The sequence below is a fragment of the Achroia grisella genome, unplaced genomic scaffold (genome assembly GCF_030625045.1).
Source record: "Achroia grisella isolate CSIRO2021 unplaced genomic scaffold, CSIRO_AGI_Agris_v1 utg474, whole genome shotgun sequence".
Classification (NCBI taxonomy): domain Eukaryota; kingdom Metazoa; phylum Arthropoda; class Insecta; order Lepidoptera; family Pyralidae; genus Achroia; species Achroia grisella.
The window spans coordinates 4,069,283-4,141,371 of NW_026712878.1; the positions used below are offsets into that span (position 1 = coordinate 4,069,283).

At 32.8% G+C, this 72,089-nt stretch overlaps 1 protein-coding gene across 1 annotated transcript; it reads left to right on the forward strand.

Moving 5' to 3' along the window:
* The first annotated feature begins 8,699 nt into the window (after positions 1–8,699).
* Positions 8,700–42,508, forward strand: LOC131845451 (uncharacterized). The gene is made up of 5 exons (XM_059194516.1): positions 8,700–9,020; positions 9,859–10,003; positions 39,860–39,983; positions 41,002–41,222; positions 41,694–42,508. The coding sequence occupies exons 1-5, from the start codon at positions 8,700–8,702 to the stop codon at positions 42,506–42,508; spliced, it is 1,626 nt and encodes a 541-aa protein (XP_059050499.1).
* Positions 42,509–72,089: the final 29,581 nt, after the last annotated feature.

Genomic DNA, 72,089 nt, shown 5'->3' on the forward strand with positions numbered 1-72,089 from the left:
GGTTTATGTTAACGATGTTGTCAGTCAATTGACTGCCCTAATTTCTGTAATAAATTATGGCAGACAATTGAGTGCCTTATTATTCGATCTAAAATTATTAATTCAAATTAATCATAATGGTTTCTATAAATATTAATTTTACAATTAAATTTCACAGTAATAGCAAATATTATAATTGTAATTAAAACTCTTATTTTCAAAGATTTTGGGACAGTACAATTCCCGAATCATGCCAGCGCCGATATATATGTTAATGAATTGTTAAATTTTGGAAATGAAAACTATAATATTGATAGCCTCGATGGTCTAGCGGTTTAAGGCTTACTTCTGATGGTCGCGGGTTCGATTCCTCGCACTATACAAACATGAGTATGATTGTTTGTACTGGTCTGGGTGTTTCCTATATTATGTATGTCTTTTAGAAAAAACAATGTATTTAAGTATTGATATTAATTGTCTAGTACCTATAACACAAGCTCTACTTAGCGTGGAACTAGATGGCGTTGTGTTAATTGTCCTAAGTTATTATTATGTATACTTCTATACTAATATTATAAAAAGGTAAAGTTTGTATGTTTGTTTGTTCGTGATGACCTCTGGTTCTGTTGATCCGATTTATGGAATTCTTATACAGCTAGAAAGATATATTATCCACAAATAGCAAGGCTATGTAACTACAGGCTATGATCAATAGGAGCAGAGCAGCTATGAGAAATGTGGCAAAAATATTAATTTTACATGATCCCACTGCGTAAACGGTTAAAGTTACGCACAAAATGTGAATGGCGGAATTATTCTTCTAAAAAAAGTCTAAAACTGAGGTAAGTCACATCTTATTCTAATTTATTAAATTTATTATTCTAAGACAAATCACACAGATAGCGCTGTATGTTTTGTCATAGTTGTTAAAAAAATGTAATTGCCCAATGCGTTTGTTCAGAATCTATAAATAACCATGCACACTTTAAACTTAGACCTTGATTTGGAAATCTGATGAAAGCAAATATTCAATCTGTAAATTAAATTCTATTTACCAACTAGCTGTGCCCGGGACTTCGTCAGCGTGGAATTTAACATTATTTTTCTAAAATAAAAGTAGCCTAAGTTACTCCTTATTACATCAGTACCTGCTAAAAAACGTCTCATCAAAATCGGTACAGCCATTTCAGAGATTAGCCGGAACAAACAGACAGACTGACAAAAATAGAAAAAAATATTATTTCGGTATATGTACCTATTTATATTCATATGCATGTAGTAAAAAACGGCTATTTCAATATTACAAACAGACACTCCAATTTTTTTTACATGCATAGATATTTACCAATGCTCATGAAAGGTCTCTCAGTGTATTATGATTTGTTATGATATTGAAACTATTTTAGTTAGATATTTGAACAGCAAATCGTTCAAATACACTGAAATATATTGGACTGGTCAATATTAATAATGTATATATTAATTTCAATAGTTATTTATTGGTCTAGTCTATTCTGACATGTTAGCTTTATTAAATACTAGCTTTTGCTCGCGGCTTCGCACGCGTAGTAGTAAGTATTATTATTAATTAGGTATAGTTTTTGCGGCTTTACTTTTATTTAGCGTATGTAAAAAAATTAGGGCCTACAAAATCTAAGATTTTATCTCCTTTTTTATCCTATTAAAGGTGGAAGTTAACAAAATCCTTTCTTAGGGGATGCCTACGTTATAGTAGCTTTATGCATGCAAAGTCTCAGCCCGATCGGTTTAAAATTGACAAAGTTACATACAAACTTTCATCACCTACTTTATCTCCTTGGGAGTAGAATTAATCAAAATCCTTTCTTAGCGGATGCCTACGTCATAACTTCTACCTGCATGCCAAATTTCAGCCCGATACGTCCAGTGGTTTGGGCTGTGCGTTGATAGATCATTATGTCAGTCACTTTTGAGTTATATATATTTAGACTAGCGGTGTCCGCGACTTCGTCTGCTTTTACAGTTATTTGTAGACGTCAATAATAATAATAATAATCTCAGAACAATTCACGCAGCGCCATCTAGACCCAAGGTAAGCTAGCTAAAGCTTGTGTTATGGGCACTAGAGAACTGGTACAAAATATTTAAATACATAGAAAATACCGAGACCTATACAAACAATGATATTCATGAATACAAATGTTTGTGCCGTACGGAGAATCGAACCCGCGACCATCGGAAGTAAGGTGGCATGCTAAACCGCTAGATCACTGAGGCCGTGATGTAAAATGTACTAAATACGATAATTATTTTGTATTAGTACAATAAAATAGTTTTCTTTTACGGTAGCATTGCGGGTTCGATTCCTCTCAAGATACAAACACTTGTATTGCAGTGTATGAGTATTTTATAGGTCTGGATGTTTTCTATATATATTATGCATATATTTATAAACATTATGTATCTATTTATATTAGTTATCTAGTAACTAAACCACAAGCTTTGCTTAAATTAGGAATAGATGGGACGTGTATATTGTTTCAGAATACATTATTTAAGCGACAATACGTAGCAAATATAATTTTCGTTCAATCAATATGAATAGCCGCGCTTTTTTCGATGAAACTCTTTCCACTTACAAAGTTTATTTTTTACAAAGTTTACATTCTTATTACCACATTTTGACCCACTCAACACATCCTATGCCACGCTGTACTGGGTTGACTGGAAGAGATCTCTTTTAGAGATAAGTCCTTCTTTATTATTTCTAATTATGTGTTAATTAGAAATATTTTTAACAATCTAAAATGTATTTAAATGCAATCTATTTATATAAATAAAATTTGAGTGTCTGTGTGTAATATTGAAATAACCGCTTTTTACTACATGCATATGAATATAAATACGGTACATACACCAAAATAATTTGTCTATCTATCTGTTTATCCGGCTAATCTCTGAAATGGCTTTTGGTAGGTAGTTGATGTAATAAGGATTAACTTAGGTTACTTTTATTTTAGAAAAATAAAGTTAAATTCCACGCGGACGCAGTCGTAAACCTAGTAAAGAATATAATTAAACTGTTGGATATAAATGTCTCTATTTTCCCCCTTTACATTTTCCTGATATCTTTCCTTCAGTAATAAAATATGGATATTTTTAATATGAACTTCCCTGAAATGTTGAATTGCGAAAGTCGAGTTTTTCCACAAATCATATACTGTTACAACTTTAATTGTAATGTATTGACATATTCTTCAAGTTAGATATAACTTATAAAGATACAAACACAGAGTTAAGTATGTATAGATATAGCACGGGGTGAAAGTTACTACTCGGGTGCTGCTTGTGGGGACTGGTCTGTTCAGGTTACGAACACTGATTAGACTTTTTGCTTTTGCCAATAGCATATGCTAGAATTTTTTTTATTGACAATTCACACAGCGCAGCGAGTTAAGCTAGCTAAAGTTTGTGTTATGGGTAGTAGATAACTGATACAAGTACATAGATATTTTTTTGTAAATACATACATAATATACATAGAAAACACCCAGATCGATACAAACAATCATACTCATGAATACAAATGTTTGTGCCGTGCGAGGAATCAAACCCGCGTCCATCGGACGTAAAGCGGTGTGCCAGACCGCTAGACCACCGAGGTCGTCACTCTATTCTCCCAAATTTGATTTTATAATGAGTCTGTATTATTGTAAACATGTATAACATTTATTTGAAAAGAATACGAGGTGAGTTTCTTATCAGTTCTTCTCATCTCGAAATCATTCCGAACCGACGGTAGATTAGACATATCATAAGAGTCTGTAAGACCTACATGAATAAAGATATTTCGAATTTTGAATTATGTTTGGCTTAGAGCAGTGTTTCCCAACCTCTTTAGTGCCCTGTACCACCACCACATCAGTCTTTTTAGATTTGACATATCATAAGAGTCCGTAATATGCCTACATGAATAAAGATATTTTGAATTTTGAATTATGTTTGGCTTAGAGCAGTGTTTCCCAACCTCTTTAATGCCCTGTACCACCACCACATCAGTCTTTTTAGATTTGACATATCATAAGAGTCCGTAATATGCCTACATGAATAAAGATATTTTGAATTTTGAATTATGTTTGGCTTAGAGCAGTGTTTCCCAACCTTTTTAGTGCTATGTACCACCACCACATTAGTCTTTTTAGATTTGACATATCATAAGAGTCTGTAATAGGCCTACATGAATAAAGATATTCTGAATTTTGAATTATGTTTGGCTTAGAGCAGTATTTCCCAACCTTTTTAGTGCCAGGTTACACCACAACATTAGTCTTTTTAAAAATCTCACCAAAGAATTTTAGAATGATTAAGGTGGGGTATGACACTAAAAAGGATCTAGCGGTTTAGCACAGCGCTTTATTCGCTTTACGTTAAAAAGTCGGTGGTTTTTAACATAAAGCGTATAAAGCGCTTTATTTCCGATGGTCGAGGGTTCGATTTCTCCCACGGTATAAACATTTATATTCATGAGTATGATTGTTTGTTTCCGTCTGTTTTTCTATGTACATAATAAGACTAGAAAAATATATGTAAGTTATATTAATTGTCTAGTAATCATAACACAAGTTCTGCTTGCCGTGGAACTAGATGATGCTGTGTTAATTGTCATGGGGTTATAAAAAAAATTACTTAGAACAATAACTAAAAACAAAATAAATTGTTGTAAAAAATAGTCATCATAAAATTAAAAATAAACGTTTGGGGGTAGAGGTTCAATGGTCTTTTTTATCCGGGTCAATCATGATAAGACGAGGTCACAGATACTATACAAAAAAAAATGGTATTTGCGTCATCTATATAAGTCTATGTCAATGTGTTTACAAGTTACAACTTCTGTGTTTATTATTGCAAAAAGTAGGGATGTTCCGTTACATCTTTGTAATTATCTCATTTGCGATAGTTTTTTTAGATACCAAGTATTTTTGGTATCGATCCGATACAAGTAATTTTATCTGCGATACTAGTTCTTGTTACTTTTTTTTAGTTCTAAGTATTTTTGGTATCGATCCGATACAAGTAATGTTATCTGCGATACTAGTTCTCGTTACTTTTGTTTAGATACCAAGTATTTATGGTATCGATCCGTTACAAGTAATTCTATCTGCGATACTAGTACTCGTTACTTTTGTTAAGATACCAAGTATTTTTCGTATCTATATCTTGCAATACGTAATAAGTATTTTACCGGTTTCAAAAATAAAAGGAGTTGTTAGAACTTGTATTTAAAGTCCTAAAAATAGTCATTCGAAATACTAAATTATATGAAACTAGCTAGAAATTGATGCTCGATGATCTTCAGAAATGTAATACGACATCAGATACCTTTGTAGGTCCCATGAAGTAATTTTATGTGTGAGTATCGATACTTTGAGTATAATCATATGAGTAGTATCGAAAAGTAATTATGAGTACTACTCAAATGTGTAGGTGGTCTCGATAACTGATATAAATGAAAAATGACGAAAATTTGATGATCCTAAAAAAAGGGCTATGGAAACGCAAAATGATGTAAAATCTATACCTACATTTAAAATTATTTTATAATTAAGTATCGATAGTTATTTTTAAACTTTTGTATTTAATATATATCAGTTACCTCAAGACCACGGCCAGTGCAACCTAGTCGAAACGTCGAGAGAGGTACCTAGAAATAACTTTATTTGCCATAAAATTATTCGAGTTAATAATATTAATAATAAATATCGATCCTTATTAAAAAGTACTTACTAAGCATCGATGGCCGCGAAATATGCAGTCGGTGATCTACTTGTTACAGGATACAGATGCCTAGAGTCTCCTGGTTGAAAGAAGCATTTCTGGTATTCAAAACCCTCAGTCTTGAGGAACCAATAAAGAACAAGATACGAGTGGTATCGACAAATAATTTTGAGTACCACTTAAATGTGTAAGTATCGATATCTGATATATATCGGAACATCCCTAAATAAAACTAGCAACTCTGGAGAGATTCCTCTCTTGTCTGTAGGAGGCCATTTTTTTTACTTGCCTCAGAGTTCATTTGAAAGTCAGAACTGTTTTATTATTTATGATAGTTCTTTGTAGGCATTTCTCTTGCTTTTCGCTTTCATTGACTTTTTTATTGTTTTTATGTTTATAGTTGCGCTTAAGTCGGCTTAAGTGCTTGCTCTGATTTGGTAGTAAACAAGACTTGAAATTATTATTTTATGAATACATATAATAGAAATTATATAAGGCACTAGCTACTCGCCCCGGCTTCGCACGGTGGCATGTATCATATATATACTCGTAAACCTTCCTCTAGAATCACTCTATCTATTATAAAAAAACCGCTTCAAAATCCGTTGCGTAGTTTTAAAGATTTAAGCATACATAGGGATGGACAGACAGCGACAGCGACTTTGTTTTATACTATGTAATGATATTATAATACTACCACAAAGTCTTGGTTGACTAAACTAATTTAAATAGATTTTTATATTAAATTAATTCCCAATGTTCTTATTAATGTAAATCTGTTAAATAAGTTACATTTTTTATCATATCATATCAGAATAATCTCAGGACAATTCACACAGCGCCATCTAGACCCAAGTTAAGCTAGCTAAAGCTTGTGTTATGGATACTAGTACACATATATATTTTTTTGTAAATACATACATATTATACATAGAAAACACCCAGACCGATACAAACAATCATACTCATGAATACAAATGTTTGTGCCGTGCGAGGAATCGAACCCGCGACCATCGGTCGTAAAGCGGTATGCTATATCGCTGGACCACCGAGATCGTAATATAATGTATGTATATACAAAAAAAATGGATCTATGTATTTATATCAGCTGTCTTGTACTTATAACACAAGCTCTGCTTAGCTTGGGACTAGATGACGCTCTGTGAATTGTTCTGAGACATAATTATTACAGTTTGTTTGTTTACTATAAATAGATTTAAATTAACGTTTCTACAGGGAACTAAGCCAGTTTCCCGCGTAAATATCTTAATTTAACAGATCGTATTTATTTAATTAAGTCTCCAAAAATTAAGGCTAATTTGTACTAAGTATTTTTCTTTCCTTATTAAAGTTGTCTTTTTTTATTTATTTAAAAATTCTATTTATGTATAGCTAAGTAGTTTCTACTCGCGACCTTGTCCTGTGACTAACCAGGATGAAAATCATTTTCATACCATATGTTATGTAATAATGATAATAATGTTTACCGTGACTTTGTCTATTCAGAACACGTTTGTTGCAGTTCATTTGGTACATATTTTCTTATTAAATGCCTTCAGAATAAAATATTGTTTATTCAAAATCCACTGTGTATTGATTTCTTGTCTACACATCTATACATATAAATAAAATTGGAGTGTCTGTTTGTAATATTGAAATAACCATTTTTTACTACATGCATACAAGACAGACGAAAATTGTAAAAAATGTTATTTTGGTGTATGTACCGTATTTATATGTATGTAGTAAAAAACGATTATTTAAATATTACAAACATACACTCCAATTTTATTTATATGTATAGATGTTTATTTATTTCCAGATTTTTTAATTTTTTATTTGTGAAACTGAGTTTTAGTGTCCTGAGTATTCTACCTCTTCTTTAGGTTGTTATACCCATTATAATTGACCTTTCATACAAGTTTATGAGAAGTCTAAACATAAATTATAACACATATATTTTATTATCAATAATATAAAATTAGCATAGCCGAAAGACGTGTAGATCTGCGCTTAAGCTTTGTTTTAAGTTAATAAATAGTACAATGGATAAAAAAACCATAGAACAAGTGACGAAAGTGCTCCAAGGATTTATTCTCCCTTTGGAGTTAAAATTAAACTCCTTGGGCGAAATTTTAAGGAGTTTAGAGGCTAAAATAGATGGATTACAAGAACGCCAACTTTCTCAGGAAGAGGGTAAGCATTCATTTCGATTTGTATCAGCTGATGCGTCACAGCAACGTATACCATCACCTAACAACGCAGTGACAACCGCCCCCGCCCCGCAGCATCCACCGCAACCACCTGTACAGGTACAAACTCGCAGACAACGAGCAACCAATACCCCCGCTCCAAACCATCCGACAATACTCGTGTCAATTACTCTGACGTCATGCATGCCCCTACTTCAACGCATACATCCCCGCCAATGCAAGCGCCCCACTCGGCGGGTATCAGCGCATCTACTATTAGACCAAAAGATGTGGCTCCACTGACAAACGATGGTCCACAAGCGGAAGCGGAATGGACAACGGTACGATCTAGAAAATATAGGAGGCCGGCGAACCATGGTACTGGAGAGGTGGATGATGACTTACGTGCAGTGGAAAAACGTAGGAAAATTCATATATGGTCATTGAAAAATGATATTTCTGCTGAACAGGTTCAGGCATATATGGCGAAGAAAAATCCGGAACAGGCACCATATACAGTCGAAAAACTTGCACTAAAGCATGATCATTATGCATCATTTGTAGTAACAGTTCCCGAAAGTCTGTTCAACTTCTTCATGACTGCTACTAATTGGCCGCCGAACACAAACTTTAATGAGTGGTTTCAAAGACGAAACCAAAAAAGAGGAGATAAAGGCTAGTACAACTAAGAATATCGAGCGTAACAGATTATTAAAAATCTACTACCAAAACGTTCGGGGGTTGCGGACCAAGCTTCATGAATTTTCGTCGGCTATGGCAGCATCTACATTCCAACTGTTTTTCATAACTGAAACGTGGTTACTTCCCGGAATCTTGGACAAGGAGGTCGTGGCACCTGGATATAATTTACTTCGATGTGACAGAAGTGGAAAGAGTCGCGGAGGCGGAGTAGCTATTGTGACCCCAGCTTTATATGATCTTCGCGGAATAGACACCGAACTAGACAATAAAACCGGTTGCGATTGTGAGTTAGTGTGTGGCGGCCTATATCGTAATAACAATTTATTATTTGTGGTTGTGTGCGTATACATACCACCGACTGCGTCTGAAGCTCAGTATTTTGCAGTCTTTAAGGTGATTGAATGTATTGGTTTTAAGTACTCCAATATTTTAATATGTGGAGATTTTAATTTTAATTCGGCATCCCTTGCGGTGCATCATAGATATGAATATTTGTTATCGCTCTGTGATCTCGATCAAGTAAATTGTATACAAAATAGCTACGGAAGTACATTAGACCTCGTTTTAGTTAGCAAATCATTGGGGCAGGTGATAGTGATTCATGAAATTGACAGCTTAGTGCCAATGGACAAATATCACCCGCCACTTAGTTTCTTCATAAAAACTAAATATTATGGTGAAAATCAATGTTGTGATAAGTTGAGTACTGTAAATGACTGGGATTTTAACAAAGCTGATTTTATAACTTTATATTCAAAATTAGGTAATATAGACTGGTGGTCTTTGTTACAAACAGGTGATCCACAACTTGCATTGAATATTTTTTACAATATTATTAATGCTTGTGTCGATGATTGTGTCCCAAGAAAAAGCGCCAGACTGTACCATCTCGATATTCTTATCCTGTGTGGTACACGACTGAAACTAAGCGCAACATAAAAACTAAGTCGTTTTATCACACTAAATACAAAATTACAAAATTACAAAATTATCGTGCCTTATTTTCACACTTTAGGGCAATAGTTAAGCTTAATATAAAAAGGGATTTTGATAATTATAGGTATAAAATTGAAAACGACATAAAACAAGACCCATCGGCGTTTTGGCGATATATAAAGGCGAAACGTAGATATAGGGATAATGTGAGCAGTATTCTACATAATGAACGATCGGTACCGATACATGAATGTGCTCAATTATTTGCAAACTATTTTTTTCAATATATGCTCAGAGTCCACCAAAATTGAATGTAGATGAAGCGATGGCGGCAGCTAGTGAAAATAGTAATAATCGGATTCACATACAGTGCATATTGTCGCAGGACATTAACATAGCCCTCAAAAAGCTTAAGCCAAAAAGATCTGCTGGGCCGGATGGTATTCCTCCTTATATATTGAAGGATTGCGGTTCGGTTTTGGCAACTCCTTTACTGCATATATTTAATTTATGTTTAAAAAATAATTACTATCCTGATGAATGGAAAATATCACGTGTAGTTCCCATTCCTAAAAAACAACCGGCTTCTAATGTTAATGACCATAGGCCAGTAGCTATCTTGTCAGTGTTTGGCAAGTTGTTTGAATCTATTTTACACCGTTATATCGCTCAACAAACAAAGAGTGTAATCACCGACGTTCAACACGGATTCAGGGAGGGACGTTCCACTACCAGTAATTTGATGTCATTCTGGACCTATACAACTGCAGCTGTTGATTTTGGCTCACAAGTTGATGCAATTTATTTAGATTACAAAAAAGCATTTGATATGGTAAATAACGATATACTTCTGAGAAAGTTAGCATCTGTCGGTTTTACCCCATCACTACTTAAATTTTTTGCGTCCTATTTAAAAAATCGAAAACAATATGTTCAGTATGGTGGCCATATTTCTCATTCTTATTACACACATTCTGGGGTCAGCCAAGGCTCCAACCTTGGACCGTTAGAGTTTCTTATCATGATAAATGATTTGCCTGAGACCGTTACTTCAGCAAGATGCCTATTATTTGCTGATGATCTCAAATTATTTTTTAAAATTAATAGTTACTCTGACTGCATTCGTCTCCAACGAGATATTGATTGCGTCAAACAATGGAGTGAGAAGAATAACTTAATGTTTAATACTAACAAATGTTCAGTATTAACATTTAGTAGACTAAAAAAGCCTATTAATTTCAATTATTGTCTAGGCTCCACGTGCTTACCAAGAGTTAACTCTGTTAGCGATTTAGGGGTATTAATGAGTGAGGATTTATCCTTTAGTAAACATATCGTAGGGATGTGTCGCAGAGCATACAGATCTCTAGGATTTGTGCTGAGGCAGGCCCAAAACCTGAATAGTATTGAAGCTATCAAAATTTTGTATAATGCTTACGTTAGGAGTATTTTAGAAAGTAATGCTATCATATGGAATCCACACGAGGCAAAATATTCAATGATGATTGAACAATTACAAAAAAAGTTTATGAGATGGTTATATCATAAACAATATGGTTATCGCGTAGGTTATCCTCATATATATCCGAGCACCTTCTTGTTAGGTATGTTGAGATATAATGCCCTTGAGGTAAGACGAAACATATCACTTCTGGAGTTCATATATAAAATAATCAAGGGAATTAGATATGATCCAAATATCTTGGGTCTGATCAGCTTTCAGGTCCCAGAAATTAATAAACGCGATCGTAAACATATAATATTTGCTCTGCCCCGGTGCAGAACCTCAGGTGCTGATCATGCACCAATCCCAAGAGCACTTCGTCTGCTTAATGAGGTATCTGTAATTTGTCAACTTGACATATTTAACTGTACTGCCCCAGAGTTTCACAGAGCGGTAACAAGTTTTGTGGAGTCACAATATTAGAATAGGTATTATTCTTGTCTAAATTATTATTGTTATTGTAATTTCTGTAGTTGTTGTTTTCTATATATATATGTATGTATGTATGTGTATATGTTATATATATATATATATATATATATATATATGTGTATATGTATGTATATATGTATGCATGTATATATAGAAAACAGTTATTGTTACTATAATTATTATTACTATTAATCTATGTATTGCGTAAGTTTAATCCTTGATGAGTGCATTGGTATTATACTGTAATACTCACCGAGAGCATGTAAATAAATAAATAAATAAATAAATAAATAAATAAATAAATAAATAAAATTAATATAAAATATAATGATATCGTTTAAGAAATTTAGTATAAATTTGAACCCTAATGACATACATGTCGAAACGTTTTTAGTTGAGAAATTAAATTAACCAATATAATATTACGCAGATTTAATATTAATAAAATCCCTTTTAGGGATCTCGTCATTATAGGGTTGCTTTTAGTAGAGTAAATTAATTTCTATTACATTGTTAAATAGGGATGTTCGATATTACAGAAACATCGATATTAACCTTAATTAGTATCGATGTACGATAAACATCGAATGAAAAATATCGATATTACACAGATCGACGTTTCCCGTTGACTTATGTGATTGGTTATCATTTTGCGTTTTTATATCCTAAGTTTCAATTACTGTTTGATAGCTGCGATTTTGTTTTTTTTAATAAATAGGTGTGAATCACTGGTGAAATCTCACTTTACGTTACATTTAGATTAACCGTTTTCATAATCTATACTCTATACATATAAATACATATAAATAAAATTGGAGTATTTGTTTGTAATATTGAAATAACCGTTTTTACATGCATATGAATATAAATACATTACATGCACCAAAATAATATTTTTTACAATTTCTGTCTATCTGTCTGTTCGTTCCGGCTAATCTCTGAAATGCTGGACCGATTTTGACGAGACTTTTATTGGCAGGTAGCTGATGTAATAACGAGTAACTTAGGCTACTTTTATTTTAGAAAAATTTAAATTCCACGCGGACGAAGTCGCGGGTACCGCTAGTTTTAAATGAACAGGTAAACAAATCTTACTTTACTTAATTTTGATTCACTATTTTCATTTTTTATATTATTAACCGGGTCTTAACACGAACTATTTTATGGCAAAAAGATATTTACTTCACTCGACGTTGACTAGGTAAATACCGTTATTTATATTAAATACGAAAGTTTAAAAATGACAATTATCAGTAGATAATATCGAAAACTTAACATCGATATGTCGATATCATTAAAGACTTGACATCGTTGTCAAAATATCGATAACTAATTGGTAATCCCTATCCTATCCCTATAAAGGTGTTTTATATTTATTATTGTTAACTTTATTATATCTGATTTTAGCACCCCCATAGAACAAAGTCGTAACCATTGTTATGACTCTTTTTAATGTTTTATGCGTTTTGTAATAATAATAATAGTCTGAGGATAATTCACACAGCGCCATCTAGTCCCAAGTTAAGCCAGCACAAGCTTGTGTTATAGGTAATAGATAACTGATACAAATACATAGATTTTTTTTTTCATAAATACATACATAATATACATAGAAAACACCCACACTGATACAAACAATCATACTCATGAATACAAATGTTTGCACCGTGCGGGGAATCGAACCTCCACCATCGGAATTAAAGCGGTGTGATAAACCGCTAGATCACCGAGGTCGTCAATAATTATTATTATATACCCACATATAATATTAAATGTAGCATACCAGAAGTGTATTCGTAGTTAATTTCTATTTTGGCGTATTTCTAGAGGCGCAAATTTCGCCACCCTCAAACTTGCTCCGACCAATTTATTTATATGGAAATGTCGACGTTTTCCCATGTCAGCTTTTTCATTGTTTTAACAGGGAACTGCGTGTTTTACGTTCGTTTTGGAGGTAAAAGAGTTTTGTGATACGTTATTAGGTTTATATTTCTCTAGCTGTGCCCGCGGTTTCACTCGTATGTTTATTAAACGGATTTTCACGCGGTGTTCATCTATCAACAGATTGATTTCTGAGGACAGGTTAGATGAATATTATTGAACCATACACATTCGCACACAAAAACACACATGCACACAGACACAGTGTCTTTTCAACTCGTGCATATTCATGTCATACTTACGTCACACTTATATATATGACATACTCCTAAAATATATAGAATAGAATAGAATGGAAAATAATTTATACAAATAAACATAATTGAAGTACTTTTGAATAGTCATAGTTATCATTCTTTTATAAATAAGCATTTGGAAGAGTGGAGCCTCCTTTTTTTTAACTTGGGAAAAATCCTCTTGAAGACCCGCTCGCCCCGGGAAGAAATTAAGTAATCGTATTTCTGAAATTTTAGATATTAAAAAAAAATGAAATTTGTAATTTGGTTGAAATATCCGAGCGATGCCTGGGCAGCTAGCTAGTTAAATTATAAATGGAAATGACACTTTATCTAGAAAGCAGTGCTATCGCAGCGGTAGCATTACTTTGCATGATTGATCATTCAAATCATTTAATCGGAGAATGATTGATAGTAATCCGTGTTTCTGCATCCACTACCTTTATTAAACGTTTATTATACATTTATAGGATTACTAGCTTTTCCCGCGACTTCGTTTCGTTTTTTTATACTTTTTATAGCATCAAATACATAAGTACTAAATATACATTTATAGGGTTCTCGGGCCAAGTGAAAAAAAAATCATATTTCGGTACTTTAATATATTTGAAATTGAACAGTACTATACAAATTACTATTTAAAAAAAAAGTTGCCGGCTCATTATAGCTTCACTTCAGCACAGACTAACTATTAATGCAGAAGTAATTACTCATCGCACAGAGTACAAACGTCAACTATAATTATAGATAATTCGCGCAGGCGTAGAGTCAGTTTGCGCGTACGTGGAAAACGTAAGGTCGTGGGGTTGATAGGTGATATACCTTAACTAATACAAAAGGCGGTCTTATCGCTCCACCGGTGGTGCCCACCACCAATGGGGCTCCCTAAAATATGGTCGAGTGCAGTGATGGCTGGCTCATCCGTCATACTCGTGAACGAGTGCTGCTCGTAGGGACTGGTCTGCTCTATCACTGCGACTGATTTAATCTTATTGTGTTTTATATTTGATCCTAAATAAATTAGTTCTGGTTGATAGTTTGTATTCACACGTTTCCACTTGTAAAATATGAACTTACAAGGATTGTTTAAAAGAGCAACACACAAGTCTCTTGTTTATTCTTCTTGTGATGAGACTTTCCGAATAAGCGGTAGATATAAAAAAAATTGTTGACTATTCAAAAGTGCTTAATTTAAGTTTGTTTGTTTAAATTACTTTCTATTCTATTCTGTTCTATACCAGTCTACTTGTTTGTTTGTTGTTGTCTACAAGTTTACTGTTAGAGAAAGTAAACATACGAGAACTTAATTTCTCAAAATCATAATCATTTATTCACATAGGACCTCTCGGCGTCTTGTGCACTTCATATTTTTTACCCCTACCGTCCAGTTCGGGATCTACTTTAGTCGAGCAAAACTGGCAATTACTCTTAGTATTTTAATACTAAAAAGACCTAAAATTGATTTTGTTGTAGGTAGTACTTTCGGAGTAATCTCGGAATCTACTAGACAGATTTTGAAAATTGATTTAGTGTTGGATAGCTCATTTATCTTGGAAGACTATAGGTACATATACAACATCACATTGCGATCAATAGAAGCGCAGCTACGATGAAAAATGTAGCAGAAACTTGAGAATAGAGAGAGAAGAGTTTGTATCTACTAAAGCAAACGAAATCATGGGTAGGTAACATGCTATTTAAATAATAATGTCCCTGGACAATTAATTTATTCATTTATTTATTTACGTTGCTTTACACAATTATTGTATACAATGATTTAATTCAAAGACATAACATGCATCTTTTAGATACTGCAACGTGGAAGAGAGGCGGACATTTTAAATATTATACTAATCAATATCTTGTAAATATTCTTCAATTTTGTAATAAGCTTTATTCACACAGCGCCATCTAGTCCTAAGTTAAACAGAGCTTGTTTTATGGGTACTTGCTAGACAACTGATATAAATATATTTTTTTGTAAAACAAATATTGTTAATAGAAATCATCCAGGCCGATACAAATAAGCATACTCATGAATACAAATGTTAGTATTGTGCGAGGAAACAAATCTGCGATCATCGGACGTAAAGCGATGTGCTAAACCCTATATTTCAGGCGTCTACAGGCTACTGTGACCGTTTACCATCATATAAGCCGTATGCTTCATTACCACTAGTACCTGTATAGCTGTTATAGTGTCTTTAATACATAAAGAAACTATAACAGCTAATGCTATACAGGTTACTTTTTAGTTCTTACAAGATGTGTATAGGTATTTGTTTTTTGTAACGTAAGCACAGCGACCCGTTGCGTGTTTGATCCCAAACAAACTGCCCCAACGGCCCAACAACTTCCAGTTAAACTTTATACTAAGACACAAAACACATTTCTTCCTAAATTGATTTGTTGATCTTGATGTTTTCTTTTTACAGAGTTTTATACTCGTACCTACGCAGCTACGGAATGTATCGTAGAAAACAAAGTATAGAATAAGAAATAATTGAACGAAATCTAATAAAAAAATATATTTATTCAGGTAGGTCTATTTGAGATTTTTATGATAAGTTATGTCAAATCTACCATCAGTTCGTAGTCTTCAAAGCTAAGAACTGACAAGGAACTCAGCTCTTATTCTTTTCAAATGAGCGCAGATTTTTTTTTAATTAAATAAAAAAAAATATAGGGAGTAGGGAGAATATTGTGACTACCATACATGACGCCTTACTTCCGATGGTTGCGGGTTCTTTTCCTCGCACGGCACAAACATTTATGAGTATGATTGTTTGTATCGGTCTGGCTGTTTTCTATGTATAATATGTATGTATTTACGAAAATAAAAAATCTATGTATTTATATCAGTTATCTTCCTATACAAGATTTAGCTTGCTTAACTTGGGTCTAGATGGCGCTGCGTGAATTGTCCTGAAATTATTCAAAAAAAGACTATTATTAGATATATATACATTCTTATTATATAGTTATCAGTTATATGAATATGCGTCTAAAAATTCAATGGTTGTCAAAAAATATTTTCATAATTTTTCTTTCATTCTATTATAATTCAGCATAGCATATGATGACCAGACGCTCTGTATTTTATTATCAACTGTACTTAATTAAAAAAATTGATCGCTTTAATAAATGTAAGTGTGAAGCCAATACGATTTACTACTGAGTCTGAGAGAATAAACAAATATACTAAAGTACTTCAGCTCTACTAATACAATAGTGTTGTACTGTAAACCGAATTTGAATTGCCTCGCATGTAGCAGATTAAATCCAAAACTCAAATTAAACTTCTCAACTTATGATATAACTGTAATAACCGACTTAACTGTCTTGCAAGCACTAATTATCAATATCGTCGTAAGTGCTGGATATGTGTTAACGGATTTTGATTTTTATAACAATGCTTTTAACTCTGAATCTACAACATAGAGTGTAATAGACATAGGTGTAATTATTTCCGTACATGATCATTAATGACAGCAGTCGCATACCCGTATATTGCTATAATAATAAATATTGATTGCCTCTGTTGTACAGTACACACATTGCATCACCTGATCGCGGGTTCGAACTCTGTTCAATGAAATATCTGGCTTTTGTCTCTGTATACAATATGCAAATGTAATGCTAAATCAGACGAATTGATTGCAGTTAACCAGAATTAATTTAGATTGAGGATTGATTTATATATACTGGTGGTCGTCCAGTGATCGAAATTTAACCATAAATAATTTAACAGTCGTTCGACTATAGACAAATAATATTAAAAACAAACAATATTAATCTATTCTCAATTTGACTACAGACTTTAACAATAAACAAAAGAGTATATATGCGTGTGTGTATCAAATACATGGTAGGATATGTAATGATTTTTTTTATTGATTTAATCTTCCTAAAAGTTACTGTTATAAACGTAATCATGCATGACTTTGCTTTGCTTTTTATTATATAAATTTATTGTATTTGCTACGCTAACGCCTCTGTCTTAAGGAGGTGGGCGTTGACAGCCACGATACAGTATTACTTACTAATGTTTCTGTTATCGTTACACTACCCTACTTTGTAAAATATTATATATTTTTTTTGTTTCTAGTTCCAATAAAAGAATTATTATTAAAAAAAATTTTGATGTTGAATTTTAAATGTTTATTTTCAAATTTTGAACATTTCAACATTATATTGTTAGTTGCACTAGTGTTACCCACTCACTAATAGGTATGCCTCACTGTTGGGTTGACTGGTAGAGATCTCTTTAATAGATAATATCACCTTTGCTCACTTTGTATATACAGTGGACCCCCGGTAGTCCGACAATCATTTTGCAGGGCAGTGTCGGACTATCGAATTTGTCGGATTATAGAGTACTGCCTAAGACCCCTTATAGTCCGATTTTTTTTACAAAAGAGAACCTTGTAATCCAATAAATTATAGATCCAATGATGATTCTTTATATTATATACATATACAGTGGACCCCGGGTTATCCGACAAACGTTTTGCAGGGCAGTGTCGGACCATCGTATTTGTCGGATTATACAGTGCTGCTTAAGGGTCCTCTGCTTATAGTCCGGAATTTTTTACAGAAGAATATCTTGTAATCCGACAAATTACAGATCCAGTGATAAGATTCTATGTTATATATGTATGTATGTATATGCACTCTGAAGTATATTGTCAAAGTAATATTCAATAACAAATAATAGACAATGTCGGATTACAAGGGGGGCCGGATTACCGCGGGTCCACTGTATTTAAGTTTACTACTGTATTTAAAGTTACAATAAAGAATATATATAATTTTATAAAAGTATTAGCACTGTACTGTCTGTCTGTACTTCTTCTATATATAAACTGTTATCGTGCAAAATTTAATACTCTTCTGTCTGTACAATTAAAAAAAAATGGGTGTTAGGTGTTTGCTTTACGAGTCGTCATCAGCTCATTGCAGTCCACAGCTGGACATAGGTCTCTCCCAAGGTACGTTACTCCGCATATTCGTCGGCCTTTCGCTTTCAGTTATTATTAGTAGACTATTCAAAAGTGCTTAAATTAAATTTATTTGAATAAATGATTTTCTATTCTATTCTATTCTATTACCGGTGGTAACCTTACGTATATCGTCGCTCCACCTTCTTTGGTTCACATAATCTTATTAATATTATATATGCGATATAAAAATATTAATGTTCATAAGCGGCAAAGACGTCATAATAAATAAACGATTTTTGAATTTTGATTTTGAAAGTTTGTGAGTATGGATGGATGTTTATTATAGTCTTTCACACAAAAACTACTGAATGGATTTTGATGAAACTTTACAGTAATATAGCTTATATATCAAAATAACACATAGGCTATAATTTAAAAAGGTATTATGTAAATTAGACAATATATAATGATAAGTGTGATGCAGACTAAGAAGCGCCGTTAGTAATATATAATGCAATAAAAAAATGTATTTGATCTATCCGATATATTATTATTATTAAATAGAACGTTAGGGAGTATTGAATAATGAATGCATAGGTGGTCAAAAGTGTCCTTCATGATTTAAATAATTTGACTTTGAGTTAGAAATATCTCTTTGACCGAGTCAATTTGCGATAGGTTATGTAAGTCAACTCCCCTATGACCTATATGAGAATCTAACCAAACTTGACCCAATTTTGATTGCCATGTAGTATTCATGAAACGGCATCTGCATGCAACCTTCATCTTCGTTATATTTGGCACGGATAACTCGAAGGTACGAGTAAATAGGACTTACTAGGACCAATTTATGTTACCCCAATTTACTTCACCAATGTTACCTTCCGTCAGTTTTTTTTTATTCAAATTTGACGGTACGACGCCGTCAACTTTAAATAAAAAAAACTGACGGTCTAATGGTTTAGCGCACCGCTTTACTTTCGATGGTCGCGGGTTCGATTCCTTGCACAGTAAAAACATTTTTATTCATGAGTTTGTAATGGTGTACGTTTTGTCTATGTATATCTAAATATATATAACTCAAAAGTGACTGACATAGTGACCTATCAACGCACAGCCCAAACCATTGGACTGATCGGGCTGAAATTTGGCATGCAGGTAGATGTTATGACGTAGACATCCGAACAAAGGATTTTGATTAATTCTACCCCCAAAGGGATAAAATAGGGGATGAAATTTTGTATGAAACTTTGTCAATTTCAAACCGATCGGGCTGAGACTTTGCATGCATAAAGCTACTATGACGTAGGCATCCCCTAACAAAGGAATTTAATGAATTCCACCGCTAAGAGAATAAATTAACGCGAGTGAAACTGCGGACAAAAGCTAGTTATGTATATATTTGCAAAGAAAAAACATAACTAGCTCTGCTTACATTGGAACTAGATGACGTTGTGTGAAGTGCCCCAGTATAAAAGAAAACTAAAATATTTTGGCAAATGGCATATATGCTAACAGTCTACCTGATAGTACGGTTGCGTATAGATATGAATAATATCACAGACATTTCATCAGCAAGTTATCATTGAGTCAATTCTATGAATACATTTATTCCGTAATAAAATTTTTCCTTTCATAAAAATTCAATAGCATATCCTTATGGCCGCTATATTCTCCCTAATTTAGTCATTTGAAAAGGATAAGAGCTGAGTTTCTTGTCAATTAATCTTAGCTCGAAAGCACTCCGAACTGATGGTACGTTTAACATATATATAAGTCTCTAATAGACCTACCTGAGTAATGTCGGCGACATAGCACATGAGTCTGTAAAACATGAAATAAGTGTCGAGATATATTCGGAGTTTCTCTCCCAATCACACGTGCTTCCATCGAGTGCTAAGAAGAACGAAGATTTATAAAATTGTATATGCATATTGGTAAATCTAATCCTCCTAATAAAGATGGGTGACACTGCATGTTGTCAACTCACCCGGCCGGCCAGCGGTGGTTCTGGGCCAGACGGATAAGGTCTGCCTCGGTGTCACTGTTAGGCAAATTGTAACATCTCGGCTGGAGTTGTACAAAAGTGGAAATTAAATAAATATAATAATATTAAAGTAAATTAAAAAAGGCACGGACGAATATGTCTGTGGAAAATTGTATTTAAAAATAAAAAAAAAGAAGAACGCTATCCTAATAGAAATAGAAATAATATTTATACAAATAAACTTAATGTAAGCACTTTCGAATAGTCATATTTTTAATTATCTTCCATCAATTGTATTTTCGATATAATATTAAATCGTACAAGAAAAGAGACACTTAGAATTCCCCTAGTTTTGCGGGTATTCATAGGCTGCGGCAATTACTTACCATCAGGTGAACTGCAAGTTGGAACAGCAAGTTGTCCCCTATGCTATAAAAAAGTAACAATATTAAGCGAATTGGCAAACGTAGTGTATGACGCCTAGGTAGAGCGACAACATACGTAGGGTTGCGGATAGAAATTGGAAGAGAAGGTCTGAAGATCGTGCCCAGTGGCGTGCATTGGGAGAGGCCTATGTCCAGCAGTGGACTGAGGTGGGTTGATGATTATGATGATTATGGTAAATCAATCATAGTTATCAGAGACCAGTGCAAAATGAGGTTATGTAATCTTTCTACACTTGTCTATTTTCGAATGGGTATCGACCAAGTAAAATATATATGTATACACGTATATGTAGCAACAAGTCTAGTATTCTGCCAACAGTAGACTGCCAAGTTCCATGAAAGTCAAGGTTTCCATGTAGACTCCATGACGCCGTTGTTACAATATGAGCTTCAGATTTAGGTCAAGTTTAGCTGAAGACTAATACGTCTTTGAATAAAAACTTGGCAGCGACTTTTAAAGCGTGTTATTGAAATTTTCTTCAGTTTTTATGTTATACTAGCTACTTCGCGCAACTTCGTCCGCATTACTTAACATTTAACATTATATTTCACCCAATTTACATAATATCTTTTTAACTTATAGCTTATATGTTATTCTGATGTATAAGATATATTATTGTAAAGTTTTATCAAAATCTGTTTAGTAATTTTCGCGTGAAAGAGTAACAAACATCCATCCATACTTTTGGATTATAATTTTTCAAGAAGAATGTATTAAAGTTTCTTAAGGGTCGGCAATGTGTACGTAACACGTAGGCGTCTATAGGGTACGGTAACCATTTACCATCAGATGAGCCGTATGCTTGTTTGTCATTATCGTAGTATAAAAAAATATAGCCTGATGGATACATCTATCCATACATATATACGTTCGCATGTGTAATTAGTAAGATAAAGCGTTTTGAGTTTCTGTAAATTACTTATAATGGATTTTCCCGTAAACCCAAGGGAAGGCTAGAATCTCGTGCGATAAGTCATGCGGGTGAAGTAAAAAAAGTGGTAGCTGTTGTTAATTAACTGGATGCCAATCAACGTCCAGCCAGTGTAGACGGATGCAGCAATAAACTTTACTCCAACGCCAATTAAAACGCCATGCACATCGATGTAGGCATTTATGGAGTGTTTTGTGACGTACATACAAAAAGAGAATTTATATTTGAAGAGGATTATTTAACGGATTCTGTTAGAGTTAAAATAGATAGTAATTCATAGAATGGTATTGTTTGCATGCAACGTAAATAGATGGCGCTGCAACAAAATTAAAACGCGCTAATGTTTCGTTTTATTGTTTTGTCATATGTTATTTGTATTATTAAGTTACCAGACTTTAATTTTTTTTATAACTAAGTCTGTCTATCAGACTGTAGATATGACCTCGACCTCTCTTTTTTACATTTATCTAAAAAATTAGATAAGCTATGTTAATTTCCTTAATATGCTCTATATTAAAGTCAAATGATATTAGAATGTCATCTCTATAGTCCAGAACACAATTAGAGATTCAGACGCTTTAGCAATTCTAATATTGATGTAGCTATGTTTGATAGTCTGCTTTAACCACAACGAACTATTAATTCTTATTCAGTTATTTATCTAGTTAGTTGTGTATTTAATGTCTCATGTAATTGATAGATCACTCATGTTTCAACTCAAAAATGTAAAAACAATAATTATTTAAAAGAGTATCAGAGCATCTTGCACGTTCTTCTTGTGATGAGACAGCTTTCCGAATCAGCTGGGGATTAAAAAAATAAGTTCTTAATTTCTAGTTCGAAAATTCTTTATTCAAATAAACTTGAATTTAAACTTAATTCAAGTTTAGTTGAATAAAGAATTTTATATTCAATTCTGAAAAAGAAAATTAAAAAAGAAATTAAAAATGTTTATTTCATTAAAAAACTATTCGGTTACAATAACATAGTGTTGGGATGACCTGGTAAGTATAGAAATGCTTGTGTCAGGTACATCCCGCTCCTCCATATACATTGTCATTTTTTTTAGATTATTTAAAACATTAGATAACTAATATTATAAACTAAAGCAAAAGTTACTTATTAGTATAAAAAATAATAATAAGTTTACAAGCGGTATGTTTGTATTAGTATCCATGTGTTAGTTTGAATATATATATAGTAGTATAATGTGTGTGTGTGTGTGTATGTGAGAGTATGTGAGCGTGATTAGGTGTGTTTGTGTGTTTGTGTGAAGATATTTGTTGATTTTGTTATAAGAATTCTATTCTTATAAGGTTTCAATACACTTAACATCTCGGTGAAAATAAACTCAACTGAAATATCTCGTCGTATCATTGGATGTCGGGTCACATAGCTATTCTAAACAATTGGGACTGTTTTAGTCTACTAGTATGTCAAGGGCCATCACGCGAACTGTATTATTAGCCAAGATTCACCTGATCTATGACAATACTGGCCTTGGCATTATTTTTACCCCTGGCGGAGCCGGGTCGTTCACCGAGTATTGATTCTAGCTGAGGCTTGCCTTGCTAAAAGCATAGACTAAACCACGAACAGATATGTCGGTCGTTTCGTATTCAGACTCGGTAATGTGTCTATGGAAAATAGGTCATGTGTAATTATAAACTGCCTCGGTGGTATAACGGTTAAGCACACAGTTTTAGTTCTGAGGTTCGATTCCTTGTATGGTACAAACACTTGTATTCATAAGTATGATTATTTTTTCTATATATATTATGTATGTATTTAGAAAAAATAAATCTTAATATTTATGTCAGTTGTCCAGCACCTAGCTCTTGTTACCTTAGGAACAAATGATGCTATGAGAACTGTTCAGGGATATTGTTATTATTATTATTATGTTTCTTATCTTTTCTCCTTCTATCTTATGTTTCTTTCCTTTTCTAACCTTATATTCTATTATTTGATTCTTTTTCAAAATCCTTTCTTAGGGGACGCCTACGTCATAGTAGCTTTATGCATGCAAATTCTCAGCCCAATGGGTTTAATACTGACAAAGTTTCATACAAACTTTCATCCCCTATTTTATCCCCTTGGGGGTAGAATTAATCAAAATCCTTTCTTAGCGGATGCCTACGGCATAAGATCTACCTGCAAGCCAAATTTCAGCCCTATCGTGAGACTGGACGTGGTTTGGGCCGTTCATTGATAGATGACCACTATGTCAGTCATCTTTGAGTTATATATATTTAGATATATAAACAATTAATTTGTAGAATAAATGTTTTAATAGTAACAGTACAACATAATCGTAGACCATAGGTTTCACCTTATATGTATATAACGTATTTTGTTTTATATTTTTAATAAAAGAATAGAAACTAATTACGGATTATATTAATATTAAAAGAGTTTCTCAACATATTTTCTCTCAATACAATGTACATAAAAAATACTATACAACGTAAAAAATTATATTGAAGATTAGAAAATATAATTTTGAATACATTAGTTATATAATTTTGAAGTAGTAATATTCATTTATTTTCATTTGTTTTTATTTAAATTGTATACAATGCTCTGGAGATGGATGCAAATAACTGCAGCACAGTTTTCATATACTAATGTAGTTGTTTACGTTTAACATGTTATTGTTATAACATTGTTTTGTTTTAAATAAATTCTTTAAATCTTTAAATTATTTAATTAATATTGTAATTTGAGGCATTTAAAAGTTTAAAACTTTAGAAATTTGCATGCCGTATTTAGTGATATATTAAAATATTACTATTAAAACCAACAAGTGACAATCTACAGTTATACTGAATACCACTCAATTATTGACTGCCACTTCGAGTGTATTTCTATTTTTATCAGGATTCACTATCCGGATATTTTATTTTAAAAAATATAGTATTACTGTGTCATATACGTTTTTTAATAGTAATAATAAATATACCCAAGTATTGTTGGTTATGTTTTTATTCTATGTGCAATGACCTAGTTAAGGTAGGCTCTCACAAACACGGGTAGGGGGATAGTCGATCTGTCGTAGCTACATCGCAAAATTAAACCCATTATTATCATTAAGTGAACCATAATTTAGTAAAAAGGTATCGGTTTTTTAAATTTTATACTGCTTTTAGATTTATATACGTAAATTAAAAAAAATAAACATATTCTTGACTTAACGATTAGTTTCAGCTGCAATGATTGCAGGTTTGATTCTAGCAGAATATAAGTTATATTAGATGGATTAGTTATATTTGAATAACGTATTTGCTTTTGTTTTTGTATATTACCTTAGAATATTATCTTAGTGAACAAAAAATGTAAAATTATAATATGAATTGTTTCTAGTGTAATTCTTTGATTTAATTTTATATTTGAATTCTATAACATTTTGTCATTACACAGTTATCTATACATATAAATAAAATTGGAGTGTCTGTTTGTAATATTAAAATAACCGTTTTTCACTACATGCATATGAATATAAGTACGGTATATACACCAAAACAATTTTTTTTACAATTTTTTAGAGAGAGATTTTTTATTTTTTAGAGATTTTTTAGAGAGAAACAGACGTCTGTCTGTCTGTTTGCTCCGGCTCTCTAAAATGGAGGATTTTTTGCAGGTATCTAATACAATAATGAGTTGGCTACTTTTATTTAAAAAAAATATTTTATTTTAGAAAAATAAAGTTTCATTCCAAACAGACGAAGTCTCGGGAACAGCTGGTAGAGAAAAAATGCGTATCTTATATTATTCTTTTATTCAATGTAATCAGAACAGGAGCTCGTTAACTCAGGTCTGAATAGCAAACAAATTTTCATACAAAATTGAAACATTCCTTTAAATTATCTAGTAAAGTAAAATAGAAAGCCGTGTATCTATTCACTTTGAAGATATTCGTGAAAATGAAATGCGAACAAAGAGACACGATTTTTAGATGTTGCTTCATTTTATTTCTCATCCGTTATATGTACTTGATTATATATTTATACATATAAATATAATATAATATTATACATTCATACATTTTAATACTCGAATGCTATTTTAATATTCTCAAATTGTCAAGAAATACATATGAAAATATGTATTTCTGCATTATGTAATTTAAAACAGCTTGTACTATATATAGATATATATAATAATCTTAATCAAAATATATGTATATAACTCAAAGGTGACTGACGTAGTGATCTATCAACGCACAGCCCAAACCACTGGACGGATCGGGCTGAAATTTGGCATGTAGGTAGATGTTATGACGTAGGCATCCGCTAAGAAAGGATTTGGATTAATTCTACTCCCAAAGGGATAAAATAGGAGATGAAAGTTTATATGAAACTTGGTAAATTTTAAACCGATCGGGCTGAAACTTTGCATGCATAAATCTACTATGCTAATAAGAAATCTAAATATATATAACTCAAAGGTAACTGACGTAGTAATCTATCAACGCACAGCCCAAAGCACTGGACGGATCGGGCTGAAATTTGGCATGCAGGTAATTGTTCTGACGTAGGCATCCCTTAAGAAAGGATTTTAATAAATTCCACCCCTAAGGGGAGAAATTGACGTGAGCGAAGCCGCGGGCAAAAGCTAGTAATATTATAAATGCGAAATTTTGTGAGTATTGATGGATGTTTGTTACTCTTTCACGCAGAAACTACTGAAAGTATTTTGTTGAAACTTTGCAGTGATGTAGCATATACATCAGAAGAATACATAGGCTATAAATTTCATGCGGGTGAAACAGCGAGCACAGCTAGTATAATAATATCCCCTGGATAATTCTAACAACGCAACCCAGTCTCATGCTAAGCAGCTTGTGTTATAATAATAATCCCCTGGATAATTGTAACAATGCAACCCAGTCTCATGCTAAGCAGCTTGTGTTATAATAATATCCCCTGGATAATTCTAACAACGCAACCCAGTCTCATGCTAAGCAGCTTGTGTTATAATAATATCCCCTGGATAATTCTAACAACGCAACCCAGTCTCATGCTAAGCAGCTTGTGTTATAATAATATCCCCTGGATAATTCTAACAACGCAACCCAGTCTCATGCTAAGCAGCTTGTGTTATAATAATATCCCCTGGATAATTCCAACAACGCAACCCAGTCTCATGCTAAGCAGCTTGTGTTATAATAATATCCCCTGGATAATTCTAACAACGCAACCCAGTCTCATGCTAAGCAGCTTGTGTTATAATAATATCCCCTGTATAATATAAACAACGCAGTCTCATAAGCAGCTTGTGTTATAATAATACTGGATAATATCTAACAACGCAACCGATCTCATACAAAACAGCTTGTGTTATAATAATATTGTATAATTCTAACAACGCAACCCAGTCTCATGCTAAGCAGCTTGTGTTATAATAATATCCCCTGGATAATTCTAACAACGCAACCTAGTCTCATGCTAAGCAGCTTGTGTTACGAGATACTAACGCAAATATAAATACTTGCATACAGTTTTTTAAATACGTACATAATATACATAGAAAACACCCAGACCGATACAATACAAAACAATCATACTCATGAATACAAATTTTGTACTCCGCTAGAAAAAGAAGTAAAGTTAAAAGTAAATATATACTAATCAACTGATATTTATATACTTACGTTTTTGAATACGTAATATTATAAGAAATATCAACTCTATGTACTAGTAAAAGTATGTATTATAATAAAATAACAACTATATAGCATTAACTTAAATATGTCTCTAACACAATTCACTTTAGCATTAAAAATACAACCGGCACATCCTGTGCTCAAAGACCGAATGTCGTAGCTTTTTTTTTTCGGACTACTCTAATGCTGTTGGCCGTAGCTGGCCTTTACAGCTTCACCGGACGTTAGGGGGCGAGTGCAGATGGCACTCCAAACCCGCGGAAGGACTTATGGAGCGGCTGAAGGCCAACTCCAGCCTGACGGATACGACTTTAGTCTGAGGGCACCACTAGGGGTTCGAACCTCGGCTCAGGCTCGTCGTATCCTCGTTTGAATTGGACGGGGGATCGATCGGAGGGGCGCCGCGGCTTACAAAAACCCTCCTTTTATACAGAGAAGATATGAGTGGGGGTTATATGCAACTAGTTTAACGATACCGAGTAATAATGAAACTACCTTCTTTTAATATTTTTAAAATATAAATTTTTTTGACAATATCGATGTGAACCCTAACAATATATATGCAACATCAATACAATCTGTAAAGCAAATCTAACAAATCCGATCCTTTTTGAAACCAAGAAGCTAATGCGAGATATATTATGCTAGAAATATTACTGACAAGTTATAAGAAAACCGTCAAACCTAACAAGGGTGCAATCATATTGGATCTGTCATTTATAAATCATAGAAATGTATAAATCAATATAATAATAGAAACAAATTATATATACATAACTTAATTATACAACAAAAAACATACAATTAAAAACCTCAATAAAAGAAACAACAATAATGACCATTTATTCAGCTTTCATAGCATATTTATAATATAACTAGCTTTTGCCCGCGGCTTCGCTTACGTTAATTTATCCTCTTAGGGGTGGAATTTATCAAAATCCTTTCTTAGGGGATGCCTACATCATGGTAGCTTTATGCATGCAAAGTCTCAGCCCGATCGGTTTAAAATTGACAAAGTTTCATACAAACTTTCATCCCCTATTTTATCCCCTTGGGGATAGAATTAATCAAAATCCTTTCTTAGCGGATGCCTACGTCATGACATCTACCTGCATGCTAAATTTCAGCCCGATCCTTCCAGTGGTTTGGGCTGTGCGTTGATAGATCACTATGTCACTAACCTTTGAGTTATAGATATTTAGATAGATGACGGAAACTAAAAAAAACTGTAATTTTTTTAATATAATTTGGTACAACGTGAAACATATTTATTTATATATTTTTTTTACACATTTTCATAGCTATTTCTCTATCTCTTATTACATGCAATATAATATTATTAGTATTTATACAATTCTGGTATTCGTATCTGTAACAGCGAGTAAGTTTATTTATTTATTTCCTTTTAAAATTAGTGTTTTGCTCCTTGAGTTATGAAGCACTGAGCTATAAGCCATTTTGTATTGCTGTAGAACACATGCAGGTTTACTAATATTGCATTGTATTGGCCCAAATATTCTGTATTATTTACTACTTGCAATTAATCTTTTGAACAGTCATACTTACTTTTTATTTATCTACCGCTCATTTAGCAAGTTGATTCATTACAAGGATGTGTATATTTTAAGTTTCTCATTAAACTCCGGAATATTTCTCTTCATTGAAGTTGCCAACATAAGCAAAGTATAATAAAGAAAGCAATTTATGAATTTAATTTCAAATTTACAAATTTTATTTCATGTCTAAAAATTTCAAATTTAATAATAATGTACATACATTAATTAATATGATTTTGCTATGGCTGTTAAATAACTCAATAATTAATTATGTACAACGTCATTCAAAGTCCTTACGGATGAAATAATAACAATATATTAATTATATATATAGCATATTCCCTTTTGATTTTGATTGATTACACTTCAAATTACCTTAATACTTATTTTATATAATAGCTATAACGAACATGAACAACCCACCAAAGTGGAGAGTCGAAAAGTGAAAACCGACGCTCTCTTTTCATAATAATACTAGCTGATGCTCGCGAATTTGTCTGTAGAACCATTACCTTGTAGTTTATTTCAACAATTTATAAATTTATAGCTACTCGCCCCGGCTGCGCCCGGGTATTAATGCCATATACGTATAAACTGTTGAAATCGTACTGATAACGTTGTTTTTCTGATGCTATTTCATAATCCTTTCTTTAGATAGTTTGGACTTTTTTTGGTGATGTTATTTATAATAATATTTTCGTGTTATATATAATATAATAATAATATTTTACTTTATAAACAAGATGTGTAATAAAATTTTATTTTTGGAAAATTTCAAAAGCAGTGACATGCCTGCTTATGTTTTATCAAACACATAGTAGGTATAGGGTTGGCATTTGCCAAAAAAAAGGAATTACCTAAAAAATATATTTATATTTTTTAGGTAATTCCTTTTTTTTTTGCTTTTTGACCATTTCTAATTAAGGGGGAGTGTTGTAACTGGCTAATCAGATATGTATTTTATATTCTAAATTTGTATTTGAATTTATAGTTCTTTTATATTACATTCTTGTTTTTGATACTTAAATTCCTTCTTTCTATTCCTAATTGTCAGTAGTCTATCTTAATATATTTTCTCCGTTTACCTAGTCTTTTTTCTTATTACTACAACATAAACCTTCCTCTAGAATCACTCTATCTATTTAAAAAAAACCGCTTTAAAATCCGTTGCGTAGTTTTAAAGATTTAAGCACAAAGACAGCGAAGGTGATTTTGTTTTATTCTATGTAATGACTATAATACAGTAGGTATATACATTAGCAGAGTGGATGTTTATTACAAGATAAAAATATAGATCTGTGAGCTGGAGTAAAGATACATTAAACTAGTTAAATTATGAATTAAATGACTAGTTATTAATTTAGTTTGTAGATATTTATTTATTTTATGTATACTATTTTTTCTATGTATTGTATTTATTTCATAAAGAAGATATTTCACATCAAGATTAGACTATCCAGTGCTGGTCTTAGACCTCACTCAAGGCTCGCCACTGGATACGATTTTTCCTCGTCCAGTTTTAACTTGTAACCATATATTCGTTTTATGATTGATGATTTCTGATGTGTTGTTGACGTTTAGACTGGCTGTAGGAATATTTAGTTTCGGTTATAAAACCGAAAATAAATTTAATAATATTTTTAAATAAATAAAATTCTCGTACCACAGTGTTTATAACAAATCTCCTCCGAAATGACTCGACCGATTCTTCTGATTTTTTTTGTCCATATTCTGTAGGTCTGTTAATATGATGTAAACTGTTTGTCGTGCCCTTAAGTAATAAGAGTGGACCCCAGAAATTTGTTTTTCAAAATTCTCTTTTTACTATTTTATGAGTAGGCATTAAAATATATCGTTAGAGTCATTAGTTTTTATCCCTCTACCAGCAACCCCTATTTATTAATAGCGATATTAATTTTTATAGAAAAAAAAACATTTGCTTATAAATTTAATAGAAATAGTTTTAATTTACATGAACTTAATATAGAAGCGATATTTATTTATATAGCAAAACAACGTTAGCCTACAGTTCACGAAACTAACAATTTATTTATACTTACCTAATATAAATAAATTTTTAGTTACATGAACATAATATAAACACCTTTGAATGGTCATACATTTTTTATTCCATCACTTATTCATCACAAGAAGAATGAGCAAGACACTTGCGTGTTGCTGTTTGAAATATACAATAGGTTCTTTAATACAGCGTGTATAATGATGTTCCCTCAAGAAGTTACAACAGCGAGTTTTAACGCCTGACTTACGTACACTTAAATATATATACATACAGGCTTTGTTAAGAAAATACATTAATAATGCATGAAAAGATCTCAATGACAAGAACGGGGGCTGGGATATAATCTCTGAGTCTGTGTGTGTTTTGATAACCTCAGTGGTGTAGCGGTTATAGTATACTATCTTACATTCTGATGGTATCGGGTTCGATTCCCGGATAATTAATATATATATGTCAATGTCAGTCGACTCACTATCAAGACGTTTATAATAGCGTCTAATATATATACATATACAATACGTATTTATCCATAAATTCTTTTATTACAATGATAACTTCAGTGGTTTAGCACACCATCTTACTTCCAATGCTTACAGGTTCGATTCCTCGCATGGTGCAAACATTTGTATACATTACATACATATGATTGTTTGTATGGGCTTAATTTTCCACGGGTTTTTAGTTTGTCCAGGGTTATTTATTTAATTTATATATATAAAAAAAATTTTAAGTATAATTATTACATTCGTTTTCCCATAACACAAGCTCTGTTTACTTTGGGACTAGATGGCGCTGTGTGGATTGTCCATAACGCTGGACAATCCACACAGTATTAGTATTATAGTAGATTTGGACACCAAAAAGACTGAATTTAAAGTTTATCTGTCTATATATGTTCCGTATTCCGAACCTCCTTGGTTTAAGCAGGTTGTATCACCGGCTTGCTTACTGGAGCAAAGGGTGCTCGGTAATACTGGCCACATATAAAAACATGTGGCCACTTAAATTTCGAAAAAAGAATAATAAAACAATTGAAAATAAGAACTGGAATTAAAAGGACGCTCCGTATTTTTATCTATATAAAACAAGACAATTAATTATTTATTTAACACAATATAATTGTTTTTGATGAAAATATACACTGTAGAGTGCGTGGCCACTAAACAGTACTACACATCGGGACGTTCCTGAGCACAGGTGAGTAAGTTTGGTGTTACATTGCCTACTTTAGGGTGTTCGGAGTGTGGGAGACGTTCTTCCAAGTCGAAATCGTATTTTTACTTCCTTTTCCATTAATTATTTTCTTTTCAATAAATACAGTCCACTCTCTCTTTTATATATTAATTTATAAGGATTCGTAATCCAACAATATATATGGTACCTTTTTTAACGAAATTTTACAAGCAGTAAATTTATAGTTTATTTGTCAGCTTGTCTATCTATCTAAATTCATGACTGAGCGCCCTAAATGAAATTTAACATAAAATTAATCAAGACATTACATCCGCGCCAAAATAACTTTGTTTTTCTTATTGATATAATATTTCACGTATTATTAAGGCACGCCATTAATCTCAACCATCAATTAAGAGTGATAATTAAAAGTGACATAGCCGGCGAGAGTGTACGTTCATCATTAAAATGATTGTTAATGAATACCGGATTCAAATTATATGAGTATTGCATTTTAATTAAACGCTCAACCGCATTGGTTTCCTTTTGTGGTTATCATATATTTCAGAGATTTCAACGTAATTGCTGAACAAAAGTGTATATACGAATTGTAATTATAATCTGATGACCACGATGGTCGCGGGTTCGATGCCTCGAACACAAACATTTCCTCCAATGGTCGCGGATCGATCCTTACATGGTATAAACATTTGTATTCATGAGTATGATTGTTTGTATCCGTCTGGGTGTTATCTATGTGTATTATGTATGTATTTACGAAAAAAAAAATATGTGACTTAATGTGATCGGAGACTGGACATCTATGTGAAATCATCATCAGTCATCATCGACAAGAAATTCAACCCCGCACACTGAACCTAATTGGTCTCAGACCTTGCGGTTTCAGAGGAACATCCTTTCGCATAAACTTAGATTATGGAATGAATTACCTACCCAGGTCTTTCTAAAGACTACGACATGGGGTTCTTCAAGAAACTATTAAGGGTTATTAAGAGTCGTCAACGCGCACGTAACGGTCCTGGTGTTTCAGACGTTCATAGGGTTCATCTCCATACACTGGAATTTAAGTGGTCTCGGATTGTGCAATTTCAGAGGAACTTCATCTATGCATTTATATTTATCTAGTAACCATAACACTTTAGCTGGCTTAACTTGGGTCTAGCTGGCGCTGTGTGAATTGTCCTGAGTTTATTATTATTATTTAGTACAGAAAAACAGCCTCGTAATATGCAACACGCAAGTTCTTTGCTCGTTCTTCTTAGGATGCGACAGCTTTCCGAATAAGCGGTAGATTAAAATAATAACTATGACCTACTGATTAATTCTAGTTCTAATATAGTTTTTGGACTATTTCAAAATTGTAGATCCTTTCCGTAATATGTAGCTCTGGGGCTTGATTATGTAATAGAAACTACATAAGTTGCAAATATATCTTTCTTTGAATAGATTAAGATCGAATGATGCCTGTGTGTATGTGTTTATTTATGTGTGACTGTGTGTGTATGTATGCGTGCGTGTATGTGTGTGTGTGCGTGTGTGTGTATGTGTGTGGTAAATGAAGAATATCACAGTTTTAGCAACATATAGTCTTGTACTGTTCATAATATTGAAATTTTTGATCCGTTTAAAATAAGAAACAATTATATGCATACGTGAGTGTGTGTGATAAATGAAGAATATTACAGTTTTAGCAACATTTGGTCTTGTACTGTTCATAATATTGTAAATTTCGATCCGTTTAAAATAAGAAACAATTGCGTTGTATATGCATACGTGAGTGTGTGTGTATGTGTGTGATAAATGAAGAATATTACAGTTTTAGCAACATTTGGTACAGTTTTAGCAACATTTGGTCTTGTACTGTTCATAATATTGCAAGTTTTGATCCGTTTAAAATAAGAAACAATTGCGTTGTGTATGCATACGTGAGTGTGTGTGTATGTGTGTGATAAATGAAAAATATCACAGTTTAGCAAAAAATGGTCTTGTACTGTTCATAATATTGCAAGTTTTGATCCGTTTAAAATAAGAAACAATTGCGTCATATGTGCATACTCCAGTATGCGCTGTTAAACTACGGTACATGAGAAAAGAAACGGTTTATTACAATTTAAAGGAAATTTTATAGCTTTCCAATTCCGTAATATCTAGACCGAAACATCGGATAGTGGGAACAACACTGATTTCGTATTCTATCGTCATACAGCCGTAAAAAGTGACGTGTAGAGAATAGATATTAAGGTAAGTTTTTTAACACACTAGCAGACGTGTTCCTTGTGTTGGAAACACCATATATATAAAAATATACGTTTAATGTAAGGTTAAGTACACCACCATAGTATTACGTAAAATTTTATTACATACCTTTGAGGAAAGGATTCCATTTTAGATGTTAAGGAGAGTTTTGGCGATCGACCGCCTCAAACTTCTTTGATATTTTTTTTAATATCTTTGAAGCTGTGCTTTTTATATATCACTAGCAACTCCCCCCGGCTTCGCACGTGAGTACATGTATTATATGCCTTCGTCTTAAATCATTCTATCGATTAAAAAAAAACCGCTTCAAAATCCGTTGCGTAGTTTCAAAGATATAAGTATATGTACATTATAAAAAGTAAAATATAAAAATTATGCCCAAAATATAAAACAAATGTTAAGGGTGGACAAACCTTATCACTTAGGGATATGAAAAATAGATAGTATCTGCTTCTCAGACCTACTGAATATGGTCGGAATAAAATCGGTCAAGTTTCGGAGGAGTATGGTAACCAATTGTGACATGAGAATTTTATATATAAGATTCGTCTAAGAAGTCCCAGTTAAGTAATCCCAAAAATACCTATTTAGACCTAGATCATTCGTACTAACAATTATAGACAGTATTCAAAGACATAGCAATATTCATTATATTGCTATGTCTTTGATTACTATATAATAGTATACTATACTATATAATAGTCTTCATAATATAAGGATAAAATACCTTTTTATTAACTGTAATAATAGAGTAAGTCAAGTAGAGCAGTACGTATAACTAACTACCTGTACCCGCGCCTTGGTCTGCGTAGAATTTTTAATTTAAATAAAATATTTTTTCTAAAAAAAAGTTACTTCTTACATAAGCTATGGTTATGCTACCTGACACTAAAAGTCACATCACAATCGGTCCAGCCATTTCAGAAATTAACCGATATAAACAGACAGATAGACAAAAATTATAAAAAATGTTATGTTGGTGTATGTACCATATTTATATTCATATGCATGTAGTAAAAAATTGTTATTTCAATATTACAAACAGACACTCCAATTTTATTTATATGTATAGATTTATATAGCAAAACAACGTTTCCAGAACAGCCAGTATATTATTATTTGTATAAATTTCAGTTTCAAATTATTTATATTTATAAACAATGAATGGATCATAATTACTGATTACTTAATTACAGTATATAATTGATTAGCATTATAACAACAGCTTTGAAAAGTCTGTATAGTATATGTATATCATTACATAGTATAAAACAAAGTCGCTGTCGCTGTCTGTCCGTCCCTATGTATGCTTATATCTTTAAAATTACGCAACGGATTTTGTAGCGGTTTTTTAAATAGATACAGTGATTCAAGAGGAAAGTTCATATATATAATACATGTACACCCGTGCGAAGCCGGGGCGAATAGCTAGTATTGTATAACTACCTTCACCCGCGACTTCGTCTGCGTGAATTTTAACTTTTTTTTTTTAATAAAATATTCTTTCTAAATAAAAGTAGCCTAAGTTATTCCTTATTATAGCAGCTACCTGCCAAAAAAGTCACGTCAAAATCGGTCCAGCCATTTCAGAGATTAGCCTGAACAAACAGACAGACAGATAAAATTGTAAAAAATGTTATTTTGGTGTATGTACCGTATTTATATTCATATACATGTAGTACAAAAGAGTTATTTCAATATTATAAGTAGACACTCCAAGTTTATTTATATGTATAGATGTAGAGATTACACAATAAAACAGCTAAGTCAGTTTATACAACGTGATTAAAAATATATATCCGCAACTCACTTGATTCTATTCGGTTTTTGCAATCATATATATAATTATGCCACAGCTCGGTAGGCTGTATGGAGAGACGATAATGAATTTCCAATAATGACGTTAATTATACCAAATACTGATATGAATATTAATTAACTACCTGTGCCCGCGGTTATACTCGCGTTAAATTTCAACAAAAAATATAGCCTATGTGTTATTCAGATACATAAGCTATATTACTGTAAAGTTTCATCAAAATCCGTTTTGTAGTTTCTGCGTGACATTCATACTTACAAACTTTCGCGTTTATAACATTACCAGCTACTCGCCCTGGCTTCGCACAGGTGTACATGTATTATATATATAAACCTTCCTCTTGAATCACTCTATCTATTAACAAAAACCGCTTCAAAGTCCGTTGCGTAGTTTTAAAGACTTAAGCAGACATAGGGACGGACAGCGACAGCGACTTTGTTTTATACTATGTAATGGTTAGGATTAAGGTGTGCTGATAGAGCGAAATCTCTCTACAACCTTAGGAAAGATCTTGGCTTGACTGATTGTAAACAATCAAAAGTGATAATGTTTTAATTGTACAACCATATGATTACAAAATTAAAAAGGAAAAAGGTGGCAATTCCTGAAGTAAAGCAACGTTTAATAAAACATCTACTAAACCTATATATATATATGTATATATATATACACCAAAATAACATTTTTATAACTCAACAGTTACAATAAAGACAGACAGACAGACAACTCTCTGTCTGTCTTTATTCCGGCTAATGTATGAAATGTCTGGACCTATTTTGACGTGACTTTTTTGTCAGGTAGCTGATGTAATAAAGAGTAACTTACGCTACTTTTACTTTACCAAAATATTTTTAAATTAGAAAAATAAAGTTAAATACCACGCAGATGAAGTCGCGGGTACAGCTAGTTACAAAATAAGATGATGTTTACGTTTATCTGTATATCCGTCTGTGGTATTATATCTAAGCTATTAGATATATTTGAAGTTTTTATTTATATTGTATGATTGTATTGTATTTTTTACATTGCACTAAAAAATAAATTTTTCTTTCCTTCTTTCTGTTTTTTCATTTGACAGTTAATGTTTAACTTCAGTATATCTCGAATCACAAAAACCTACATAAATACACATATATGTTTATATTTTATTATATATATTAATAGATATATTTATGCACAAATATATATGTATATATTTATGTTCATTACGTGCATCACCTACTCCTTTCTTATCTTAAAGTTACTTTCTCTACTGGTAGTGTGGAAGAGATTGATTAGCGATAAGACCGCCTTTTTGTATCAGCTTATGTAATATATTATTTTGTGTGTTTTCTTTGTCTGGTCCAATAAAGAGTTTAAATAAAATAAAGTAAATCAATCAATCATTTTTATCACCTAGAATATTTCTCGATTCCACATTTACAATTCACTAGTTCTATGAATCAAAGAACGCGTTCAGAATAATTGAAACACCACATACTAAGATCCACTCTATCGTACGTTCAGATACTGAATAATTGAGTCACGAATTCAATTACAGCAGGTAGAATCTGTGCCTGAAATAAATAGAAGTGAAATGAAACCGAATAGACATAAATGGCGAGTTCCATTTTAAATCAGGTGTGGCATAAATTTACCACATTACGTATATGTAAATGTTCGCTCCCAACGGTAGAGGAAGTATGTTAGAATATAGTTTACATTATATAACAACACTAGCTTTTGCCCGCTCTTAGGGGTGGAATTCATCAAAATCCTTTCTTAGGGGATGCCTACGTCATAGTAGCTTTATGCATGCAAAGTCTCAGCCCGATCGGTTTGAAATTGACTATATACTATACTATACTATAACTATATATATAAACTTTCATCCCCTATTTTATCCCCTTGGGGGTAGAATTAATCAAAATCCTGTTTTAGCGGATGCCTACGTCATAACATCTACCTGCATGCCAAATTTCAGCCCGAGAATGCACAGGTCTGTTTGGGCTGTGCGTTGATAGATCACTACGTCAGTCACCTTTGAGTTATATATATTTAGATTTCTTATTTACAAAGATTTTTTGACGGGACAAATCCTGAATCATACCAGCGCCGATATATATATAAGAGATGGTTGTTGTCGATCAAATTGGCCGCCGGTTCACTTCCAGTTACGTAAAGACTTCAAAATGACGTAACAAATAAATAATTTAAACAAAACCTGATATCTTCAGAAACGTAGTGTGTATTTATAAAAGTATATTCCAAACAAATTTGTTTTGACTTTGTGCTAGGGATGGTCGATATTAGGAAAACAACGATGTTTATATCGATATCGATAAATAATAATTATGAAATCTTGATGTCAGCAAACATTGATTGCCTTACTTTCGATGGGCGCGGGTTCGATTCCTGACACGGCTCAAACATTTGTATTCATGAGTATTATTTCTGTCGGTCTGGATGTTTGCTATATATAATATGTATGTATTTACGAAAAAAATAAAAATATAAATAATGTATTTATATCAGTTGTCTAGTAGCTATAACGCATGTTTTAGCTAGCTTACTTTGGGTTTAGATGGCGCTGTGTGTCCTGAAATGTTATTATTATTGATGTTTCGAAATAACTCCTTTTGAACAATGTTTTTTTGCGTTTTGAATTACCTTCTTTGTTTTAGGTATTTTCGAATTACTTTTTTGTGACTTAATTTAATCGGAGACTTGACATCTATGTGAAATCATTACAATCATCATCAACAAAGAATTTATCCTCACACACAGAACCTAATTGGTCTCGGACAGTGCGGTTTCAGAGGAGCATCCTTTCGCGTAAACTTAGATTATAGAATGAATTACCTACCCAGGTTTTTCTAAAGACTACGACATAGGGTTCTTCAAGAAACTATTAAGGGTTCTTAAGAGTCGTCAACGCGCACGTAACGGTCCTGGTGTTTCAGACGTTCATAGGGTTCATCTCCATACACTGGAATTTAAGTGGTCTCGGATTGTGCAATTTCAGAGGAACTTCATCCTACGTACACTTAGTGTGCAATTAACTACCTACCGAGGTTTTTCTAGAAACTACGGCATGGGTTTCTTCAAGGAACTATTAACGTTTCTTAATGTTTGATAACGCTCGCATAATACCCCTGGTATTTCAGACGTCCATAAGCTATGGTAACCGTATACCATCAGATTTGCCGTATGCTTGTTTGCCACCTTTATAATGTGATATAGTGATGCAAATCAGCACGTTCGATAGTACATTGTGCCAGTGTACGTTTTATATAACGACATGTAGGTCACGTAGTTGTTAATATATATTCTTAGTAATTAGTGTAAGGTCTACCTTATAAGGTATACCTTATTTCCTCTAGGAAATCAAGATGTGTTAATATACAAGTTCCACCCTACTGTGTGTGTCTACGCGCCCAACGCACCGCTCCACGGGCTGCGAGGGCGGTGCTGCGCATCGGGAACTGCGGCCGGTGGCGGACACCGGTACTTCTTGTCCGACCGGCATCGACACTTACCGGCTTACCAAATCATCCCACCATTCTAAGTTTAATATGCATCTATTTGTATTCCATAACAGTTTTTGTATTATATCTATTAACACAGTCCACTAGTTTTATTGGCTATCCAGGATTTAACAGTGTGTGTCAGTGTGTAGACGCTGTCATCGCAATAATATATAAAAAACATCGATATATATCAGTCGTCCCATCTCTACTTTGTACAAATATAAATAAAATTGAAGTTATAAATAACAAATTGGTAGCAACCTCATTTCATTAGTGAATTCATTTCCGAAGCGACAGTTTATTGTTTAATACAATCTTAAAAGTGAATTAAACAATGTCCATATTAATGGATTTATGAATTGGCTTTCAGTATTATGGATGAAGATGTTTCTGAATATTAATATAATATGAACTGACAGTTTAAAATTGACACAAACATAATGATATTAATAATGAAAACTGCAAGGTAATAAACAATAGTTACCCTGGGTCGTGAGTTCGATTTCGATGATATGCAAATTTGAATTTAAAAATAAATCTGTACAACATTTGTTTGAAAAAAAATACGAACTGAATTTCTTATCAGTTCTTCTCATCTCGAAATCATTCCGAACTGACGGTAGATTTGGCGTGTCATAAGAGTCTGTAATAGACCTACATGAATAAAGATATTTAGAATTTGTTGAATAATATGTTTTTTTCTTTTTAGAACCCCATGACGCATGTTCATCCTGGGGTTCATATTTAAAAAAAAAAGGATTTTTTTTTCTTTCATAATTTAAAACTAGTTCCTAATCCCAGTTTATGAGTTTATTATGTAACTTGGAATTTAATTTATTGCTATTTTATTTAATTTTTCAGATTTTTGTAAACATTTATCTGTACCCAGTTCCGAGTGAAACCGCGGGCACTGCTAGTTTTTAATATTTATTCAGCATTTGCAATAATAGAATAGAAATGCAATGTTAATATTTGTTACCGTATTTTAGTTTCAGATGTTTCAATGTTCTGCTCACATTATCATCAGTGGCATTCGCTTTCTGGGATTCTGGGACGACAACTCCTAAAAGAATCTCTAAAGATCTAACTCCCAGACAGAGTTTCTTTAGATGGGAAAGAGTGGAGTCCCTATACGTAAAGTTTTGGTACAGCCATTTCGATTGGGATGAAATTAATGATAGAAGAAAGTTGTACGTCTTTGCTGGATTATCTATAGGTTAGTAGATTTTACAATACAATACAATACAATATAGTATACAATATATATACAATATATACAATATAATAATTCAGGACAATTCACACAAACACGCCATCTAGTTCCAAGGAAAGCAGAGCTTTTATTATGGGTACTAGACAACTGATATAAATATTTTTTTTATTAATACATTCATAAGATACATAGCAAATACACAGACTCATATAAATAATCGTATTCAATCAATCAATATATGAATAATCATACTCATGAATACAAAAGTTTGTATTGGATGAAGAATCGAACCCGCGACCATCGGAAGTAAAGCGGTGTACTAAACCGCTAGATCACCGAGACTGTTTTATATATATACATGAACAGCACTATGGAGATCATATCGCCATATAACGCTCGTGATACATCTCATGGGATACCACTTTTGAGGAATACCAATTTTCTCGCATAAAATGTCGTATTCTTTTGTTACAGATTTTATTCCCTTAGGTACAGCTATATTGTTAGGCAAGAGAGTTCTCATCACATCTGCAAACTTCTTAGAGCCCTATCTCACCAGACAGAGGGACGTCAGGATCTGGGCCCTCGGCAGGGCCGGCAAACACGTGACTCCCTACAGATACAGGGTATGGAGATTCAGAAGACTAATCCCTCGGAGCAACAACCCTGAACACTGGCATGGTCCTCGTGGCATTCATGTACCACGGCACGATATATCCGTAGTACATAGCTTCGATCAAATATATATTCATGATAGATATTCTCCCAGCCACGAATATGCGTTCAAAGGTACACTATGTCAAAAGGATTATATCATCGAACACTTCTTGTGGTACGGGGGTTCTGGTTTCATAGATTTGGAGCACATCCGTGAAAACTATAAGATAAAATACGCGAGACAGTTTCGAGACGAGATCGTCGATTGCTCTAATTATTTACCCAAATGGTGGGGTAAATTTATATGTATCAAAAATAAATACAGTTTTGCGGGCACTGCCAGCGGCGGTGGTCTATTCTCGGGTCCGGAACGCGGTGGTCCAGATCTGCTGATCGGTTTGGGATGCTTCGAAATTCGGTACAATGAGGATAGGATTCTTGTGTTCACAGATTTGAGATATTATATCGATAGAATTAATATATATGCAAATATTACACCAGGTGAATATTACGAGTATGCGTACCCTGAATATAGTATTACATACGGCTGGCTATATGATGACAATACGAACCATCCATATATACCTACATGGCATATAAAAGACGACATGTTTCCTCTTGGACGGAGATAATCATCAACATTCATGATATACTAGCTTTTGCACGGCTTCGGTCGCGTTAATTTATCCCCTTAGAGGTGGAATTTATCAAAATTTCTTAGGAGATGCCTACGTCATAGTAGCTTTATATATGCAAAGACTCAGCCCCATTGGTTTAAAATTGACAAAGTTTCATACAAATTTTTATCCCCTATTTTATCTCCTTGGGGGTAGAATTAATCAAAATCCTTTCTTAACGGAGGCCTACGTCATAACATCTACCTGCATGCCAAATTTTAGCCCGATCCGTCCAGTGGTTTGGGTTGTGCGTTGATAGATCGCTACGTCAGTCACCTTTGAGTTATATATATTTAGACTAGCTGTGCCCGCACTTTCACCCGCGTGAAATTTATATACTATATGTTATTCTGATGTATAAGCTATATTACTGTAAAGTTTAATGAAAATCCGTTTAGTAGTTTTTGCGTGAAAGAGTAACAAACATCCATACTCATAAACTTTCGCATTTATATTATTTATAAGAATCAGATGGCACTGCTACCACAGTAAACAGTAATCCCTATATTTTTGTTTAAATAAAATATTAGTATAAAATGAATCAGTATAAAATTTTAATTAATTTTAGTATAAAATGAAATCTCGTCCGCTGTACTCACTCCCTTTCCTGCTCATATCTTTTCAATTACAGATTTTAATACAGTTTTCAGCAATAGATAGAGCGATTTAAGAAGTAGATTTATATGTAACACATGCGTATGAACAAGCCGAGAAATTATAAGATTTGTAATACTTCCGTGCTGGGTTGGTAGTTAAAAATAAAATACACCTACAATGCCCATCAAAATTAGTCAAAATTGTAGAAAGTAGAGTTCCTCGGTTGGCTAGCGGTTTAGACACTGCCTTATTTCCAATAACCCTGGATTCGATTCTTCATATAGTACAAACATGTATAATATTCGTGAGAATGATTACTCTAGGTGTTTTCTGTGTATATTATATATAGAAATAGAAATAGAAATAATCTTTATTCAAATAAACTCATTACAAGCACTTTTGAATAGTCATATTTTGATTCTACCACTCATTCGGAATGCAGATTCATCACAAGAAGAATGAGCAAGAAACTTGTGTGTTGCTCTTTTTAATAGATGTTTTTTTTTATATAAATAATTACAGTATCACAAGTAAGAGGCATGCGATAATCAACATAGAAGTCGCTACGCACTCATTATTAATGTAATCAGATAATATTGTCAGTGCTATAGATTTAAAGTTTTTCTATAAAAACATTATTATCGTTAACGAATTCTTCAATTTTATAGTAAGCTTTTTTTGCAAAGGATCTGTTTTATTTGACATTTAAATCTTTTTTCTGGCAGATTTATAACAGACTCTGGTATTTTATTGTAAAACCTTACGCAATTGCCATAAAACGAATTACTAACTTTAGCCAAACGACATTTAGGTAAAATCAGTTTGTTATTGTTACGTAAGCTTTTATTAGTGCAATCACTAACTCTTTTGAAACTGTCTATATTCCTTCTGGCATAGATGATATTTTCATAAATGTATTGAGAAGCAACGGTGAGGATATTTGATTCCTTAAAACACTCTCGCAATGACTCCCTGGAACCCATACCATAAATGGAGCGAATGGCCCTCTTTTGTAAAGTAAATATTGTATTTATATCAGCTGCTTTGCCCCATAACAAAATACCATACGACATAATGCTATGGAAATAGCTAAAATAGACAAGTTTAGCCGTTGCCACGTCTGTTAATTGTCTAATTCTTCTTACCGCGTAAGCGGCAGAACTAAGTCGACTCGCCAATTTAGTAATATGAGCACCCCATTGCAACTTGGAATCTAATGTGATACCTAGAAATACAGTATCGTCAACAAAATTAATAGATTTATTGTCCAATACGATTTTTGAATCTACCGGCCTTACATTGGGGAGAGTAAATTTGATACATTTAGTTTTATTTGCATTTAGTAGCATATTATTTGCCGTAAACCATTTTAAAACATAAGAGAGAGAACCGTTTACTTCGTCCATATCATCAATATGTCGATTGACTTTGAATACTAATGAAGTATCATCAGCAAACAGAACTATGTCAGCTATCTTTTCTACCATATAAGGAAGATCGTTTATGTAAACTAAAAATAAGAAAGGACCTAGAATAGAGCCCTGAGGAACACCCATTTTAATACTAGTTCCCTCAGACTTTACACCATTTATTTCAACAACTTGCATTCTATTATTTAGATAGGATTTCATCATGCATAGTGCTTCATATCTAATACCGTAATATTCTAATTTGAGTAAGAGTGTTTCATGATCAACGCAATCAAATGCTTTTGAGAGGTCACAGAATACACCGATAGCATCCTGTGACCTCTCCCAACAGTCAAAAATGTGTTTCATTAAAGCTACACCAGCGTCAGTAGTTGATTTACCGGCCGTGAAACCAAATTGCCGACTGTGAAGCAGTCTATTTATTTTAAAGTGGTGAAGCATCTGATTGAGCATAATTTTTTCAAACACTTTACTTAGTACTGGTAAGATAGAAATGGGCCTATAATTACCTACTTCAGTTTTATCCCCTAACTTAAAAAGTGGAGTTATTTTACTATGTTTCATTAAATTGGGAAAAACACCGTCAAAAATACATTTATTGAAGATAGTTACTAAATATAGAGCAATAACATCTATAGCGGTGTTAATAACTTTAACAGACATGCCCCAATGGTCTTCAGTATTTTTTAAATTTAATTGTTTAAATGTTTTCGTAATTGTAGCAATGTCAATAAATGTAAATTTAAATGTAACCGGACACGAAGCAACATTGTCAATAAGGTGATTTAGCTGTACTTGGAGAAGAGTTCAAAGAGGACGTAATATCAGTTGGAATACTAGCGAAAAATTTTTCAAAAATATTGACTATTTCTTTTGTGGACGTTACTAGTTTATCATTATAATTTAACGTAAAATCATTATATGGACTTTTAACTTTGCCAGTTTCTTTATTAATAATATTCCACACTGTCCTAATCTTATCCTTGGATTCTTTAATTTTTTTATTTAGATAATTAGACTTTGCTACATTACATACCTTTTTAAAAGTTTTTGAGTATCTTTTTACATAATTTACGAATATATCGAAACGGTATTTTTTTTGATCATATAAATCAAATAATATATTTCTACTTTTAAGAATTCCCTTTGTAGCCCATTCTGAAAATTTTGTTTTGTTACTAATACTGATAGTTTTTTTGTTAAAAGCCTTATTATATTCGTAAGAAACAATATTGAAGAAATCTGTATAAAGTTTGTTAGGTTCATCAGATTGAGGACAAAAATCTAATTTACTACGAACTGATATTTTAAATTTATTTATCTTATAACTAGTCAAGTCTCTTTTTAATAAATTATTATTATTTTGTTTACGTGATTTGGAAAAATTTAATTATATAAAGGTTGTTTAATATTATTTTATCTAAATATTCACTGTTGCTAAATATGTTATCCAAACAAGTAGCAGACGTGGCTGTGATACGAGTGGGTTGGTGGAAGACATTTGTCAAAAGATTGAAATAAACTCATTAATTTAGTTTTTGTGGTGTTATGTGATAAAATGTCAACATTGAAATCACCACACAATATTTTTTTGTTAATATTAAATACTCTTTTTAAAATACAACCTCTTCAAATAAATTATAATCACTATTTGGAGGTCTATATACACACATAACTATATAATTTTCTAGTTCCACACAGGAAATTTCAATACAACACTCAACGGAAAGATTGCCAATATCACTACGTTCTTTTACTTTTATATTATTTTTCACCAATATCATGGAACCTCCTCTAACTATTTTTCTATTGCGCTGACAATATTATATTGTTTCTCAAACCATTTCGTTAAACATAGAAAAATATTTTTTTCTATTGTTAAGAAAACTTTGGCTAATTTTCAATTCTGATATTTATTGACAGTTTAAATCTGCAGTCAATCATTGTTTTATAGAATCAATATTTATTCAATATTTTATATATTAACATTAGTACAAATACTACTAATTGGATTCGGCATTATATTGCTTATAATGGGGTCATTTATATTGTACATACTTATATATATAAATCTATCTCCAGTCATACAAAAGTTTGTAACAAATTTGAATCAAAAAATAAAAACATTATGACTATCTATTATAAATTAAATTATTAATATAATATATCGTAGTTTTGAAGAATAAGGAAATGCACATAAACATAGGGACAAGTTTAATGACAGCGACAGCGACTTTGTTTTTTACTATGTAATGATGTATTTTATATTTGAATGTCCTGTTTCATTATAATAATTGTTTTTCTAATATCATATTCTTTGTATTACGTTTTCTCTATAAACTGAATACATATATTTCCTTATTTACAAGGAACGTGTCTCAGTTTAAACCGAGCTTATACAGTCCTCCGTCAAACAATTTCTACTTTATTTGTTTGTCACACCTCATTCACAATTTAATTATTATGTATTACGAAAGAAAAAAAGTATATAAACGAAAACGAAAATAATATAAGCACGTCTGCTTTTAAGTAATACGTGTAAATTATAATTTACGCCAACATACTCGCAGTTCAAATCCGAAACAAAACACAATATTTCACTTTTGCGTAAAATGAACGACAGAAATGAATTCTGTACCCAAAATAATGGGAAAACTTTTACTTCAGAGATCGCGACTTGCGCCATGACTGATGACTGGGGTCCCAACTTTGCGTTTGTTCGCCATTTACGATAATTTTATTGTTTGTTATGAAAATATATTAAAATGCTTTTTTGGTGCTTATTTTTAGAAATTTATTTTTCTGCTTTTTTTTGTCACTTATAAAATAATAATTTAAATGAATTAACATATACACGATTCATGTAATATAAGTTTATTACAACTTTTAGTTACGGGTAGGAAAATTTGTGTCGATTTTTGTACAAAAACTTAATAATAATGAATTCTATTATATTAAAAACTCTGAATAGACTTATTAATGTTTTTTTTCGGACTGACAAAGACAGTTATCTAATGTTGCTGTTGGAAAAAAAACCGCAGCAATGTATATACGTATTTGTATCAGTTGTCCGGTACCTATAACACAAGCTCAGCTTAGCTTGGGACTAGATGGCGCTCTGTGAATAGTCCTGAGATATTATTATTACTGTGCAGATGGCACTCCAAACCATACAATTTGTAGGGATGTAGGGAGGGCAGATGCCATCTTCTAGTCTCCCCTGGGGACATCCAAGGTTACTCCTGAACATCAGTTGCGTACTCATATTGTTTCTCAAACCATTTCGTAAAAATATTTCTCTGACGGATACGACATTGTTTTTAGTCTTTTATATATTATTGTTTTTCTAATATTATTCTTTGTATTACGCCACTATGGGGTACATATTATATATACCTCTTGGCTCATCCGTCGTAATATTATTATTACAAACACCGAAATATGTGGGTGTGGATGGATGGATGAATATTTGTTAGTCTTTTACGGAAAAACTCCTCAATGTATTTTAATGAAACAATAATATAGGTTATACATTAAAATAATATATAGGCTGTGCTCTGATAGAAAATATGAGAATAATCATAATGGGACTACTCAGAGACATAAATACATGTATACGATAATTTTATGTTGAAAATATATTAAAATCTTATTTTTAGAAATTAATTTTTCTGCTTTTTTGTCACTTATAAAATTAACTTCATAATTGTTACTTCATAAAGTGTGTGAATGTTACAAACAAAAAAAACTTAATATAATATTCTTTATATAAAAACTCATAGACTTATAATATATATTATATTGACCACGATAGGGGACGAGTGCAGATGGCACTCCAAACCCGCGGAAGGACTTATGGAGCGACTGAAGGCCAACTCCCACCTGACGGATACGACTTTAGTCTGAGAGCACCACTAGGGGTACCAACCTCGGCTCAGGCCGTCGTAATATTATTATTACAAACACCGAAATATGTGAGTGTGGATGGATGGATGAATGTTTGTTAGTCTTTTACAGAAAAACTCTTCAATGTATTTTAATGAAACAATAATATAGGTTATATATTAAAATAATATATCTGGGATATATATCTATGTATAAATACATGTATTTATGTAAAAAAAATCTATAGTTACATGTATCTATATGTTTATATCAGATGTCTAGTAACACAGCACGGCTTAAAGGTGTGTGAATGATTAATATTATTTTTATATACATACATATATATTTATATAGCTATATACTTAACTAGGGACTAGATATGTGATTGTCAAAAAAAAAATAGAAATAGAAATATATCTCCCTCTTTATAGAGGTAATATTTTTAAACATGCAGGCCTTAGCCAAGGCTTTATTATTATTATATGACGCACTCTATTATTTAATTAATTAATTAATTAAATACTAGGTAGTATATTTATATATATTCACGAAATATATTATTTCTCCACTTTGCAGGGGAGATATTTTTCACACCATTTATATTCATATTTAGTGATTATCATCATCACTAAATATGAGTTCATCATCTAATTGTTTAAGATGTTTCTGTTAGGTGGTACGTCACTACTTTGGCACATCTCTAGTGACGCATCACTGTTCCGCTCTCTGCCGTCCTAGCCGTCAAGCCGTACAGTACTGTTCTCATTGTAATTGAATAAAAGTAATTTATCGTTCGACACTGAATTTTTATTATTATAAATACAACCAGAAAAGAAAACACATTCTACCTATACTAGAATTGCCAAGCCCAAGTTTAAAAACTAGGATTGATAGTTCAAAAAACTGGGACTATTCAGTTTAAAAACAGGACGCAGTAATAGTGTTTTAATAGTATAATAATACGAAATAATCATATTTTTTATAGGTAATTTAAAAATACCTGGGTTTTTAAATTCAGGACCTCCCAGGACACTACAGAAACTAGGACATGTCCTGGGAATACAGGCCGGGTGCAACTCTAACATATACAATATAACAGTTTCTACAAAACTTTACGTGAAATCTTAATACATAAACAGATAATCAGACAATAATTTTCCCCCGTCACGATTTCACATTTCATGATAACAATATGAGAAATAAACACGTTTCATTATTTCGGACGAAATCAGCAAATTCTTTTTATAGTAAGAATATACAGAGCTGGTAAAACTATCTGGGTGTAAGTAATAGAATCCCAATATTTTCGTTGATACGCCCAACCTTCTGTCCTAAAGTTCGGTGGATAGCTACTTTATTAGGGTTCAATTCCAAGATCTACGAATACAAAGCAAAGGGTCTGACCGGTTAATATGAAATCTGCGCTAGCTTCTTTTGCTGTAATCTAAACTTACATTTGTAGGTCTTCCCTATATTCTAATATCTTAAATAAAAAAAAACATAGGAAGCTGCGATGATGATGATGAAGCTCCGTAAGAGCTTCATCATCATCATCGTAGCCCGGGAGACTTACGGAGCTTAAGCTTCTCTCTATCAATGTATTAAGCAATCTCTTATAAAGTTCAAAATGCACTTTTTTGTTCTTTATTTATCTATACACAACACTAATGAAGGCCTCGTTGGACTAGCCGTTTAGCATTACGTCCGATGGTCGCGGGTTCGATCCTCGCACGGTGCAAATATTTGTATTCATGAGTTTGATTGTTTGTACCTGGGTGTATTCTATGTATATTATGTATGTATTTTTAAAAAAATCTTTGTATTTATATGGGTTGTTTAGTACCCATAACACAAGCTTTGCTTACTGTGAGACTAGATGGTACTGTGTTACTTGTCCAGGGTTATTTATCTAAATATTATAACTCAAAGGTGACCGACATAGTGATCTATCAACGCACAGCCCAAACCACTGGACGGATCAGCTGAAATTTGGCATGCAGGTAGATGTTATGACGTAGGCATCCACTAAGAAAGGATTTTGATTAATTCTACCCCCAAAGGGATAAAATAGGGGATGAAAGTTTATATGAAACTTTATCAATTTTAAACCGATCGGGCTGAGATTTTGCATACATAACGCTACTATGACGTAGGCATCCCCTAAGAAAGGATTTTGATAAATTCCACCTCTAAGGACGGCGAGCGAGCGAAGCCGCGGGCAAAAGCTAGTTTATTAATAAAGAATTATTGTTACTTTTAATGTATAATAGATTAATACCTATGTAGGTATTTGTCTATTATACCTACAATTGTTATTGTTTAACCTAGATCTAGGGTAAATGAATAAACAAGTGGCCATCAGCGTATCTCATTACAACAATGTACATAATTAAACAAAACAATTAAATTACCAACTAACAGAAGTAGGAAACGTCAAAACTAAATTAAAATCTTTTGAAAAAGATTTATACTATTAACTTTGAAGCTGTAGTCGAGTTGTACGCTTACAAGCAACTGTTTGAAGTATCAAGTTCCAGCGTACTGTAATGCCGCATTCAGAAACTTTCTCAGATCTACGAATTCTGTACGAAAGTATCTGTGAGTATAGACTCGAGTCTGTACAGTATATCAGTTGCAATAGTCAGTGATTTCACTCTGTCAAATGTATATAAAATTTTATAGTTTCACTGTATGGCGGTATTTGTAACAAATATAGTAACTGTATGTATATACATTAACTCAACATATATGAATGTAATATTTATATATGTTTATTTTTTTGCGTGTATGTATATTTATATCAATAATAGTTGTCAATAAATGTTTTTCCTTCTTCTTTCTTCTTCTTGTGTATAATAAATTTGTTTACTTTATATTTATGTTATACTAGCTGTCCCTATATCTGTTATCATATCATAATCATCCATTAATAAAACGCGCAAACAACAATTATAAAATGAACAATAATTGTTGCAATGTTTTAAGTTTTTTTGTTTAATGTGTGTTTTATTATATTAGCTAGTTATACTAGCTACTCGTCCCGGCTTCGTCCGGGTGTACATGTATTATACATATAAACCTTCCTCTTGAATCACTCTATCTATTAAAAAAACCGCTTCAAATTCCGTTGGGTAGTTTTAAAGATTTAAGCATACATAGGGAGAGACAGCGACCGAAACAAATGTTTAAACATCTACTGAAAACCATTTCATTTATAAACCGTCTCATAATGGTAGGAAATGTTGCTATGTCTAAACATGTTAGGATACCATAAAACTCTATATATTGAGATTTACACCATCAATGTGTCAAGATAACACCTAAGAGTTGAGAATGCCCCATAACGACTCCCCTAGTGTGTTTTTATAGGGTACTGCTTACTTGGGTTTCTTAGTGACCATTACAACTAAATTATGGATAAGGTATAATTAGAATATAGAATGAGCTTAGTCGCTCAATTTGAGTCTTACAATTGGAAGAAGTAATAACAATTATAGGCTTCAGACTTACTATTATAAGAATATCCTGTAATTTTTATAACATGTAAGATAGCTATGTTTTACCTGTTTACACTTTGTTTTAAAGAGTTTGAGAAGGGTTAAGTCCGACAACGCACTTGCAATTCCTCTGGTGTTGCGGGTGCTCATGGGCGGCGGTAATCACTTACCAGCAGGTGATCCGCATGCTCGTTTGTCCCCTGTGCTATAAAAAAATGGTATAAAAATGTGATGTAAATCTTTTTCATTTGTACTATCTTTTAATATTACCTGAATATATCCTATATTAAAGGTTTTTAAAAAATGGGCGCATTCGAAAATCGAATTATTTTTCTTTCAAATTTTAAATTTAGAATTTAAAATTTGAAAGAAAAATAATTCGATTTCAGACGTCTAAATCAATTTATGCAATTATGCAAATTCGAATTATATTTTTTCAAATTTCAAATTTAGAATATTATTCTTCCTTTGTTTATAAAAATAGGTAACGTGATTTATTTTTAAACTCCATCCGTACCATTCATTTGTAACTCCTTTCTTTATACGTATAAATCAAACGTCTAAATCAATTTATGCAATTCTGTTTGAAATTCGAATTATATTTTTTCAAATTTCAAATTTAGAATATTATTTTTCCTTTATAAAAATAGGTAACGTGATTTATTTTTAAACTCAATCTGTACCATTCATTTGTAACTCCATGGTTCCATTGACCCAGCGGTAAAAATAATAAGGCACTTAACCCTCGTGTCATGACCGTTGGTACCAAGTCACGCACGCCAATCAAGGTCACCAGCGAGGGCATATCTTGACCTTTGTGTGCTTTAATGGAGGGACCACTGAAGGGTTGTGATTACATTGTTATCAGTACTATTAGTAGCTCAATGCTAATTGGAAATCTTTGTTTATATACAGCTATTTAGATAGTGTTTACTTTATACAGAAATAGACTGAGGCAATTGAGATTTGTAAGCGAATAGAGAACAATAGTACTATATAACTAAAGTACTATATCTGCTACTTGTTTTTTTACTGGTCAGGGTGCATAAATATGGACATGTAATGCGTAGGAATGAGGATAATATTTTACGAAAGGTGTTACATATGAATGTGGATGGTTATAAAGGCAGAGGAAGACCGAAAAAGAGTTGGATGGACTGTGTGAAAGATGATATGGTAAGAAAGGAAGTAAATAACGAGATGACTGCGAACAGGGATAAATGGAAGAGAAAAATATATTACGCCGACCACAAATAAATGGGATAAGGAAGAAGCAGATGATGATGATCAGGGTGCATAAATAGTAATAATGTTAATTATAATAACCCTTGAGAATTCACATAGCGCCATCTTGTCGCAAGCTAAGCAGAGCTTGTGTTATGGATACTAAACTATTAATATACTTTTCTTTTATAAATACATACATAATATACATAGAAAAAATCCAGACTGATACAAACAATCATACTCATGAATACAAATGTATGTGCCGTGCCAGCGAATCGAACCCGCGAACATCAGATTTAAAGCGGTGGGCTGAACCGCTATTTGCATTTATATTTTTGATTATGATTATTTGTATCAGTCTGGGTGTTTTCTATGTATTTTATATATCTTATATATAAAATTCTCGTGTCACAGTTTTCGTTCTCATACTCCTTCGAAACGGCTTGCGAGGTCTGAGAATCGGCCAACATCTATTTTTCATCCCCCTAAATGTTAGGGGTAGTCCACCCCTAATTTTATATTTTTTATTTTAAGGCAAAACAACGTTTTCCGGGACAGCTAGTATTTATATAAAAAGATGTATGTATATGAGTTAGTTATTTATAAGTTAGTTGTATCTATATTGACACTTAAAAGTATTTATATCACTTGTCTAGGGTGCACGATAGGAGCCTCCCCGCGGCGCACCTGGAATCAGCTAGACACGGTAACGCAGTGTCTAGGCTGGCCAATCCTCTCACCACAATGGCAACCCAAACGGTAAACCCCGCTCTACATGTGATCTCAGTTAACATCGAAGGCTTCTCACAATGTAAATCTATCCTTTTGGCGGATCTCTGCCAAAAATCGCAGTGTGATGTCCTTTGCCTACAAGAAACCCATAGAGACAAATACGCTAGCAGATGGCACACCTGCTGGCTTGTCCTTTGTGCCCAGCAGTCTGCACAAGGGGGGACCTAAGGGATGCGATGGGATGGAGTGCGCAAGGGTTGTCGCGGCGTTCTGAGGAAAATATATTTAAATATATGTATTTGGTTGCCGTTGAAACGAAGAAGAAGACTTGTCTAGTACTCATAAAACAAGCTCTGCTTAGCTTGCGACTAGATGGCGCTGTGTGAATTGTCCAGTTACTGTTATGTTGTTACATTTTAACATTATATTGTTAGTTGCACTAGTGTTACCCACTCACTAATAGCTATGCCTCACTGTTGAGTTGACTGGTAGAGATCTCTTTTAGAGATAAGATCACCTTTGCTCACTCTGTATATATTTAAGTTTACTACTGTATTTATAAGTGCAATATATACATATAAATAAAATTGGAGTGTCTGTTTGTAATATTGAAATAACCATTTTTTACATGCATATGAATATAAATACGGTATATACACCTAAATACTATTTTTTACAATTTTTGTCTGCCTGTCTGTCTGTTAGTTCCGGCTAATCTCAGAAATGGTTGGACCGATTTTGACGGGACGTTTTTTAGCAGGTACCTTATGTAATAAGGAATAACTTAGGGTACTTTACAAAAATTGTATAGAATGTTATTTTGGTTTACAAACAGACACTCCAATTTTATTTATATGTATAGATTATAAATTGGTATATGATATTAATTTGTATTGGTGCGTAACAGTATTCGTAACAGAACGTAATCAAGAAAATAATTGTGATTTTCTACTAATTAATCTAGAAATACATGACATAAAGTAGTCTAATATAAATTTGGGCAAATATATTCCAGACACGTAAAATATTGTAATCACGTAGGTACATGCCCTTGTAGAATAAAACATCTATATATTATATAAAGCTACGCTCAGTTCGTAGAAATATCGTATATGTCGTTGAGAATTGTGATTTACTGCAATGAAGAGTGAGTTTGAATTTGACCGACACCAAAAATTGTACGTCGATATAAAATATTAGAAAATAGTGTGTAAATTATATATTTCGCATATATATTTATTTATATATTTACATTTCTGTGTATATATATATATATATAAATATTGTAGTACCTGTTATAGCAAGTATTTAAGTACGTATATATATCAATGTTATGTAAGCATATTACTTTTGACATATATACCTAAGTTAGGTAAATATAAATAGTATGCCTTTACCCATTACTGCCCTTCAACCCTTTCTGTTTTTACCCAATAGTTAGCTGGTAGAGAATGTTATATGGCATTAAGCTCGCCATTTGTATATGATTTTTAATTGCAATAAAGGGTAAATAAATAAATAAATATATATATATGTATATTTATTTATTTACCCTTTTTAGTTTAGGGTCTATTTTTTTTCTACATTAATTGTTACCGACCCTACAATGATCGCGATCCAGGGGAATCACGTGAAGCTCAACCTGACATGGTACAATGCTAGCATCATATCAGTCACGTTACTAACAATTCCCGGTCCCCTAACCATATAGGAATCATACACAGAACAGTCTGTTCTGTGTATGATATCATCATCATCATTTCAGCTCGTGTCCATCCACTGTTGGATATAGACCTTTCCCAATGTCCACCATGTGCGATCTTCCGCCTTCCGCATCCATCCACTCACGACCACCTTCGTGACGTCGTCGATCCATCTTGCAGGAGGGATCCGACACTCCGTCGACCTATACGCGGCCTGCACTCTATAACTTTTCTTCGTCATCTACCATCGCTGACTCGGCTGATATGGCCGGCCCATTGCCACTTCATACTTTGAGAGAAATGTCGTCAACTTTGGTCCTTAATTAAAAATACATACAACCATAAACTTGTATCCCTCTACCACAAACACCTACTTTTTAAAAGCGATATTAGTACCAAAATTTATATATAGCGAAACAACGTTTGCCGGGACAACTAGTATGTATATTCTGTGCTTAATAGAGCAAATCGGCACTTCACTGCGGATCCGAGACTCCTCTTATATAAGTCTCAAGTTCGGCCGCACATGGAGTACTGCTCTCATCTTTGGGCAGGAGTACCTGGATACCAGCTCGGTTCAGAGACGTGCTATGAGACTTGTCGATAATCCCATTCTCTCTGGCGGTATCGAACCACTTAGTTTGAGGCGAGACTTCGCTTCGCTTTGTGTGTTCTACTGATTATACAACGGACTGTGTTCTGTAGAATTGTTCGACATGATGCCTACGGCTGCCTTATACTATCGCACAGCTCGCCATCGACAGGGAATTCATTCCCAGACGCTGGAATCTAAGTGGTCTCGGACAGTGCGGTTTCAGAGGAGCTTCCTCCCGCGTACACTTAGGTTGTAGAGTGAACTTCCTGCCGAGTTTTCTCACGAGACTACAGCATGGAGTTTTTCAAGAAGGGTATATTAAGGTTTCTTAATGGTCGGCAACGCGCACGTGACACCCCTGGTGTTTCAGGCGGCCATAGGTATAGGTATAGGTCCATAGGCGTCCAAAAAAAAATTAATATATATATATAATATTATAGTATTAAAATTAAATTAAAATGCAACTAAATTTAGCATACAATATAGATGATTAGTGAATAAACAACATAGCCGTTTTATGGAATTTTTAAGAGAATAAAAGATAAATGTATGTACACTCTTTACTCCTTAAATATATATACACTTGCGAGCAACCAAATCGGCACCTTACGGGTGTCGACGTGCAGGGCGGCTGAGACATGTTCGAGGTGTGAAACAACATTGGGAAATCGCTTTCCCGGACACCTGTAGACCCGGCTTCTCCTGTTACTGCTATGCAGACACATCCTACACTCGTCAGTGAACAGGTCTACAGGCGTTATGTTCCAAACCTTTTAAATATTTTTTTTGGTAGTTAGGTATCTGCAATCAGTACTGGTACTATAAGCAGGTGAGTTGTTGGTAGTAGGCATGGGAGGATCTCTATCCTTTGATAAGGTCCCCATGTTTCAGCTAGCTAGAAATCTTTCATCCAGCTCAAGGATATTTGAGAACTTTTAAATGACATATTATTTTTATTTAAATGTATACTTTAATGTTTTATTAATTTTATATTGTTCTGCATATACTTAAGTTGTAGTTTTTATATTATTATGACATCATTATTTTTTTATTATTGTTTAACATTTAAATTTAATATTTTATTGTAGCATTTAAATATATTGTATGCCATCTAGGCTAAACATGTCGGACAAATTCCTTGTATGTATATCATCTACTTATGTAATCACGCATGTTTTACAAATAAAGAATCTTGAATCTTGAATCTTGAATCTTTATTTAGAATAATGTTTGAATGTAGAGGTAGCGCTCGAGTTGATTTGGTTACTCGCGAGTGTATAAACATCGATAAAAATTAAATGAATTTGCAACAAAATATAAAACCGAATAGATTAAATTTGAACACCACCGTTTTATACTCTTAAGTGAATATATAATATCTTTTATAACACTTCGTCCATCGAAACATAATAAACATAGTATATAATGATGTACATAAAGAATACAATGACGTATAGTAGTTACCTACCAGCATGTACAAATAGACACATGTCGCGTAGCTCTGACTAATAAAATATTCACTGCTCTTATTGAAGCGGTTTTTTTAATAGATAGAGTGGTTCAAGAGGAAGGTTACACTATACTACTATAGTAAGCAATATTACTTAAAAATTTCATCAAAATTTGTTCAAAATTTTGTGCTCTTAAGTGAGATCTTGTGTCATGAGATTTTTTATAACACTTTGTCGTATCGGAAGATAATAAACATAGCACATAATGATGTACATAAAGAATACAATGACGTATAGTAGTTACCTACCAGCATGTACAAATAGACACATGTCGCATAGCTCTGACTAATAAAATATTCACTGCTCTTATTGAAGCGGTTTTTTTAATAGATAGAGTGGTTCAAGAGGAAGATTACACTATACTACTATAGTAAGCTATATTACTTAAAAATTTCATCAAAATTTGTTCAAAATTTTGTGTTCTTAAGTGAGATCTTGTGTCATGAGATTTTTTATAACACTTTGTCGTATCGGAAGATAATAAACATAGCACATAATGATGTACATAAAGAATACAATGACGTATAGTAGTTACCTACCAGCATGTACAAATGGACACATGTCGCGTAGCTCTGACTAATAAAATATTCACTGCTCTTATTGAAGCGGTTTTTTAATAGATAGAGTGGTTCAAGAGGAAGATTACACTATACTACTATAGTAAGCTATATTACTTAAAAATTTCATCAAAATTTGTTCAAAATTTTGTGCTCTTAAGTGAGATCTTGTGTCATGAGAATTTTTACAACATTTTGTCGTATCGGAAGATAATAAACATAGCACATAATGATGTACATAAAGAATACAATGACGTATAATAGTTACCTACCAGCATGTACAAATAGACACATGTCGCGTAGCTCTGACTAATAAAATATTCACTGCTCTGTGGCCGGTTGCAACGTGTCGGATTTGTGGTTAGTTTAAATTTAATCACGGATTAAATTTTGTAACATAATAATTTCCTCACGATAAAGAACTGCCATTCAGGGACTCGAATGGAATTGTTGACTGAAAAGGAAGAAGTTGTAAATTCGATTGCATTTTATCTGTTGATGATTCTTTTAACATATTATACAATGCTAGTCGTCTAGTGGTCGAAATGAATTTAAATTGTAAGTTTGAACATTAAAGTTCTATTATCAAATACTGTAGTTCTATAATCACAGACAATGCCAGTCGTACAGGTAATAATAAAAGAGTATATATACGCATGTATGTCATGGTGGTGTGTGAAATGTTAATTAATTTAATATATAATTTAAAAATAATTTTAGCACTCTCCACTTATTCTCTATATAAACTATAAGTGTGCGATTTTTTATATTCCTCCGTCCACTCATTTTTTGTAAAAAGAGATAATTTTTTTTTATTTAACGTATTAATATATACTTTGAATATTTATTCTTATTCAATTAATTACATATGCTACATATATACATACCTAAAGCTCTGAACAAAAAGAGTCGTGTATTAATGTACTTTTCCTTTTTGTATTAATTCATTTCCTTGCCATTTGGTTGGCTGAAATAAGTGAGTCAGAGGTACGGTCAATTTTGAACATATATCAAATGATCAAATTTGATTTAATTCTATTAATGATTAAAATGATTAATTTTCCTCATTACAACTAAGATACCAATTACGATTAAATAAAAATCATTTTCATAATTAAATTAATTGTTAATCAGATTAACTTTAGTACAATACTGCAAAAGTCTATGGACAATAACTGGACTATTGACGCTGAGTTAAACCATTAATTAACTAATAACAGAACGTTACAGATCCAACATAACATCAGAATACATTACGCTGTAAACGTCAAATTCAAATTAATCTTCAGCTTGCTCGTCCAACTTAAAGGAATTACGTTGGAACCAATTATCTTTTATTATGCAGATTACTTCGAATTTAGGCCTTTGTTTAGCTGAATAGTAATTACTTACATTAACTAAGTTAACGTTTTATTTAAAAGTTAACATCGTGAAACGGACCTTGAACTGTTTAGCAATTTAACTTAATCGCTGCAGAAGCTTGTCTAATTTATACATACAATAAATATATATCGGTTCACTACTAGAAGATGTAATAAAAAAAAGTTTAATTACTCAATTTGCTTTACTTTCACCGGACGATAGTGGGCGAGAGTAGACGGCACTCCAAATCTGCGGAAGGACTTATGGAGCGGCTGAGAACAAACTTCCGCCTGACTGTCTGAGGGCACCGCTAGGTGTTATAACACTAAGTTAATACAAATGTATAATAGGATCGCAACAACCACAAATATTTTGTGAATATATATACAGATAAAAAATATATAATAAAGAGGCTACTGCAACATAAATTTTACTTAAAAAGGAAAATATAGCGTGTCCAAAGAATAACGTCATCTAGGAACAAAATATCTTACTACTATTATAAAGGAGAGAGTTTGTGAGTATGGATGTTTGTTACTCTTTCACGCGAAAACTACAGAACGGATTTTGATGAAACTTTACAGTAATATAGCTTATGTATCAGAATAACAAATAGGCTATAATTTATAAAGTTATTATTTCAATTGGGCGAAATATAATATAATGATAAATGTCAAGTAAGTGTAATTCAGACAAAGTTACGCGGGTCAGCTAGTATAATATAAAGAAAGAAAATTAAACAAGCATAATGTTAAAAAAAGACTATGAAAAGCTAAACAAAAATAATGTTAGTTAAAATTTTTGTCTGGTTATCTGTGCGTTTGTTTGGGAGCAGTTATCACTAATGTGTAGTATGGTGTATGTATATAAGTGTAATATAGTGTAAACTGGACTTCAAATTTTATGGTTTTTTATTCCAATATAATTTATAATCTTGTTTACAAACTAAAAAGTTAAATGGGTAATACAGCCTCAGTTAATATTTGAAAATCCTATAATTATTTCAATGCAATGCATTGTACACACTTTTTTATATCTGTAAAAAACAAAGTCTCTAAACAAGGGAATAATGGTGGACAGTTATAGTAAAAGAATGGGACAACAGAAAAGATTTTTTTGTAATCACTTTACTTTGCACTGTAATATACATTAATACTTCTTTTTAAGCATAATCTTCTTAAATTTCTTAATAATCATTTTTAAGAATACTGATTGAGTAATTTGAAGAAATATGCTCTTTAATCAATAACTTGTGAATGTAATTATTTTTTTAATCAACGAAAGTGTAAATTAAAATAATATCAAAATCGACTTCTAATTATCGAAATATTGTCGCTTGGTAAGGATTATAAAAGAAATAATTAATTGCCTAAGTACCCAAATAATTATATGCGTTGAAGGATTTTTTTTCCAGCAGTTAACTAAAGTTTAACGTATACCGTTAAACTTTACTTGTGTCACTGGGGCGAACCTCTCGAGTCGGGGCATCCAGACATTCTTCGCTCAGTTTAAACGAATCGGATTATTCAGTAGTACGAGATGACACAGCAGTCCCTTATACTTTCACCCTAGTATTTTATTAATGTACTGGTAATTTATCTGTTGTTTTACAGCTCTAAAGTATTCCACTTCACTTCCAAATAAATACATTGTTATAGTTATTTATTTATTATTATCTTATCTATATTGCACCAATAGAATTAATACATAAGAATTATACAGAAAAGAGATATGGATGTACAAAAGGCGGTGTTATCTCTAGAAGCGATCTCTTCCAGACAACCTTTAGGTAGAGAAAATACAACAAAAGTGGTAGGTGGCGCATGAATAGAATGGAAGAATATATATATATATATAGGAATAGGATAATAATACCAATAAATATTAGAAAATAACACACATTATATATACTATATATAAAATATATACATACATATATAAATACACAGAAACGCAAGTACAAAACAACAATGTCATATGCAAAGGAACAAGACACATAGCAAGAAGGAATACAGGGAAATTATAGTAGAGAGGTAATGTTATAGTTATTTTTAAACTGTCGTATTTTATACACATTTCAATTATGGCCTTGGTGGTCTAGCGGTGTAGCACACCGGTTTGCTTCCGGTAGTCGCTTTGCTTGCGGGTTCGATTCCTCGTACGGTGTAAACATTTGTACATCATGAATATGATTATGTATTTAACAGAACTATCTAAGTATTAATATCAGTTGTCTAGTATGCATAACACAAGCTCTGCTTACTGTGGGACTAGATGGCGCTGTACCATCAGCCATTTCAGAAATTAGCCGGAACAAACAGACAGACAGACAAAAATCGTAAAAAATGTTATTTTGGTGTATGTACCATATTTATATTGATATGCATGTAGTAAAAAACGATTATTTTAATATTCCAAACAGACACTCCAATTTTATTTATATGTATAGATATGTTACATATATGTACTATGTAATTTTTTTTGAACGAAATATAACACGAAATAAATATATGTATCTGAAGTACCTTAAAAAACATATTTTTTTTAAAGACAGACCAAGAAATATAACACGAACTAAATATATAAGGTTAGTTTAAAAAAAATGCAATGTGAAGTAGCTTAAAAACAAATATTTGTGCCATGCGAGGAATCGAACCCGCGACCTTCGGAAGTACGGCGGCGTGCTAAACCACTAGACCACCGAGGCGGTCAATGACGTAATCCACCCCCCATGTCGGGGGGAATGTAATTGGTAGTAATGTGGACTGATGACCCAATTCAGGTTGGGAACCATCCTCCTGGGAAACATCGTGATAAATTCCTGGTGAATTTGTCACGATGGGCTAACTGACCTGACCTCAGGCTCATCTTATCATCCACTGGTGCACCGCCAGCGTAAACCGTTAGCGCAGGCGGATGCTCCATTCCATTATCATCCATAAAAATAAAACCCCAAAAAATGTCGTCCAAAATAATCGAATTGGCAACCCCCCCGCTCTCCTATAGTGTTTACGTAATACTTGAACGGCTCCTATGTATTTGTATTTATATCAATTGTCTAGTACCCATAACACACGCTTTAGGTAACTAAAATTGAGTCTAGATTGCGCTGAATTGAATTTGAATTGTCATGAGATTTTTATCATTATTACTTTGTAACATATTTTAAAATTATTCTATGAATGTCTAAATACTGAGAGACTATAACAGACAAAGGTCTCGACTATATCTTTACGAGCATGCCATGTATTATAATAAAATTATTTACATTTTTAATACGATGTAACATGTCTAGGTTATGTGGAATTTCTTGTTATTAAAATTCTCAAATAGAAATTATAAACATATTCAACATTGGACGAGATCAGGCTTGCTACATAGAAATATCGTATTTGGATTCGCTATTTATTTTAATTCTTCCTAATATCACAGATAACATAATATTAAATACTAATATTATGTATGTTGCAAATAAAGTATATTCTATCTATCTATCTGTATATTATAAATGTGAAAGTATGGATATTTCTTACCCTTTCACGCAAAAACTATTGAATCATGAAATTTTGTACACAAGTTCTTGGATAATTTTTATTAAAAAACAAATTAAATGCGTGCAACGCCGCGGGCAATAGCTAGTTATTACTAGCTATTAACCGCGGCGTCGTATCATATTGAAAATGTATCTATTATATATGCTATGCATTAAGCAAATATACCCAGCAAAATGTGGCCAAGATGTCTTAATGAAACGCGATAATGAATTTTGTAAGAATATTATTCAATATTGCATATGATCTATTGAAGAAGCTATTCAATAACTAAATATACCTCGAGAAATGTGGCCAGGACCCCCAAACGTAACGCGACAATGAACTATTGTAAGAATTTTATTTAAAATTGAATATTTATCGATTGAATAAGTCATTAAATAGGCAAATATATTCAGCAAAATGTGGCCAAGACGCCTTAATGAAACGGCACAATGAAATTTTATAAGAATATTATTCAATATTGAATATGATCTATCGAATAAGCCAATAAATAGACAAATATATCCCGTGAAATGTGGTCAAGATACCCCAAATATAATGCGAGAATGAAATTTTGTAAGAATATTATTTAATATTGAATATTATCTATTGAATAAGCCATTAAATAGGCAAATATACTCAGCAAAATGTGGCCAAGACGCCTTAATGAAACGCCATAATGAAATTTTGTAAGAATATTATTCAATACTGAATATGATCTATTGAATAAACCATTAAATAGGCAAATATACTCATCAAAATAATGTCAAGACACCTAAATAAAATGCAATAATGAAATTTTGTAAGAATATTACTTAATATTAAATATGATCTATCGAATAAGCCATTAAATAGGCAAATATACTCAGCAAAATGTGGCCAAGACACCCAAATGAAACGCCTCAATAAAAATTTGTAAGAATATTATTCAATATTGAATATTTATTTATTGAAAAAGTCGTTCAATAGGCAAATATACTCAGCAAAATGTGGTCACGATACCCCAAATAAAATGCGATAATGAAATTTTGTAAAAATATTATTTAATATTGAATATGATCTGATTGAAGCTATTCAATAAGCAAATATACTCAACTAAATGTGAACATGCCAAGCGTTATCTTCGCTACCACATTGACAATTGACAACTCTGTCTACCCCATATAGGGTGATAATCGTGACCAACATATATACCAACCACATAACGTTTAGCGATCTAAAACAGTACTCAAAAGGGGTATTATCTAGAAATCCCATTACTATTAGAATACTAATTTTAAAGTTCTTGGTTTTCCATTTATCGTGGATGTTAAATATTTAATATATAATTAAGGCTGCATGTCCCTCACCACTCTTCATATAAATGTGGCACACTAAAAATTTTCGACAGTAACTAATCAAACTTAATGAAATTTTGTTCATAGGGTAAGGAAACTAATATCAACGTTTCACACTAGACAGTAGATTTTATTTAGACATTTTAGAATTACATGTAACTGAAAAACTTAATGTTCACCAAAGAAAGCAACTCATCTGTAGCTCAAAAATTTAAAAAAATATGCAATTCATTGGAATTATAATGTACACCCGTGCAATGCCGGGGCGAGAGAGAGTAGCTAGTACTCGCCCCGGCTTCGCACGGGTGTATATGTATTATATATGTAAACCTTCATCTTTAATCACTCTATCTATTTAAAAAAAATCATCAAAATCCGTTGCGTAGTTTTAAAGATTTAAGAATACATAGAGACGGACAGACAGCGAGAGCGTCTTTGTTCTATACTATGTAATGATAATGATTTTCAGAATAACGTAAAAAATACTTTTATATTTACTGTAATCCTAAAGTAAGTCGAGTAGAACGGATCGTAAATATTTACGACAAAACTTAAATTGAAAGTATTGCTATCGCTAAGTGAGGGAGACACTCAAGCGCGATAGCAATACTTTCAATCGAAATTTTGTCGTAAATATTTACGTTCCGTTCTACTCGAGAGACGCAAGGTCTCTGAATAGAGATAGATAGATATCGTCATTTTATAGCGTGGACACACTCCCCTTAAACGGTAACATTCTACATTGTACTGATAAATTATTTATTAATCGCTGTTCAAATAGCATTTGCAGTTTCTAATTGAAATTAGAGTACTTGATTTGTTTAGAATTTTTAATGCCAATGTTTAATGGTTATAGTAGTAGTAAAGAAGGAGTTTATTAGTAACTAGCTGTTCTAGCGACTTCGAATTTGAATTTTATATTAGTTTTCTAAAATAAAAGTTTTTTTTTTTAAAATTAAAATATCTTAAATTACTCCTTATTACATCAGCTACCTGTCAAAAAAAGTCCCGTTAAAATCGGTCCAGCGATTTCAGAGATTAGCCGGAACAAACAGACCGACAGACAGACACAAAAATTGTAAAAAATGTTATTTTGGTGTATATTACTGTACCGTATATATACGTATGTAGTAAAAAAACGGTTATTTCAATATTACAAACAGACAGTCCAATTTTATTTATATGTATAGATAATTTATATATTTAATATGACGGTCTCAGTGGTCTAGCTTTACTTCCGATAGTCGCAGGTTCTATTCCTCGCACGGCACAAATATTTGTATTCAAGAGCATGATTTTCTGTATCGGTCTGGGTGTTTTTTATGTATATGTAAAATGTACATAAGTATTTATATCAGTTATCTTAGTTATCTATAACACAAGCTCTGCTTACTTTGAGATTAGAGGGCGCTGTATGAATTGTCCAGAGTTATTATTATTACCTTTTCTAAATTTACTCGAAATTGGGGAGGTACTGTAAATATAAAATCAGCTATTAATGAAGTTCCGTAAACATCACTGGCTCTTTGTTAAAGCAAAAGGTAGACAGTTAACTTAAATATTCCATGATACTCAGAAATATTGAAGTGAAGGTACACCGCAAGTTCTAACAAAGCTGTTACAACTTTAAAGGCACTTGAGTACACAATCATAATTTTAAATTGGATCCGTTGAAAGTTACCGCGGAAGCTATAGTTGGGTGAGATGAACATTTTGTACTTTGTTATAATAATAGATCTGAAATAGCTACCGGTCCCATTGGCGCAGTGGTAATTCTGAGATACGGATTGCAATAAAACAAAGGTTCAGTTTTTTCAACGAGTGATGTCATAAGGTAATATAGTATATCTACTACTAATATTATAAATTCTATATTAAAATGATTCAGTCTGTCTGTTGCGTCACTACTTTTAACGGCCTCGGTAGTCTAGTGGTTTAAGTATGCCGCTTTACTTCCGGTGGTCTCTGCTTCGATTCCTCGCGCGATGTAAATATTTGTATTCATGACTATGATTGTTTGAATAGAGCTGGGTTCTATGTATATTATGTATGTATATACATAAAAAAATGTGTCTAAGTATTTATAATAGTTGTCTAGTACCCATAACACAAGCTCTGTTTAATTTGGGAGTAGATGACGTTGTGTGAATTTTCCAGGGTAATTATTATTACTTTCAAAATCTTTTTAAATTGGGTACGAAATACATATTTGATGAAAACCTATGTGAACGAAGTTGCGGACAATAACAATGAAAAAAATGTATTTATTATATGAAATTAATAATGACAATGTCAGTTACATTGTAAAATTTTAGGAAACACCAATTTATGCTGCTATTTTGGTCGCAGGGTCCATGTTGAGACTTTACTTTAAATATTACAAAACCTTACAAACGTTATAAATTATATAATATGTGTTGCAAGGAAGGCATTTGAATTTAAACAATATTATATTCTTGAAGATTTTGTTTGTTTTATTGGTTGAAGGCGCTGATCTCAGGAACTAATGGTTCGAATTGATCGAAAATATTTTAGTGTTGAATAGCAAATTTCTCGAGGAAGTCTTTATTAACTACTCATCCCAGCTTCGCACGGGTGTACATGTATCATATATGTAAACCTTCCCCAAGAATCACTCTATCTATTAAAAAAACAGCATCAAAATCCGTTGCGTAGTTTTAAAGATTTAAGTATATATAGGGACGAACAGACAGCGACAGCGACTATATTTTATACTATGTGTTAGAATTTACATTATTATTGTAGAAAAAATCCGATATTTTAAAAATATATTAAAAGAAGGTAGTTTGTTTTTAGTACTAATGAAGTACCCAATGTAAGAATTATTACGAATATTGTCAATAGCGCCATCTAGTATTTATAGACCAACCTACTAGCCTGACTTTGGTCTATAAATACGGAGGTCGGTAGTTAAATAATTGTCTTTCGTTGCGTGAGTGGCGGCATTCAGTCGACGAGCGCAGAGCGTGCCAGTTGTGTTTTGGATATTAAAGTGAATTGTATTAGCAATGGGTTTATCCCGGTCTTAGTTGGGCCTGGGGGGAAGCTGCAAGTAGTGAAGGTGAGTGTTAATGCATTCTAAAAGGGCCTTTTAAACCTACACCCGTGTCACAAGTCACGGGCGCTACTTGGGGTTCCCTTGCGGTAGCCGGCTTCAAAGCCTAAGTCATCATCTTAATAAGTGCTTCTTACATATGTAAAAATAGCATCACGCTGTAAGAGATATGAACTTCTTAGCATTCTATGGGTTCACGGTGCGGGTGCCGAGTCCATCGTGTGGCTGAGAGGAAGCAGTTCACGGAACTAGTCACCCTGCTTGTAATTCTCTTCCTGTCTAACTAATGCGGTAGAAGCCTGCTGCTTTAGATATACGTTCTAGTATAGAATTGACTAGAATTCATGTGGAAACATCAATGAAAAATGCTGCTAGAACGGGAATGTATTTCTGTACGATTGCGTTTGAGAGCGTCTTCTCTTTTATGTGACGTATACGAAGTTTCTTAGATCGGCTAGTATAGAATATTTACTATGTAATATTCTATTCTCACGGTCTCGGTGGTCTAGCACACCGGGTAGTTCCGATGATCGCGGGTTTGATTCCTCGCACGGCACAAACATTTGTATTGATGAGTATGATTGTTTGTCTGATACAAACAATCATACTCATCAAACTCTGGGTGTTTTCTATGTATAATATGTATGTATGTATTTACGAAAAAAATATATATCTGTGTATATTTGTATCAGTTGTCAGTTGTTGTTATTTGTATAAGTTTAACTAGTTAAAGCTTATGTTATGTACTGTGTTAGGTACTAACCCATAACATAAGCTTTAACTAGTTTAACTTGGGACTAGATGGCGTTGTGTGAATTGTCCTGAGATTATTATTATTATTATCTGTGCTTTTACTAAAATTCATGTGGGTCACAGCTAATAAATTATAAAGCTAAATGTCACCTAAATATAAAGTTTGTAAATTACCACAACTTTAGTATGAAAGTTTTACAATTAATTTTACAATTCGTAACAGTATTAAAACATGAACGAAACCACATAATAATAAAGTTTTGCGACAGAGGTGAGTATTAACGTTGTACTTTAAAGTATTGAGAATTTGTGTTTTTGATGATTTAAAAGAGAGATTGCGAAATATCTATAAATATAATAATATTTCTTGTACAAATTAACAAAATAATAATTCTCATAAAAAATTATAAATGCGAAAGTTTGTGAGTACGGATGGATGTTTCGTTACTATTTCACGCAAAAACTACTGAACGGATTCTGATGAAACATTACAGTAATATAGGTTATACGTCAGAATAACATGTATGTAGGTTAATATATATAACTCAAAGATGACTGACATAGTGATCTATCAACGCACAACCCAAACCACTGGACGGATCGGGCTGAAATTTCGCTAAGAAAGGCTAAAGAAAGGATTTTGATTAATTCTACCCCCAAAGGGATAAAATAGGGGATGAAATATTGTATGAAACTTTGTCAATTTTAAACCTATCGGGCTGAGACTTTGCATACATAAAGCTACTATGACGTAGGCATCCCCTGAGAAAGGATTTTGATAAATTGCACCCCTAAGGGGATAAATTAACACGAGCGAAGCCGCGGGCAAAAGCTAGTAGGTTATAAATTTGACGCGGATAAAATCGCGGGCACAACTAGTAATAATATAAATGTTTATTTCTTAATAAACAAAATATAATTAGTTATTAACATTGGGCATTTTATTTCGATCTCATTGCCTATACAATGAAACATAAATTCTATTGAATTTACTTTAATTTGATTTCCACAAATATATTTGGCTGCTTGCTTTTTTTTACTACATAAGTGTCATGATTTGCTATAAATACTCCCTTAATAATGGAATAAAATGTAGGTTGTTACCGCTATCGTAAGAAAGTTAATAGAGGGCGCCACTAAGTTATGCTGTGTAGACAGCAGAGCCATATTCTCCAGACTACCTTTCTAGAATGAGTACCTGTGCCTATGACTAGTCTATGGCATGCCATGTCACATTGGTGGTGGGGCAATAGCGACTACTGGGGAGATAATACATTTGAGAGGACACTTAGGTCTTCATAGTCGAGTAGTGAACAACTAAGTAGTACCATTTACAGTTAATGTAATATAGATGTCAAAGAGCATATGGACCATGTCATGTAAGTATGATACTGACGAAGTAGCACGGGTCAGCTAGTTTATTTAACAGAACAGTAATATTAAATATTGTTTCCACTATTTTCCAACATCAAAACATGTACGCGTCACCTCCAATAAATAAAATAAAGTAATTTAAATCCGCAATAAAAATAAACTAATTTTACCTAAATGCCGTCTACACAAAGTTAGTAATTCATTTTATGGTAATTGCGTAAGATTCTATAATAAACTGCCAGAATCTACGCTAAATCTGACAGCGAGGTAATTCAAATTTTATGATAAACAAATGTTATGTAAAAAAAGCCAATTATAGGATAGATGACTTTATAGATGATAGCAATATCTAGCAAGAATAAGTTTATTTGCGGACAACGTTATAATTTGTTTTTCATACTGCTTTCTTGATATATGATAGCGTAGCGGGTTTTGTGTTGATTGCCGCATGCATCCTCTTGTAAAGTACGAATACTGTAACTACCATATAGTCATTTTAAGTAGCTGTGACATGGTCGAGTGGAATGAGTAGTCATGCTCACTAAAATGTCCAGACATGTGGCGGCGTGGTGGGGCGGGTCATTGGGCTCCTTAAAATATGGTCGAGCGCAGTGATGGCTGGCTCATCCGTCATACTCGTGAACGAGTGCTGCTTGTAGGGACTGGTCTGCTCTTATCACTACGACTGATTTAATCTTATTGTATATTTATATATGACCCAAAAAAATTAGTGCTGGTTGGTAGTTTATATTCACACGTTTCGACTTGTAAATGTAAACTTACAAGGATTATTTAAAAGAGCAACACACAAGTTTCTTGCTCGTTCTTGTGATGAGACAGCTTTCGGAACGAGCGGTAGATAAAAAAAAATGATGTGACTATTCAAAAGTGCTTAAATTAAGTTTATTTGAATAAATGATTTTCTATTCTCCAACAACTTTACTTAACTAAATATTCTGTATAAATTGATTTATCTTTGTCTGCCAAATATATTTGTGGGAACCACATTAAAATGAACTCAGTAGTTTTTGTGTTACTTTCTGTAGACGAGGAGACCGGAATAAAATATTCAATGTGAGTACTTACCGCTTTCAGTTCGAGGCAGGAAGAAACTTTCTTATATTAATTAACATTTTATTTTCTCCAGTACTTTTATAGGAGTAAAATGTTTAATTTAATTAAAAAGTACTTTTTATAACTAAAGAAGTGGAATGCTCACTTGACTGAAAATATCCTTATTAATAACTTAAGTAATATTTTATATGTATTTATAAAAATGAATATTTAACCTTTTTTTTCGGACTACTCAAATGCTGTTGGCCGCAGCTGGCCTTTACAACTTCACCGGACGATAGGGGGCGAGTGCAGATAACACTCCAAACCCGCAGAAGGACTTATGGAGCTGCTGAAGGCCAACTCCCGCCTAGCGGATACGACTATAGTCTGAGGGCACCACTAGCGGTTTAAACCTCGGCTCAGATGGTTGTAATTTCGATCTCTGTTTGAATTGGATGGGAGATAGATCGGAGAGGCGACCGGGGGCACCGGTGTGGAGCCCCCGGGTGCGGGCAGGCGTCCGCCCGGTTTATTGCGCGGTATAGTGTGTTTAAGGTCGCCGTCTTCACCGGCGAGGACGGTGTCGTGTGTTCTGACAGGTTAATATAAAATGGCTGGTACAATCGCCTGCGCTAACGGTTTACACTGGTGGGGCACCAGTGACATAAGATAAACATGAGGTCAGATCAGTTAGGGCTAAACTGACCTGACCTCGTGTAAATCTTATTGTGATAAAATCACATGGAATTTATCATGATGGATTCCTGGGCGAAGAGCGTGATAGCGAGATATTAGTAACAATCCCTTCCTCCCAGTAAGTTTGGAGTTAAATATATGTAATTCTTTTTTATTTTATACTACTACGGTGGCAAACAAGCATACGGCCCATCTGATGGTAAATGGTTACCGTAGCCTATGGACGCCTAAGACACCAGGGGTGTTACGTGCGCATTACCGACCCTTAAGAAACCTTTATATACCCTTCTTGAAAAACCCCATGGTTTATTTAAATTTATTGAACGAGTCTTAACGCGAATAATTTTATGGTAAATAAAGGTATTTACCTCTCCCGACGTTTCGACTAGGTTGCACTAGCCATGGTCACGAGCTGACTGGAGTAACAGCGCTGACAGGTGACAGCAGTTTTTTCATCTACCATCACAAGAGTAATCAACGAAAGTTCTCGACACACAGCATTCACGGCATCCGTACACTTATCGACTGTTGATGCTACTGAACTTTGCTTGATTTATTTATGATTGGATTCCACGAAGAAGATAATTTTAAGCCATCTTCTTTATTAAAATTGTG

Coding starts and splice junctions, on each gene's coding strand:
- LOC131845451 (XM_059194516.1), top strand. CDS start 8,700: ATGGCAGCATCTACATTCCAACTGTTTTTCATAACTGAAACGTGGTTA. Junction 9,021..9,858: donor AGTATTTTGCAGTCTTTAAG/GTGATTGAATGT, acceptor ATATATGCTCAG/AGTCCACCAAAATTGAATGT. Junction 41,223..41,693: donor CTTTGCTGGATTATCTATAG/GTTAGTAGATTT, acceptor CTTTTGTTACAG/ATTTTATTCCCTTAGGTACA.